The sequence below is a fragment of the Meles meles genome, chromosome 10, assembly GCF_922984935.1.
Source record: "Meles meles chromosome 10, mMelMel3.1 paternal haplotype, whole genome shotgun sequence".
NCBI classification, from domain to species: Eukaryota; Metazoa; Chordata; class Mammalia; order Carnivora; family Mustelidae; genus Meles; species Meles meles.
The window spans coordinates 52,351,941-52,424,029 of NC_060075.1; the positions used below are offsets into that span (position 1 = coordinate 52,351,941).

At 39.7% G+C, this 72,089-nt stretch overlaps 1 pseudogene; it reads right to left on the reverse strand.

Annotated features, from left to right (window-relative positions):
• Positions 1-21,939: 21,939 nt before the first annotated feature.
• Positions 21,940-47,200, reverse strand: LOC123951514 (annotated as a pseudogene).
• Positions 47,201-72,089: the final 24,889 nt, after the last annotated feature.

Here is a 72,089-nt window from a genome sequence, read left to right on the forward strand (position 1 = left end):
GCATCATCTTAACTGAGAAAAGGCAGAAGAGAGAGATTTACAAGATTGATGTAGATCATTTACTCAAAGGAGACATTTTCGTGTCTCCGTGAAATGGCAAATTTAAGTTTCCTTGGCTGTTCCCCCACCACCATCAGCAAGAAGAAGGCAGGTTTGTTCCCAGAACAATCATAGGGAATGAAAGGTACTGTTCTTTTGAGCATGATTCAGTTTTTTTTTTTCAGTGAGTTTCTGACCCCCATACCCGAGTCATTCTAAGCAGAGAGAGCCTGTTTGTTTGTGTGTTGTTGTTTCTTTTTTTTTTTTTTTTTAAGATTTTATTTATTTATTTGACAGACAGAGATCACAGGTAGGCAGAGAGGCAGGCAGAGAGAGAGGAAAGGAAGCAGGCTCTCTGCTGAGCAGAGAGCCCGATGCGGGGCTCAATCCCAAGACTCTGGGATCATGACCTGAGCCAAAGGCAGAGGCTTTAACCCACTGAGCCACCCAGGTGCCCCTGTTGTTGTTTCTTTAATGTAGCTTAAGAGGAAGAGAACATGGAGTGATCCATGTTTCCTCTATGGGACCTCAAAGGAAGATCTTTCTAACAAGAAAAGTAAAGGCCATTATTGTAGTATATGCTGAGTACTACATCCAAGTAAGGCTTATCCCATACCAAAATGTTCTTTTAAATCTAACCAGTTAGAGAAAGTGGTTTCTCAACTCTCTGTGAAATTGGTAGGAAAAGGATTATTATGTCACTTAATAACCAAATCAAGTATCATAAAGAAGTTCTTTTCAGATTTTCCATGGCTTCTTAGGCTACTATTTGGTGTTTATCTCCTCCTGCCTCCCCAGCCAACTTGCCCAATCACTTTCTAGGTCTCCAACCAACCCAAGACATGACCATGAAGGGGAACTTCTCAAAAAGACACAGGCTCTTTAGCATACACATGGAGGCTGTATTGAAAGACCACCAGTCTAAGCAGTAGAAATATTCATTTAAAGTGTTCTCTCGTATTAACCATATCCTTTTATTTTCTGTATTCTGGTGCTTTGACGTCTGGGGCCTTGCTGACCCTGGACAGACTGTTGCTCCAAGAGCTAACCAATTCCTAAAGATGATAAATAACTCATCTATGAGCATGCCTTCTGTATGCAACCAACCAGTCCAGAGCCCACACCTCCAAACACCTCCTCTGTTGGGCCCTCACACCCAGGGCTACTCTTCAATCCCTGCCCTAATCTCCCCAGGGCCAAATACGAGACAAGTCCTATGCCCCAGAGCCCTCTGAAATTATCCAAATTAGCCCATCCTAACCCTGCTTACCTTCCTTGCCTGTTCCTTCCTGTGGAAACTAAAATAAAGGCTCTTGCCCACGTTTTACCCTTACTCTCTCTGCTTCCTATTGACCCTGATGCTTCCCTGTGGGGCCCTGTGGGGTTTTCCACACCTCCTGTTCCTAGGGAACTGTGAATGATTTCTCCCTTCATGACAATCATTTCTGTGTCTGTGTGTCTTACCACACCTAATTAAAACAAATCCTGTATACACTTACAACACTTGTGTTAATAGTCCAACCCCAGGCCAGACCAGAAAGAGCCACCTGCCTCATTCCTTCTTGAGGAATGAATGGCCTCTCTACCTCCACCCCAACCCCAGCCCCTGGGGAGAATACAAATGCAACTGGATAGTTGATGATCTGGGAGAGAGAATAAAAAGAGTTAAGAAATGATGGAACTTAAGAGGGGAGACAAGAAATCCAGGCAAGAGAAGTAGCTGGGTGAGTGGATACTGAGAGGCAACTCAGAAAAGCAAAGAATTTTTTGGCCCTATCCTTTCTGTTCCTTATTCAGATTTGATCCTGAGCTAGAAAAAAATCCCCCTCACCCCTTCTACTACCACCATCTCCTGGACGGCACACCATCAACAGTACTTCTTACCCTGCCAAAGGTCAGAAGCAAAAGGGGTTAGTCGCTTCATTATCACTCCAATGGCTCTCCAAGTCCTCTGATATTTCCTTATGAATTCCTCTGCCTGCTGAACACAAGGCTAAAGAATAATCTGGTTAAGTGGTATTCTCCTGTGGAATTTTACCATTTGTTTACAAGGCACTTTGTTTCCATCCCCTCCCTGGATTCTCCCAACAATCCTGAGGGGTCAGCAGGAATTAATTTTTGAATAAAATCCCTCTCTAGTCATCAATCTCTCAATTTCAAAGGCAACCTCAGCAAAATTTCATGATCAGAACACTGAATACCAATGGTATTCAAACCTCTTGGGGCCATTTCCACCAGTCCTCACAAGCTTCCCTCTGGGTAGTCAAACAGGGTCCCTTCAAGAGGGGCGGAACCCTGACATGAAATTTGAGACAAGGGAAATTATTCTAATATTGCTTATGTCTCCAATACTTAGATCAAGATTACGTGCCAAAAGCATCCATGTTTTACACATTCATTCGCTCAGGAAAAACTCAGATGCAAGAGGTTCAGGAAGTTGATGTGGAAAAACGTATTCAGCATCTCACTACAGCTGAAGTCATAATTAGGAACCTTGTACTTGCCAGCTCCTAAGTGCTAATTTTTAAGATGGTACAGATATTCAGGAAAACTAATAATAATAAAAAACCCCTAATAAATCCGTATTAGCTCTATGCTTCTCCCATGAAAATGTGATTTTAAAAAATTACAAGTTGAATGATACCTTACAGATACACCTTGCTTTATACAACAGAATTCTTTCTTTAAATGTGTGAGCTGACTGCACTTCTGTGAATCTGATTGCATTTGATATGAAAGGATATGGGGAAGGGAGAGAGGGTGGGGTTTAAAATTTAAAAGATACATAGATCTCTTTTATAACTGGAAGAATAATTACCTTATAAGAACAGTTATCTTCTAACTTAAATATTGTACAAATGTATGATTTTACATGTCCTATTTGCTTAAGGTGGGATACAGATAGATTTAGTTTGCAAAACACTTTATTTAAATTCCCTTAATTAGAAGACTTTTTATGTATGACAACATGGTTTCATACATAACTGCTGGTGGCTACACCTAGTGTGGGATCTGAATGTCCTTTTCTATCTCCAGTTTTGATATGAACTAGTTTATGACTTCAAGCAAATTATTAATCTTGTCATAACTTGATTTTTTTTTCTTCTTAACTATTTATTTGAGAGAGAGAGAATGAGCAGGAGGGACAGAGGAAGAGGGAGAGAGAATCTCAGGCAGACTCCATGAGAGCCCCATGCAGGACTCGATCCCAGGACCCTGAGATCATGACCTCATGAGTTGGACACTTAATTGACTGTGCCACCCAGGCATCCTTTTTTGTAAAATAAGAAGTTTGGAATAAGTTTTTATTCACTGATGTTTCTATATATACACTCACTGGCTTAACTATTGTATTTAACATATATCAAGATGTTAATATATGTCAAGATGAATTTTCTAAGAACAATTTTTACATTTTTTTCCCCCTGTGGCTTTAATGCTATTAAATTCAAGCCTGCTTAATGCTTCCATTAGATTGTGATTTTGCAAGATGTTTTATGTTTCCAGCCTTGTTTATTCCTGCGAAGCAAGGAATATTATTTGAAAAAAAAAATAACTATGTACTGCTATCCAATGGATAATCATTACATTATTTTGAATTTCTATTGAATTTCTATGTGTTTATTATACCATATTCAGTAAATTGCCATATGTTCTCTTCTAGATAGCTACTATTATGTCAGACATATGCTTGTAAGATTTACTTTTTGTCATTATTTATTTTTTAATCATAGTTATGCTCTGCCATAAATGAGAGAAGACAGATACATCATTTCCCCAGCTCTGGACAAAAAAAAAGGGGGGTGGGTGGGAGGTGTATTCAGAGTAAACAAACAATGTAGCACATACTCATTGTTTTTCCTTTAAAACAAACAGGGCTAGAATCAGGGCTGCTGTGCCTGGTTGTGCATGTTGTATACTGCACAGCTCTCAGGTATACCATTAACATCTGAATGGCACCCTTGGCATTGTGTTGTATACAACCTGCTGAAGCATATGCAGAGGACCTTGCTGAAATATAGACATGACTTAGACCAGTCAGCAGCATATTTCCAGGGGAAAATGCAATTCTAATACTCTGTACAATACTATAGGTTTTATACTAGATGAGATATAAGCAGAGATAAGATAAATCAGAGTCAACGATACAGTGTCCATGATAGATACGTTTCTCTTTACTTTACTATTAAATTCCTTCCATTTAAGGATATACTTGCTTTCTCCATTTTCTCATTACCTACAAAACTCCCTGCAGTATAGCTTCTGTTGATTCAACTTACTGATCCAACTTAGTATGCTCTCCCAGGGTATACCAGTGACATGATGTAAACTTAATTTTTCAGTCCTCATTTTCTTTGGATTCTCACCAGCTTTTAATTTTGCTGGCCACCCTCCTTTCTGTATGACCTTTCTTGCTGAAATGGTTTCTTCCTTTGGTTCAAAGATGGATGGTGAAGATCCTACCAGAAGGGTCATCCTGTATGGATGAAACCTGTGTTTTTTTTTTTTTTTTTTAAAGATTTATTTATTTGACAGATAGAGATTACAAGTAGGCAGAGAGGCAGGCAGAGAGAGAGGAGGAAGCAGGCTCCCAGCTAAGCAAAGAGCCCAACGCGGGGCTCGATCCCAGCACCCCGGGATCATGACCTGAGCTGAAGGCAGAGGCTTTAACCCGCTGAGCCACCCAGGCGCCCCGAAACCTGTGTTTTGTTAGAAAAGTTGGAACTACATCCCAGGCAAGAAAAAGAAATCACCTGCATATCCCCACCTTGAAAGAGGTTTGGGTCATGAGGGAGGAAAGAAGGGAAGTAGTATTAGGACCACACTCTGACCTGGGACTCCAGTTTCTGCCCGGTCCTATTGGGCAGCATTATGTGCAACTTAGAGACTCTTGTCACCAAAGGGAGAGCACTCAGGATTCACCCTTCCAGGACTTCAGTGTCCCATGAATGAGTGTGATTCTAGAAGCTCACTTCTCAAGGAGCTACTGAAAGACAATTTGCCCCAGGACCAGCCATAGGAGAGGACCAGCCTCCACCAGTGTGGTCTAAGCCCTAATGACAGGGTAGCTTTACCTGCATAGATATGGTCCCCCCTCTCTGTAGCCAAGGACCCCACTCTATCCTTGAGCTTCTGTCACAGAAGAAAACTAGCACCCCTCTCCCCAGTGTCTCAAAACCAGCTGGGATGACCACTGTAGCTAAAACCACCATAACCTCTCTCTCCTGAGACATCAGGAACTGAAGCACATCCACCATGGGGCCACTGTGGGAGTTGGGGCTTCACCCAGCTTCTGCTATTTACACATAACTCTCTAAGATAAACTTCTACTTATTCATAGTCAGAAAATGAGGTAGGACTGAGCCAGACTGGACATCCTCAGTCTCAGAGTCTCAACTCTCATAAGCACTAGGGGACTCTGAACACTGATAGGGAAAGGATAAAGCCTTGGCAGGGAATAATCTGGATTTGGAGACCTCTATTTTAAAAAGATAAGAATGTGGAAAGAGTCTCAAATATTCTTCCTCTTGGGAAAAACAGAGTACATTAGTCATAACATCCAAGTGTAGAGGCACCCCAGTCATAATGATAAACATTGGTGGTCCTTCTCCTTCCACTAACTAACTGCTCTTGTGCCCTTTCACTGTTTTCTCTTTCTCATACCCCTTCCAAATATCCCCTAAGATGTAGGCTAAGGTCAAATGTCCACCCCATGCTACTCTCTCTAATATCTTTTTCTTACAGATATTATGAACTTTCACAATTTCAGCATTCTCCTAAAGCAATAGTTGGAAAAGCCCTTGATATGGAGACAGTTAAAAAGAAGCAATCCTGAAGGTGTCCTTGCTTGCCAGCCTAAACCAAAGGCAGACTGCTCATGCAAAAGACCACAATAAAGGTAAACCCACACACCAAGAAAAGAGAGGAAAGCCCATCTGTGAATAATCAGAGGACTGGCTGACCAGAAAGAACCAGAAATGGGGAAACCATAGCCAGAAAAATAAAGATGGTTTTGTTTTGAAAAACAATCTAAGCCTTACTAATAAGCAGGGACAGGCACAGAGTTCCACTCGATAGTAGTCTGCAAAGAAATATTCCCTCCAGACAGAACAATCCTCCAAATTTTAGAAATTAAAGCCAAATTAATACTCTTACAAATCACAAAGAAGAAAGAAAGGATAATGTTTAAGCATAAAGAGGAAGAACCATATCAAACATTGCCTCAAGTGAGGAGAAGATGAGACCTGGGGAGAACATCTACAATCAGAAAAATAGGAGCGATCACAATGCACACCAACCCAGATGACACTTCCTTTTGAAAGAAGGAGCATATTCCAAGACCTCATGACTGAAACAATTTGGCAAGCAAATTCTTGATTTACAAAGATGGCTTCAAAAAGCAATGGTAATTGAAAACAGATGAAAGCCATTCAGAGGAGAAATGTATTAGAGTATAGACCAAGGTTAATTACATGAAGCAAATCAAGGAGAAAAAAATTATATATGGGATTATGAAGCTGAACAATATAATACGTAATGCTGTAACAGGCATACAGGGAGACTTTAATGATAACTAAAAGCATTTACGTCTATATCTTGGGAACTTGTACAAAAAAATGGATCATATTGTAGGAGATCAGAATATGCCACCCAAAACATTCCACTTTAACATACAGATTATTAGGGGCTTAAGGCAACTGAGAAGAAGCAGACAAAAGAAAGCCCTCTGCCTTTCCCCTCTTTGCTAGGAAAGAAAGACAATTCATAATCACTAAAGATGACTTTAAACTCATCAGCTTAGAGATAGCATCAGAGGAATCTACATAACAAACTTTAATAAAACGACATTTATTTTCCACTAGTTTCCCCTATATTTACCTTTCCACAGTCTGCTGCCCCTGAAGTCATAAATTCCTTTTGTCTTGCCCCTTCTCTACAAATTTATTGTCCTTTGTGAAGATAACATATAATCCTGAAGTTCTTAAAAAAAAAAAAGATGTATTTATTTAAGAGAGAGAGAGAGAACAATGAGAGCGATCACATGGCAAGAGGGGCAAAGGGAGAGATTCTTCAAGTAAACTCCCCACTGAGTGCAGAGCCTGACATGGGACTCAATCCCATGACCAATGAGATGATAACCTGATGGGAAATGAAGAGTCAAATGTTTAACCCATTGAGCTACACAGACACCCTTATAAGCCTGAAGTTCTAACTATCCTTTTGAGTTACTCATCACTAAGTTTTTTCCATGTGTATGTACTTTGCAAGTGCTAAAAAATTTTTGTTTTTCTATAAACCTGTCTTTTGTCAGTCTAATATGTAGGATTCCAAGCAGAGAATCTAGAAGGGTAGAAGGAAAAGTGTTTCCTCCCCTACAATATTCTGACATGTAATGTGTATTTAATAAAAACAAAAAGTCAAAATTTTAGCTGCCACATTCTCCCATTATAGTGCAATAAAACTGGATTTCATTAAAGCATTAAAATATGCCTAATTCCCTGAACATTAAAAAAGAAGATGGAAAGTACTTAGACAATATGTGTACTCTTTCCCCTCACCTTATAGTCTATGCTCAAATATTTATAATCTGCTAAACCCTATTCCAAATATCCTGATTCCTTCCTGATTCTTTCTCTTAAGCCAATTGAATTAAGTATTTTTAGCACCAGGCCCTTAAAAAATAAAAGAGGCCTATTTCTCAAAGCCTCTTAGGAAATATTGGCACCAATCATCTGTCCATCCTATGCCCCCCAACTTGGGTCCAGGCTTTCTCTCGGGAATGAAATGGCAAGTATAGGATCTCTTCCTGGGCCATAGTCAGATCCCCTAGCCTCAGTGACTTATTTGAAAAACATTTTTCTTTGGCCATATTTTCATTTTTCTTAGAGCCCTCTGAAGCCTTTTTTTAAAAATAAGCCTATTTTAAGAGAGTTTTAGATTTATAGACTCTGAAGCACTTTGAGACATATGAAAACAGAAAAGAGAGGTTTTTTTAAAAACCCATGTAAAATACAAAATACTCATAACTTTTGTTAAAATAGTCACTTTGTAAATACTAAAATATTCCTATGTTTTCTTTTGCTAGAAAAATAATGGAGATAAATCAGCTATTAATTAGGAATATACCATTTTGATTCTTAGCCAGTCTCTGGGCATAGTTAAGCAGCTAAACTGTTTCTTCTCTTCTCTCTCTCTCTCTCTCTCTCTTTAATAACATTGCTCCCTTTTATGAGACAGAAAAATGGCAGAAAGCTAAACTTTTCAAAATGTCATCATTTATACATTTAATGCCAAATATTTAAATAGCAGCAAACATGTTAAAATGTACATGATGAAATTAAGTTTTTGAAAATACTGACTTTTGTGAAAGAAGAGCCAATTATTCACCAATCGTATCTCTATTAGATGCACCTATATTACCTTACTGCAGTACCGAAGTTTCTAGAGATAGCCACTTTGCATAGTTTATATTTCTTAAAACTACTAGGGAGTGACTACTTAGAGAAATAGCTTAAAACTTAGGGACCCACCTGAGACAATAAGGAAACCTTGAGAAGACTGGTAAAGTGGAGATGTTTATAAATTCACTTTGTTTTGTTGTATAAATTTGCACAATAATGGGGATTATGACTCAGAGTTCCTACATCCTGCTTCAAGGAAACTGCCTCATTCCCACAGGCCCAGAATAACCTGGCTATTCTATAAGACATTATGGATAACCTATTTGTTAGATATCTCTCAACTCTTTCCTCAACAGAGTTAGCTTTACCCATAATAAATAACCTCTTGTCAAAACACCTACTGCAATTCTCCTCCCCCTTCCCTTACACACCATTCAGCTCCTGTTTCCTCTGATGCCCTCCTGTGCAGTTTTGAGGTCCGCCTGCATCATCCTTCAGCTCTTCCAAGACCTTATTAAACAAATATCTACTTCTCCACTATCTACTTTTACCAGCTTTCTATGAACATTCCCCAGTTTACTCATTTTCTAAGTATCCCCAACAAGGACATATCAGCTTCTTGCCTATCTTCCGACATTCTTGCTTTTCCTGGCTGTGCTCCTGCCTTTCTAAATAATATAGTCCAAAGCCGTTATGTGGACCAAGCAAAGCAGGCGTCTGTATTGAGGGTAGAATGCTGTCAGGGCCAACGGCAGTTGTTGGAGTCTCAGTAGGATGGCAATAGCTCCTGCGCAGGTTGGAGAGTAATGATATAACCTGATGTGCAGTACTACTGCCTGAGTGGGATAAGGAGGGACTCTCTGTGGTGGGAGGAGGGCTGTGGCAGCCCAGAGTTGGGTATTAGAACCTGAAAAGTACAGCATCTGCCTGGGGCAGGAGTGGGGAAAAGTGATGGTTATAGGAAATTAATTACATACAAGGAGAGTTAATCTAATTACTAAATATGTTAAGGATAATTAGAACCAAGTTTCTTCTTATTGGATAAGAGAATTATAAATGTTGTGTGGGATTGAAATTGAAAATATTAGCTCAGGGACCCCTGGGTTGCTCAGTCATTAAGCGTCTGACTTCGGCTCTGGTCATGATCCCTGGGTCCTGGGATAAAGCTCCACATTGGGCTCCCAGCTCGGTGGGAGGCCTGCTTCTCTCTCTCCCACTCCCCCTGCTTGTGTTCCCTCTCTCACTGTGTCTCTCTCTGTCAAATAAATAAATAAAATCTTTAAAAAAGAAAAAAGAAAAATATTAGTTCATTTATTAGTTCATGAGTATTGAACATATAGGTCTCAGTATAGAGACATAGGAATAAATACAGAAAAAAGTGTGTGTGTGTGTGTGTGTGTAACAATGAGCAGACCTGGTTATCAGATCTTGGTTTTTAAATACCATTTTTCTTAAAAGGAACCAGCGCTCCTTGGAGAAATGTTGGATTTAGGGTTGAGGAAGGGCAAGTACAAGATTGGCCTAGAACATCATATTAGACTGGAAAGCAAGGATGAGCTCAAAGAATAATAGGTACATATCAAAGGGAAACAGGATCCAGTTTTAGGGTGTCTCACTGGCCAAATCTGGGACCATTTCAGCATCAAAATAAATAATGATATTAGTAGATTATAATCCATTGAATACAACAGAAATCCATGATATATATAAACAAATAGGAGGGAAAAAAACCCTATTCTTCACAATATAATGCTACCTGATAAATGCAGAAATAATGGTTGAATTAGAAAATCGCCATATCAAGAGTATAGAGACAAACCATAAGAGACTCTTAATCTCATGAAACAAACTGAGGGTTGCAGGGGGTTGAGCGGAGATAAGGATAGGGTGGCTGGGCTATGGACATTGGGGAGGGTATGTGCTATGGTGAGTGCTGTGAAACGTGTAAGCCTGATGATTCACAGACCTGTGCCCCTGGGCAAATAATACATTATATGTTAATAAATTAAAAAAAGAAAATCACCATATAACTGTTATCATAGTAATAATTAATTGAACAAAACCATCAAAGGATACATAGTGGATAACATTTTGAAAAACAGAATATTTCATAATCTCAAAGTACCTCTTCACAAAATTCTTATTAATTACAGAGAGAAAAAAAACAGTAACTTTATAGTGTAGAAGACTGGCAAACAACATCAAGTGATCAAAGATAATATCACTGGTGATGGGTCAAATAAAAATCATGTATCGCCTAATGGGATGCAATGAGATCACAGCATCATTTCTGTGACATTCCTGCCCACACACAACACTCCCTGCCAAACGTATAATCGGAATTTAATTAGGAGGAAACATCGGACAAACCTAATTTGAGGGGTATTCTGCAAAATAATTGTCCTGTAATCTTCCAAAGAGTCAAGTCATGTTGGTCAAAGAAAGACTAGGAAACTCCCAGACTGAAGGAGGTTAAGTAGACATGACAGTAAATACAAGAGAAGATCTCAGACTGAATTCTTTGGTATGAACGATATCCTTGGGATAATTGGTAAAACCTGAAGAGGGTCTGATGATTAGATAGCAGTAATGGATAAATGTTAATTTCCTGATTTTGATGTTCTGTTAGGGCTGTGTGAGAGAACGTCCTGATGTATGGCAAATACGTGCTAGAGTATTCCAGGGTGATGATACTAGATCTGCACCTTACAAGTAATTCAGGGGGGAAAGTGTTCTTTGTACTATTCTTGCAAGATTTCTGTAACTTCAATATGATTTCAAAATAAAAAGGAGAAATATGAAATGGAATGTGCCAGCTGGGGAATAACTGGCTGAGACAAAGAAACTGACAGTGACCAAGTTGAAAAATAGACTATATTTATTGACAGTAGACTGGATAGCCATAAGGAAAACTTGAATAAAAATGGAGACCCAGAGAAGACAAGCAACAGGCAGCACTGAGAAGTCTGGTTCAACCCTATCCTGAGACTGGAGTCCTCTGGAGCCTCCTCCTAGAAGCTCCACCTGGGAACGCTTGAACTTCCATGGCTGTTGGCCTCCCCAAATTTAGGTTAGAAGAATCAGTAATTCCATTGTTCCACTTGCCTGTCTAGGCTCCTGCTTTCTCTTGGTTTACCATCTTGTCAACTCTTTCAATAAACTTCCAAGATTTGCTTTCCATGGGATGGTTTGTTCAAATAATCTAGATGATCTTATTCCAAAAAGAGAAATCTTTGCTTTACTCTCTTCATAGCTTTTACCTCTTCCTAAAAAGTCTCTGTATTTCTTTACTTTCTGTCTCTCTGCACCAGACTGAAAATTCAGATGACAGGGCCCATCTGCCTTGCTCACTATTATCTCTCCTCCCAAGGAAAAAGCAAGCATGGCCACAAAGAACCTCTGTTGACAAGGTCTGACAAATCCTCCAAAAGACTGACCCAGGCACATTCTCCTCAAATTACCCTGAGACAGTAAGAGCACATGTATTTTTCAACATACCATTCCTGAAACCATTTTCAAGGTCTGGCTCCCCTTCATATATACCTTATACCTTCCTCCTCCATCCAGTACCTGCTAGGAATGGCTCCTCTTCATTTGGAAAATTGCTGTTTTTCTTTTAATAACCTGTTCAAATGTTACTTGCTCTATGAATCTTTCCCCTCATCCCTAGGCAGGGCCCCAGAGCCTCTTCTACCAATCTCTGCTATAGAGACCCTTACCATATCGTACTGAAATATCTTGGTTATTTTTCTGGTCTTTTCACTGGAATGTTTATGTTCCTAACTGTATCCCCAATACCTAGCACGGTGCCTGGAACATATTAGAAGACCTATAAATGTTGACAATGCCCTAGAACATCGGAGCAGATTAGTGCTCTCTGGTCAAACTTCTTTCAACTACCTGTTACTGAGTCTCAAATTGCCCAGAAACTAAGTAAAAACTCATCTAAAATATTAAAAATTAAAATATCCTCTTAGCCTTAAGGTATTTTAATTTATTCATTTTCCATTGGGGCCCCCAAATCTGCATTTTGAACAAATCCCTGGTGATTCTGGGACAAATTTTGATAAACACTGTTCTGGACCATTTTAAACTTTCAGCCCACTCCTCCTTCACTCCAGTCTTGAGTAGTCCCCTCTCTAGTTAATCAGCCTCTATAAAACAAGGAACATATCCTACACAGTTCTGCTTTACTGCTTCAGCATTTTGATGTAGATTGCCACTTTCTTAGTTGGATTTCTACAGAGACTTGAGGCCTCAATTGTTTTGTTGAACTCTAGTTTAGAATTTTATGTGATTTTATGCCATGCAAAAACTCATAGTCATTTCGACTTCTAGTTCCCACACTTCACGGTTTCTAATCCCAACTCCAAATCAGTTATCTGAGATTCCCAGCTCTATCCTCACCCACGTAATTTTTCATAATAAAACCATTGGACCTCCTGGACCTTGAAGGGCCCTCTCTGCTCAGGGCTCCCAAAAGACGCTACCTAAGTTTTCCTCACATGCACAGCTCTTCCTAAAAGGCTATGCTAGGAAGCAAGATGAATGCAAGCTTTGAAGAAAATGTCACTTCTTTCCAGTTATAAAATTGACTTTTTTGTTTCACTGGATGCTGGTTTAAGGGACTGAAATATCTAAATTCTCAAGCTTCATTAACCACTATCCCATCAAATGTCATGTCAAGTGCAGAGCAGTCCCGAGGCTCTTCTGCTTCCTGGGCTGTGACACATTTTATCTTCATCCCCCTTGATGAACCCTATTAGAGTTTTTCCTTATCTGGTTCCCCCAGGAACATGAGTGAGTTAAATCTGGCCTGTTTATCCAATATCAAGATGGCCCCAACAGAATGGCACTCCTAAGAGTAATTCTCAGGCCCCACTGAATGTCAGTAAGTGATGTGATCTGATCTACATTATCATGTCCAGAGTGCAGAACCTTAAAGAAACCTGGAATATTATCATATTATGTTATAAGAGTTTTCAACTTGCAAAAAACCAGAATTATTCCCAGGAGTAACAAACCCAAATGTCCACAGGAGCAAGGAGGATAATTTAAATATGTGAATGTAGTACATGTAAGAAAATAAGGTTTGGTGGGTATTGTGGGAAAATGAGAATAGATTTCTCCAAAAGGTATTCACATTGAAAAAGAAAATTGCTAAAAGTCCATAAAAAATAAAATCTGCTGGCCTGTCACCCTACCTAAAAAGATATACTTTGTCCACACTTGATAATTTTTTTTAACTAGATATTTTAGTTAGGTTCTAGGTTAAGCTACCATAACAAAGATACTTGAAACCTCAGTGGGTCAAAAAACACAGAAGTTTACTTCTCTAAGAGACCAGAAGTAGGTGGACAGTCTGGGCCTACAAGCTCTGCTCCATGAGTACTCCCAGGTATCCAAGGTGGGAGAGCAGTTCAGCCATCCTACATACATGTGTCCATGTGTGTTTCAAAGTGTCTGTTCCAGATACCATCACTTCCCAAGAGGCAAGAGAAAGAGGGGAAGCAGATTCCTTTTAAGAGCATGTCCCAGGGGGCACCTGGGTGGCTCCATTGGTAAAGCCTCTGCCTTCAGCTCAGGTCATGATCTCAGGGTCCTGGGATCGAGCCCCACATCGGGCTCTCTGATCAGCAGGGAGCCTGCTTCCCCCTTTCCTTCTGCCTGCTTCTCTGCCTACTTGTGATCTCTCTTTCTGTCAAATAAATAACTAAAATCTTAATAAAAAAAAAAAAAAGAACATGTCCCAAAAGTTGCACACATCACTTCCACTCAATTACACCGTCTCTCCTGGGGCTCCCATGAACACTGCTAACTTAAACTCAAGTTAAGTTTCCACAAACCTAAATCATTTCCTACTCTTTAAAAATTGTGTTTAGGGGCGCCTGGGTGGCTCAGTGGGTTAAAGCCTCTGCCTTTGGCTCAGGTCATGATCCCAGGGTCCTGGGATCGAGCCCCACATCTGGCTCTCTGCTCCGCAGGGAGCCTGCTTCCTCCTCTCTCTCTGCCTGCCTCTCTGACTAGTTGTGATTTCTCTCTGTCAAATAAATAAAAAAAAATTTAAAAAAAAATTGTGTTTATTGGGAAATCAAGTCTGAACCAATCAGCTTTTAATATTTGGCATTTAATTCTGCACCAAACTCACTCTATATGACTGAAGAGAACTCTTACAAATTCACATTAGTACAGTTGTTGAAAAGCAAGATTAACATAGAGAAGTCTGGATAGTAATGAGCCTTAAGAGCCTCACTTAAGGGCGCCTGGGTGGCTAAGTGGGTTAAGCCTCTGCCTTTGGCTCAGGTCATGATCTCAGAGTCCTGGGATCAAGCCCTGCATCGGGCTCTCTGCTCCACAGGTAGCCTACTTCCCCCTCTTTCCTTCCTGCCTCTCTGCCTACTTGTGATCTCTCTCTCTCTGTCAAATAAATAAATAAAATCTTAAAAAAAAGAGAGCCTCATTTAATATGTGATGAAAGCAATCAACTACGCTTATTATTAAAACATTACGTACTATGACAACAACAGCAAAGGGGGAAGAAAAAGGTAAAGACTACTCTAATTCAGGGTAAATGCAAGGGGGAAAATGTCTTATTCTTCATTATTTAAGCATCTACTTATTGTTGGTATTACTAACCCATCCAAAAAGAACTGATGGAAATGCAGTAAGGATAAATATAGAAGGTAAAAAAATAGACCTAAGTAAGAAACTTGAAAAACAAACAAACAAACAAAAACAAATGTGTGGATACAAAATGGGTCTATGAAGGAGCTGGCACACCTCTGATAGTGAGTTTTAGCAGGTGGCAGCTTAAGTCACCAAAAAGAGTGATTGTCTGGTTACAAAATTCACAGCATTCCTAAGGTTCATTCTATCCAATTCCTATTCCCTCGACTTAGTTCTCTGCATGTGTCTTGCGTTTTCATGGTACGTGACTGGCATGCTGTTGGCTCTGCCTGCATACCATCGGCTCTGCCTCCCCCTCCCAGAGTCTCCTCTGTCCCAGGGCAGGCAGTCGCTGCCTTTGGAGGCCTTCCCAGGTTTTCCAGCAGAGTTAGTCATTCTCTTTCTTATTCCCATAGTCACACTTACATTATAGCAGTCATAATCTAAACTGGGGCTAAATTCCATTTATTTTGTGTTAATTTCCCCTTCAACAAGATGTATATTCATTAAAGGCAAGGCCTATGGTTTCTTTACTTATCTCAATTTTTCCCTCTTCCTAGGATAATGCCCCACGCACATGGCAGGTGCTCAATCAATGTTGCTAAATCTGTAAATGAAGGTTGACATTTCTACATGCCCACTCTATGGAGAAATGCTCCTCCTTGTCCTTCTACCCTACCATCCCTTGAGCTCCCCATATTGCATAAAGAGCCATGCATAAAGATGTTCACTATGGCATTATTTATGACTATGGAAAGCTAACAACAACCTTGTTTCTCTATAGTGAGTAGACATAGACATAAACTTTTTAATTCGTATACTAGAATGCTATATAGCAATTAAAATGAATAAATCAAAGCACATTTGTTTGTCAATAAGAATAAATCTCAAAAAAGCATTAAATCAGGTTCATGAATAATATGTAAAGTATGACATAATTTATGTAAACTGCATGGATTATCTTTTCACTAAAAAGCCAGGTAAATTTTTTGAAAGAAAAATAAATTTTGGGATGCTTGGGTGGCTCAGTCAGTTAAGCACCTGCCTTCAGTTTGGGTCATGATCCCCGGGTCCCAGGATTGAGTTCTGCATCAGGCTCCTTGCTCAGTGGGGAGCCTGCTACTCCCTCTTCCTGCTGCTCCCCTGCTTGTGTGTGCTCTCTCTCATGCTCTCTCTCTCTGACAATTAAATAAATAAAACCCTTAAAAAAATAAATCTTAAAAGATAATAAGGACTCTTCCTTCAACCCCACTTTCCCTCCAGCTTCTGTGCTGTCTTTATGTTTTTTTAAAGATTTTGTTTTTAAGTAATCTCTACACCCAACGTGGGGCTTGAACTTACAACCCCAAGATCTGAGAGTCACGTGCTCTGCCAGCTGAGCCAGCCAGGTGTCCCTGTGCTGTCTTTATATGGCTTATTCTGACACAAAGCTCAGGAACTGGGAACAAAATTCTATAAGCAGGGAAGATAAGAACCCAGAAGGCTCTGTCCTATATAGTTCTCAAGTTTCTGTCACATGGGGAAGTGTAAACCCTACATCTAGACACTACTGAAGAATCTCTACGTAATTCTTTGGCCACATGTTAGTGATGAAAAATAGAAAAACTGAGAAGGATGCTGATAGACTTTAGCTCCAAGAAACTACTATGACCACTCAGAGAAAATGGAATTTTAGTGAATGGATTTAAAACCCTCAGCAGTTAACTCTATAGTTCATCCAGCGGTGAGTGGAAGAGAATCCACATTGCAGAAAGGAAGACTAGAAAATCTCTACTCCTAAGACAGAGGGCTCAATGCTTCCCCCACTTTAGTGGAGACCATTAAACTCAATCCACTGTACCCAATTTCCAGAGTCCAGAGGAAAATTATGTTGGAAGAATATTAAATGGGGAGTCAGGAGATCTGGACTTCTGACTATTCTCCATTTGCCTCCACCCCCAGATCTGTTCTCTGCCCTACTCTGATTTCTGAGAGGCTGGGCTCTCTGGACTATTTCATCCAGGCATTTTGTTGTGTTTGCCCAATGGGAGTCACTGACAGGGGACAGGAGTAAGAGAAAAGAGAGAGATTGGGGAATTTCTTCCTCTTTTCCTCCCTCCATTGGTGCCACAGCTCTGGCAGTGGCCGTGTCCCTGCACAAGCAAAGCTCAGGTAACCTCTCCCCCAGGCTCTACTCTCAGAGACTTCTTTAAGGCTTAGGGGGAGACAACGGCTTCTTGCTATCACTAGTTTCTAGGTGCCTCCCATGTGGGTTTTCTTAACTTTGCCCACACCTCTATAAAAAGTGACCTCATCAAAGTCCCTTCAGTTGAATCATCAGATACTGGGATGCTGAGGGGGATCTTAGTTCAAGACTCAGCTCTGCCCCTAACAAATTGAAAGAGCTGAATAAATCACTTCTCCGTGGGCCTCAGTGCACCAATATGTGAGGGAAGGATAGATGACACTGAAAGTCTCATCCACCTTGAAGATTCTGAAAGCCACTTGAGCCTGAGACAAGACAGAGTCCTATCTCAAGTGAATATTTGTTTAAAGGCACTCCTTTTAAAGGACAGCTACAGATGTCTACCTTCCCATTTTTATCCCTTCTCAAGGAAATGTTTCAACAGAATGAGCTTGAGTCAACAGCTGGTGGGGCCAAACATTTTAATTTCATTTCCCTCCCCTGCTCTGATCCTTCTCGGAGAGATGCAGAGTGCTCAGCCCTACTAGGACAATACTCACTGAGCCTCACAGTCCAGGGACAAGCCAACAAATTCCGCCCGGGACAGCTCATAGCACCAGAGCCACCAACAAGCTTTGGGAGGCCCCAAACCAATTCCAAGTCCTTCTCCTTTCCTGACTCTCTTTGCTCTCCAGTTCTTCTCTCTTTCCCAAACTCAACTCCTCCTTCTTCTTTCATCTATTTATTGCCTCCTGTCCTTTATGTGCCACTTCTCAAGACTATTAGAGGCACAAGAAATACAGAGGTCTTGGTCCTACAGTTTCAGTGGTTTATTCAAAGAGCCTACTGGCACAAAGGCTGATCAGCAGGCAGCTTCTGAGCCTAACACCAAGAAACCCCTGCCCTGCAGGCTATCAGTACCTCTGTTGGAATAGGACACCTCGCAAAGCTGTCTACCTGGAATGGATGAGCAGCTGGCAGAAAGGACATCTGGGGTGCTTCCAGCCAGACACAAGGCAGAGATTCCCTGCCAGAACCGCTGATATGATCTGAATGTTTGCTTAATTTCTATTTGAGCACTCATTCTTGGGCTGGCCAAAAACACAATTTCAGACTATTTTGACATCCTTCATTTCTGTGTCCAGAGAGAATGCTGTTTCTGGAGCACCAAGGCTCTAGGGGACCTTCTTCTGGTTATCATACTTCATAGCATGACTTCTTTAGATCTGAGTGAGCCCTCTTGCTTCTTCTACAGCCTGCTTCTTGGATCTTTTTATAGGTCTCCCTGGATAAACCACACGGGCATCCCTTCCCAGCACACTTCCAAGAAGAAAGGGCCTGGTCCCTCCTTCAGGATCCATAGACTCCTCTACCCTCATCCACTGTAAACAGGAATGACAGTTTCTGAGAGCAAATCCTTCTCCCCCTATGTTTCTTATCAAGATACATTATCCATGCCCTGAATCTTCTCCTCTCTTTGGGGCTTAGGGTTGGGTGTTTTTGTTTTTGTTTCTTTAAGATTTATTTATTTATTTATTTATTTATTTAACAGAGAGAGAGAGCAGGAGCACGCAAGCAGAGGGAGTGGGAGAAGGAGAAGCAAGCTCTCCACCAAAGCCTCTATCCCAGGACCCCAGGATCATGACCTGAACTGAAGGCAGACACTTAACTGGCTGAACCACCAAGACACCCCTATGGGGCTTTGGCTTTTAAAAGCCAAAGCTAGGATTTATGCTTTCTGTCCTGCCACCTGCTTCCCCTGAGTTGAATGAGCACAGGACTAGCTCCCTGCTTGAAGAGGGGAAGGGATGAGGAAAGGGCAGAGAGAGAAATAAGAAAATAGATTAATCTTCAGAATAACATACTCTTTTCTTTCACACTAACTTATAGTTTCTTCTGTTCACATTTTAGCTAATCTCAGCCTCCCAATTTGACTTCCACCACTACATAGCTTTAGCCATGGATGTGAGCATTTTCGTTACACAGACAACAACACAGGGACACATGTTTTTGAGCTTTGTGAGCATTTCACCATGCACCCCATTCCCAATTAGCAATCCACTGAGCCATAAATAGCACTGTGGGGTCTCTCAAAGCCTTCTAGTCCTCTCTTAAACTGGTGCTGAGGAAATAATCCACATAGCCCGGGGGTGTCACTGGAGGGCAGGCAGGGAAGGCATCCTAAACAGAGCTCAGATCAAAAGCACAGGCTTTTCTGCAGGCAAGTTCTCAGCCCAAATCCCATTCTGCCAACTATGAATAGTGTGATTTTAAGGCTCAGTTCCCTCTAATGTAAAATGTATATAACAATAGTACCTACTTGAAAGGACTGCTGCCATGACACATGAGAATGTACGCAAAGCACCATCCTTAGCATTTGAGGGCTCAATAGGTGATCTTTGCCTTCATTATGATTAAGATTATCTAGTACATGTACCCCAAACTCTTCTGAAGCTCTTTTGGCCCCTTCCTGTCTACAGGGATCCAAAAGGACAGATTGGCTATGAAAAAGATGAAGCAGGCAACATGGTGTGCATGATGCAATCCCAGGAACTAGGACCCCCAGACTTGGTCTCCCAGTGATATGTTGGGTGACAGTTCACTAGGCATTGCTTTGGATGATACTGATGTGTGGACAGCTTCATCAGCATGGTAGAAGCACTCTTAATCCCAGTGTGGAGGGTTGCAGAAGGCTCTTCGAAAGCATCATGCCAAAGATTAATCTGGATAAATGAGTAGAAAGTTGCTAGGTGGAATGGAGGAATGAGAACGAGGAAGATTCAAAATGGTTACATTAAAGCATGCAAAGTAGAAAGTGAAAAACGGAGAGCTGAGCAGAAGTCAGGTCATAAATAGCCTTTCTATCATACCAAGAACTTTAGACTTTATTCTGAAGCTACTAAGAAATCAGCAAAGGATGTTAAGAAGTAAAATAGTTAAATTTTTATTTCAAAAATGAATGCTGGTTTTAGTGTGGGAAATGAGTAAGAAGCAGAAAGACTGGTAATAGGAAAACAGTAGGAGGTGATTGCAATAATCCAGGTGAGAGATGATGATTCTTCAAACTAAGTCTGAGGTGATGGCAAAGAGAGGATGCATAATAATAATTTTAATAGATAATATTTCAGTGTTTCCTATGTGTCAGGCACTGTTCTAAGACGTCTATATGGGTTAAGTCATTTAAGGCTCACAAAAGCTCTTTGTTTTAGGAACCTTTATTATTCCTAATCTTCAGATAAGGAAAATGAGTCAGGGGCCCACAGATAGCAAATCTGCAAAGTCATGAGTCTAACTTGGGCAGCCTCACTCTAAAGTTCTATTCATTGCCCTATACTCTTAGGAAATTTTTGGAAGGAAAAACCAAACAGGTTGTGGAGATTTGATAGAGGGAGAAGTCAAGGATTACCTCTAGACTTGGATAACTGCATTTATAATGGAGAAAAAGGAATTGCAGAGAATGATAGACTTGTTTTGGAGAAGCTGACTTTCACACACCCACTGAACATCTGAGAGTTGTTGAATAGGCAGTTAGCACAGACTGTCTTACTCACATTTAAGTTCTCAGCACCTGGACTGTTGTTAGCAGGTGCTTAAGAAGTGTGCATTTGATGACTGGAAATTTGGAAGTCATCAACAGTCATCTACTATAAGAGTAGATGTGATCACCTAAGGAAAGAATATAATGTAAGAGAAGAAATGTGTAAATGATAGATTCTGAGAAAGAATTAATAAATAAGGAATAGACAGAGGAAGATCAGCCACAAGGGTGATCACTCAACACATTTTATATCCTCCATGTATATAATATGCAACACTTCTTCCCTTGTTATGACATAGTGGTGAGGGAGAGTGACGGGTTAGGAAACAGAAAACTATCAACACTGATCAAAATTATCAATACTTAGTTATAATATGCATCTAATCTGTTATAAGAAAATATCCAGCTAGACTTCTAAATAAAAGGATGACTTGGACAGTGAAGAACATGGATGAGGGAAGAAGGATATATCCTTGCTGGCCAATATAAACCCATACTAGGCTTATCTGTCTATCAGATAAGGCATGACTTATACCCCACCCCTGTCAGACCTTTCATGCCCACTTTACTCACTGATGGGGCCTTGTAGAGACACAGCATCCCTGCAAATGCACTCTTGCTGGGTTCATTCCAAAGAAAGCAGGACAACTTCAAATCCATATCTACCTGTGAAAATCCCAAACCGATGATGACTGGGATATCATAATTCCCAGGGGGAAATGATGATTATAGAAATATTTTTTTAAAAGGAGGGTCTGTATTATTTTTAATAATGTTTACTATTCATTCACCAATAAAAAGGTGAAATAGTACCAGATTTCTCCTATATACACATAATACTTAGTGGTATTCCCACCAATACATGACATCTCTGGACATTTGATTTTATTATTCCTAAGCAGGCAACGTCTCTTACTGCCATTTGTCTTTTGTTTTGGATTTTTTTGTTGTTGTTGTTTTGGTTTTGGTTTTGGTTTTTTGTTTTTTTGCTTTGTTTTGTTTCCAGAAAGGCTGATTTATTAGGAACTATTCTGACGTCATTTTTCAGACTGCCTGGCAGTCTGGGGATCAGGAATGGGAGTCCTCCTGTGATGTGGTGGACAGGGGTATGGGTCTCTGCACAGCAGGGCTCATTCTTCTACGCTCCTGTGGATGGCAGCTGAGGTCCTAATGGAGTACGACTTGACAGCCCCGGGCCTTCCACCACTCGAGAAGCTCAAGGCATTGCTGCTCATACTCCTCTGAAGACCAGCCTGGCCAGACTGCTGCCACCTCCACCAGTGGAGTTCACCACAAAGATGTTCACAATCCCCACACCATCTCCCACCAACTGCTCTGCTTGCCCTCCAGCTGCTTGGGGTAGGTGAGGATCTCGATGTCCAGGGCCATCTTGACATCCATGAGCTCCTGGTGCCTGCACAGCTGCTGTGCCAGGTCCTGCTTGGCTTGCTGGAGGGTGGCCTGCAGCTCCTCCTACTTGGCACATGCATTCTTAAGTGCCAGCTTCCCATGTTCTTCAGCCTCAGCAATGGCAGCCTCCAACTTAGCACAGAAGTTCTTGGTGCTGTCGATCTCAGCCTACAGCCTCTGAATGGCATGGTTCATCTCTGCAATCTCAGTGGGATACTCCAAGGGTCATCCTCATGCTTCCCAACCTTGGCCTGAGGGTCTCAAACTTTGTCTCGTACAAGATCTCAGCCTAAGCTCAGCTTCAGCTCTTTATCTGGCCCTTGACCTCAGCCATGATGCCATCCAGGTCCAGGGAGTGGTTGTTGTCCATGGACAGCACCACGGACATGTCCGAGATCTGGGACTGGAACTCTGCCAACTTTGTCTCATAGAAAGTCTTGAAGACATTGACCTCATTAGTCAGGGCATCTACCTTGGCCTCCAGATCTATTTTGTTCATTAAGGCAGAATCTGTGTCCTTTTTCAGCACCAGAAACCAGCTCAGCAGCCAGTGATGGTCAATAACATGTTGGTACTTGTTCTTGAAGTCTTCCACAATGTCCTGGGTGTTCCACATCTCTGCCTCCAGGCAGCCCCCATCTAGCTGCAGCAACTCAAGCTGCCTCCACAGGCCAGCAATGTGGGCCTCAAAGATGGGGGAGCAGACAGCTACCCTTGGCTGACTTCTGCTCCTGCCACGGGGCCTACTTGGTCCCCAGCAGCTTGTTTTGCTGCTCTAGAATCTACACCTTTTCGATGAAGGAGGGAGTTATTGTTGAGGGTCTTGACCTTGTGCTCCTCCTGGTGCAAGTGCTGGATGGAGGGCTCAATGTCTACCCAGAGCAAAACCAGCAGGCTCTGACTAACGGTGACCTCGTGGATGCCAGCGCCCACTGGGCCTGTATGGGGGAGCACAGGACCATGCATGGCCAGGTGGCACCCAGGCTATAGAGGCTACTGTTTCTGAAGCCACTGGGGTGTGTGGAGCTCAGGTACACCTGGGTGCCTCCCCCCCCACCCCCGGCCTGCTGCAAGAAAGACAGTGGAGCCCAAGCTAAAGCCCTGGGAGCTTAAGGGATGGACATGCTGGCTAGACTGGGCTGGCTGAGCAGTGGGCACAAGGGGGCTGAATTCTTCTACCATCACTTGTAATACATTAGCCTAATAGAGAGTTGTCAGATATGCCAAATAAAATACAAATGCCCAGTTAAATTTGAAGTTTAGATCAATAATAAATAATTTTTAGTAAAAGTATGTCCCAAACATTGCATGGCTTGAAATACACATATAACTAGACATCTTGCATTTTATTTGTATCTAGTCTAATAGCAATGATCTTCTCTTATTTTTGTAGGGTTCATAACATGAATCTGTCTCAGAGACCAAAGGCTTCTGGTGCTGTGCAAAGGAGAGTTCTGTCCTTGCTGGTTAGGGCCAGCTCTGCTTAGGTGGATGGAAGCTAGGTGACTGGTTCATTTATAAGATGCAGCCTGGCTCCCGGGTTCTCCAGGCTCGCTTCCTCTTCTGAGCTTCCAAACCGACCAGGCAAGCCCAAAACTCCAGCAAAGAAATACCTTCCCCAACTTGAACATGAAATCTGAGGGCAATAATAACACTTTTTTCATATTTGTATTTCATGCTGAACTCTCCTTTTCTAATTTTAGTTTTGTTTGCCTTTATTTTCTCTTTAGCTTCAATGCTGTCTTTGAGAATTCCCTAAACTGGTGAAAAGCTTTCAAACTGTGGACCCAGCAGGATGGCCACTATGAAATTAAAGGAGAAGCTAGTCCTGTTCTCAGGCCACAGATGACAAAACCTTGCTTCTCACTTCACCCAGAGGAAGACCATCTTTCAAACCATGGTAATCATCCATACATGAATTGTGTATTGTTTTAAGACATTTACAAAAGTATCCATGCATCTGTCTACCCCTTCATGAGTTTTGTCAGCAATTACTACTGATTACCTTATCTTACTAACAAGGCAAAACCAAGCCCCACATCATGGAAGTGTACTGGTGCTGGAACCAGGTCTCAGAGTCCCATCTAGTGACAAGCAAAGACATAGTAATTACGGTTGTTTTTGAAACACTTCTGGCTTTCTGCACCAGCCTATGCATCTTCACTGAAAGAAAAAGCCTGGTGTTTGCCCCCTATGTTGGTGGCATTATCGGGGAACTCTTTAGGTCTTAATGTTTTTTATACAGGAAATTTTAAAATACTCTCTTTTCCCCTTCCATTCTCTATAGTTCACATGGTTCCTTCGATTCCTTGTCCTTTGGATTTTACTGTATCTGTAAAGTCAAATCCCATTCTTATGATTTTCCAGGATGGCCTCAAGGATGCAGTTCTCAATGGTAAAACAGTTCATTCTCACACCTGTTGACCATGTATCAATTCCAAATCTATGCAAGGCATTTCATATGATATCAGCATTTTATAATGCATACAGGACAGAAAACTCCTATGTGCAATGTACTGAACAAAGACCATTAGCAGTTTACAAAACAAAATTAAAAATGGATTATTTTTTTGAAGATTTTATTTATTTATTTATTTGTGAAAGAGAGAGTGCACACAAGCAGGCAGAGTGGCAGGCAGAGAGAGAAGCAGGCTCCCTGCTGAGCAAGGAGCCCGCTGTGGAGCTTGATCTTAGGACCCTGGGATCATGACCTGAGCCAAAGGCAGTGGCTTAACCAACTGAGCCACCCAGGTGTCCCTAAAAATGGATTATTATACTAAAAATAAAAAAGGCCCAAAATACTCATGGAAGTTTAAGCTCAGTTTTATAAGCTCAGACAACTGCGAAGTTGATAACTTTGATACAGATGAAAGAGAGAAACATGTTTTCTCTTCTCCCTGAAGAGGAAAATGAATTTTCTTCTCTTCACAGCTTTCAGGAACCTGACAGCTGAACTTGGCCTTGGGCCAGTGAGTGACTCACTCAGTTACTGCCACAGTAATGAAAGGGTCTTTTGGTCCATCAGTTGTAAGTTTTTGCAAGACGTTAGACAGAAGCAGTTTAGAAATGTCAGTAGACACCATCCCTTTCTGTAAGGCAGCCCAGTAAGGTGCTGGGACTCTGTGGTGGCTCACACTTTGTCTCCTCAGAGAGTCATTCCAAGACACAGCATGAAAAGCTCCAGGCTCCAAGACTCCCAAGCCAGACTGAGAAGAGCTTCCCAGGGGATGACTTTGGCACCACTGGAACATTCTTCCAGGCAGCAGGGGATGTAGAGAGACAGCAGAGGGGAGCTCCACGGCATAAATCTTCATCTCGGCAACAACTTTAATTAAGTACACAGTGCCTTTCTGAACGTCCCTTCTTCCCTCTCAGGTGGTAACAAAGATTCTGAATCACCTCAGCTTTTCTGAGGCATAAGTAACATAGTCAAAGGATGCTCAGGAAAAAAATAAAATGAGAGCCTTAAACTATTCAGCCTTCATTTTCCCTTCCATTATGTCCTAAGACCATATCAAATCCAGAGCAGACACTTGCTCCAGAAGACTTTCCTTTCCCCAAAATTTCTGGGCACAGAATGAGGCCCGGTGAAAGAGGAAGTAAAGCATTTAGGACATAAACTGATATGATACTTAGATACAGGTTTTTGTTTTATCATCTTTTTATCTTTTTATTTTTTCATTTCTTATTGATACAATCTTAAACTAGATGATTTTTTTTTCACCTCCCTTGGTCTCTATTTCAATATTTGTAACATCAGGAATCTCCATTTGAATGTCTGATGGGTTTCTCAAAGCTAACTGAACCAAGCTCTCCAAACTAGCCACTACCAATGGCATCCATAACTCCATGCTGTCATGGCTCATCCAGATATTTGGGGTCACTCTTGACTCTGTTCTCCTATACCCCACATCCAATTCATTAAGAAATCCTGTTGGCTCTACCTCCAAAACATCCACAATCCGACCATGACTCCTACTCTCACAGACCTTTCTGGGTTGAGCTGTTATCACCTCTCCTTGAAGAACTGAATAATCTCTAATTGCTCTTCCTTTTTCCCCCTTGCTCACCCCCCTTTCCCAGTCCAGTAACCAGAAGGATTTTCCTAAACTCTGTGTATCTCTGCCTATAGATCTTGAAGACAAAGTATGGACAAAGGCTTCTATGTACACAATGTAAGCGACAAAGACTTCTGTGTCCCAGTGAGCAGGAAGAAGGAACAGGCATTAAAATCGGCGCCTGGGTGGCTCAGTGGGTTAAGGCCTCTGCCTTCGGCTCGGGTCATGGTCTCAGGGTCCTGGGATCGAGCTCCGCATCGGGCTCTCTGCTCCGCGGGGAGCCTGCCTCCTTCTCTCTCTCTGCCTGCCTCTCTGTCTAGTTGTGATTTCTCTCTGTCAAATAAATAAAAAAATATATATTAAAAAAAAAATCGGAAAGGAGGTAGAGTCAATAAAAGAAAAGTATAACTCAATCAACTGATGCTTTGTCCCTGGAGGAACTTCTAAGGGGCACCATGAATACCTCTCAGAGCCTTGCACCTGGGAGAAGGAAAGAAGCATTGACTTCTGTCTCCCAGTGGTCCAGGGTGCTCCAAAGGCCTATTGTCTACAGCCCACCCCCACAGTAGTACACGTGTGAGTCTGAGGGGATATCCTATGCAATAGGTGTAAAGGAGCCCAGGGAGGACACTAGATATGTGGCACAAACTAGCAGTAATACACTTGTAAAATTCAAGATAGAAATGACTGCTGCCATTATGGTTAGAATAACGGGCAAGATTGAGCCTGAAAAGTTCATTTCATACTGCTACTCTGTTCACAACCAACCAAAAGCTTTCTACCTTTCCTAAAATAAATCCAAGGTCTTCACCATTATGTATGCCAGTTTCCCCACTGTGCCTTGAAGACCTATGAAAGAGGCCCCATTTCAAGTCTTTGATCTTATACCTCTTCCTTGTTCCCACTTGAAACACTCTGTTCAAATGACACCTCATCAGTGAGGGCTTCCCTGATATGAAGTCCTAAGGAATACACTCAAAAACTATTTTTATAGATCCTGGATATCAACCTTTTGTCTATACTGTCATTTGCAAATATCTTCTCCTATTCCGTGGGTTGCCTTTTGTTTTGTTGACTGTTTCCTTTGCTGTGCAGAAGCTTTTGATCTTGATGAAGTCCCAAAAGTTCATTTTCGCTTTTGTTTCCTTGGCCTTTGGAGACATATCTTGAAAGAAGTTGCTGTGGCTGATATCGAAGAGGTTACTGCCTATGTTCTCCTCTAGGATTCTGATGGATTCCTGTCTCACGTTGAGGTCTTTTATCCATTTCGAGTTTATCTTTGTGTACGGTGTAAGAGAATGGTCGAGTTTCATTCTTCTACATATCGCTGTCCAGTTTTCCCAGCACCATTTATCGAAGAGACTGTCTTTTTTCCATTGTATATTTTTTCCTGTTTTGTCGAAGATTATTTGACCATAGAGTTGAGGGTCCATATCTGGGCTCTCCACTCTGTTCCACTGGTCTATGTGTCTGTTTTTATGCCAGTACCACGCTGTCTTGGTGATCACAGCTTTGTAGTAAAGCTTGAAATCGGGTAACGTGATGCCACCAGTTTGGTTTTTGTTTTTCAACATTTCCTTAGCAATTCGGGGTCTCTTCTGATTCCATACAAATTTTAGGATTATTTGCTCCAGCTCTTTGAAAAATACCACTGGAATTTTGATCGGAATGGCATTAAAAGTATAGATTGCTCTAGGCAGTATAGACATTTTAACAATGTTTTTTCTTCCAATCCAAGAGCATGGAACAGTCTTCCATCTTTTTGTGTCTTCTTCAATTTCTTTCATGAGTGTTCTGTAGTTCCTCGAGTACAGGACCTTTACCTCTTTGGTTAGGTTTATTCCCAGGTATCTTGTGGTTTTTGGTGCTATAGTAAATGGAATCGATTCTCTAATTTCCCTTTCTGTATTTTCATTGTTAGTGTATAAGAAAGCCACTGATTTCTGCACATTGACTTTGTATCCTGCCACGTTACTGAATTGCTGTATGAGTTCTAGTAGTTTGGGGGTGGAGTCTTTGGGGTTTTCCATATAAAGAATCATGTCATCTGCAAAGAGAGAGAGTTTGACTTCTTCCTTGCCAATTTGGATACCTTTTATTTCTCTTTGTTGTTGATTGCCGTTGCTAGGAATTCTAATACTTTGTTGAACAAGAGTGGTGAGAGTGGGCATCCTTGTTGTGTTCCTGATCTCAACGGGAAGGCTGCAAGCTTTTTCCCATTGAGGATGAGATTTGCTGTGGGTCTTTCATAGATAGATTTTATGAAGTTCAGGAATGTTCCCTCTATCCCTATACTTTGAAGCGTTTTCATCAGGAACGATGCTGGATTTTGTCAAATGCTTTTTCTGCATCAATTGAGAGGACCATGTGGTTCTTCTCTCTTCTCTTATTGATTTGTTCTATCACATTGATTGATTTGCGAATGTTGAACCAACCTTGCAACCCAGGGATGAATCCCACCTGGTCATGGTGGATAATCTTTTTAATGTGCTGCTGGATCCTGTTTGCTAGGATCTTGTTGAGAATCTTTGCATCCATATTCATCAGTGATATTGGTCTGAAATTCTCCTTTTTGGTAGGGTCTTTGCCTGGTTTGGGGATCAGGGTAATGCTGGCTTCATAAAAAGAGTCTGGAAGTTGTCCTTCTGCTTCAATTTTTTGGAACAGCTTCAGGAGAATTGGGGTTATTTCTTCTTTGAAAGTTTGGTAGAATTCCCCAGGGAATCCGTCAGGTCCTGGGCTCTTGTTTTTTGGGAGGTTTTTGATCACTGCTTCAAACTCGTTACTAGATATCGGTCTATTCAGGTTGTCAATTTCTTCCTGGTTCAATTTTGGGAGTTTGTAGTTTTCCAGGAATGCACCCATTTCATCTAGGTTGCTTATCTTATTGGCATATAACTGTTGGTAATAATTTCTGATGATTGTTTCTATTTCCTTGGTGTTATCCAGGATCTATAAGGAACTTCTCAAACTCAACACACACAAAACAGATAATCATATCAAAAAATGGACAGAAGATATTAACATACACTTCTCCAATGAAGACATACAAATGGCTATCAGACACATGAAAAAATGCTCATCATCACTAGCCATCAGGGAGATTCAAATTAAAACAACATTGAGATACCACCTGATACCAGTTAGAATGGCCAAAATTAGCAAGACAGGAAACAACGTGTGTTGGAGAGGATGTGGAGAAAGGGGAACCCTCTTACACTGTTGGTGGGAATGCAAGTTAGTGCAGCCACTTTGGAGAACAGTGTGGAGACTCCTGAAGAAATTAAGAATAGAGCTTCCCTATGACCCTGCAATTGCACTGCTGGGTATTTACCCCAAAGATACAGATGTAGTGAAAAGAAGGGCCATCTGTACCCCAATGTTTATTGCAGCAATGGCTACAGTCGCCAAACTGTGGAAAGAACCAAGATGCCCTTCAACGGATGAATGGATAAGGAAGATGTGGTCCATATACACAATGGAGTATTATGCCTCCATCAGAAAGGATGAATACCCAACTTTTGTAGCAACATGGACAGGACTGGAAGAGATTATGCTGAGCGAAATAAGTCAAGCAGAGAGAGTCAAGTATCATATGGTCTCACTTATTTGTGGAGCATAACAAATAACATGGAGGACATGGGGAGATGGAGAGGAGAGGGAGTTGAGGGAAACTGGAGGGGAGATGAACCATGAGAGACTATGGACTCTGAAAAACAACCAGAGGGTTTTGAAGGGGCGGGGGGGTGGGAGGTTGAGAAACCAGGTGGTGGGTAATAGGGAGGGCAGGTACTGCATGGAGCACTGGGTGTGATGCCAAAACAATGAACACTGTTATGCTGTAAATAAACAAAACAAAAAAAAAACTATTTTTAAAATTAGGGTACTAGATCAATATTCAAAAATCAATTGTATTTCTATACATTAGTAAAAACAATTCAAAAATTAAATTAAGAAAACAATTTCATTTACTATATCATCAAAACTGTAACATACTTGGGAATAGATGTAATAAAAGAAATGCAAGACTTGTACACTAAAAATTTTAAGAGATATTGAAAAAATTAAAGTAAGACCTAAATAAATGGAAACACATTCCAGTGGTCATTGATTAGAAGACAATATTATTAATTGATTTAAAGATTCAAGGCAATCTTATCAAAATCCCAGTTACATTTTTTTCAAAAGTTCACACGTCTGAGAAACAAACTGAGGGTTTTGGAGGGGAGGAGGGTGGGGGGGTGAGCCTGGTGGTGGGTATTAAGGAGGGCATATATTGCATGGATTACTGGGTGTGGTGCATAAACAATGAATTTTAGAACACTGAAAAAAAAATTTTATAAAAGTTCACAAGTTGATTACAATATTCATATAGAAATGCAAGGAGTATAATGCTAAGCAAAATAAGTCAGTCAGAAAAAGACAAATACCATCTGATTTCACTCATTTATAGAACTTATGAAACAAAACAAACAAGCGAAGGAAAAAAAAAAGAGAGACAAACCAAGAAATGGACTCTTAACTTTAGAAACAAACTGATGATTACCAAATGGGAGGTGGGGTGAGCAGGAATAGGTGAAGTGGGTGATAAGGATTGAAGAGTACACTAATCATGATAAGCACTATATAGTGAGTAATATATAGAATTGTTGATTCTCCATATTGTATACCTGAAACTAATATAACACTGTTAACAATACTGGAATTAAAATTAAAAACTTCACTAAAAATAAGTTAAAATAAAATCACTTATATTTAAATTAAAAAAATACAAGATACCCAGAATAGCCAAAACAATCTTAGAAAAGAAGAACAAAACAGAAAGACTCACACTTCCTTATTTAAAAAATTTCTACAAGGCTACAGTGACCAGGACAGTATGGTACTGGCATAAGGACAGAGATAAAGATCAATGGAATAGAACTGAGAGTCCAGAAATAAATTTATAGATTGATGTCCAATTTATTTTTGACAAGGGTGCCAAGAATATTCAATGTGGAAAGAGTAGTCGTTTCTGAAACTAATGGATATCCATGTAAAAAAAATAATGAAGTTGGACCTCTATATCACACCAGAAATTAAAAATTAACTCAAAAGGGTGGGGGGCACCGAGGTGGCTCAGTGGGTTAAGCCTCTGCCTTCGGCTCAGGTCATGATCTCGGGGCCCTGGGATCAAGGCCCACTACAGGCTCTCTGCTCACCAGGGAGCCTGCTTCCCTTCTCTCTCTGCCTGCCTTTCTGCCTACTTATGATCTCTCTCTCTGTCAAATAAATAAATTTTTTTAAAAAAATTAACTCAAGGGGCGCCTGTGTGGCTCAGTGGGTTAAGCCTCTGCCTTCGGCTCAGGTCATGATCTCAGGGTCCTGGGATCGAGCCCACATCGGGCTTTCTGCTCAGCAGGGAGCCTTCTTCCCCCACCCCCCCGCCTGCCTCTGTCTGCCTCTCTGCATACTTGTGATCTCTGTCTGTTAAATAAATAAATGAAATCTTTAAAAAAAAAAAAAGTTAGAGTCTAAAAAATTAACTCAAAATGGGTGAGAGACTAAATGTAAGAGCTAAAGCTAAAAAACTCTTGAAAGAAAACATAGAAATAAGTCTTTATAACCTAGGATTAGGCAGTAGTTTCTTTGATATAGTACCAAACACACTAGCAACAGAAGAAAAATAAATTGGACTTCATCAAAATTAAAAATTTTATGCTTCAAAAGTTACTATCAACATTAACATTGGTACAATATAGAGAGCTATTCTGAGAGAAGGCAACCAACAGAATGGGAGAAAGTGTAAGTAACATATCTGATAAGGAACTTGTATTCAGAATATATTTTAAAAACTCTTACAAATCAGTAATTTGAAAGTTATGATATTGTACTAAAGTTATATGTGATGTAACATATAACCTATTTGTAAAATATACAAAAGATTTGAACTTATGTTTCTTCAAAGAAGACACACAAATGGGTAACATGTACATGAAAAATCTGCTCAATCTCACTAATCGTTGGGTTATCAAATTGAAACCACAATGAGATATCATTTCACACTTAATAGGATTGTTATGATTTTAAAAACCAGACAATAACAAATTGCCAGGCTATAAAAAACAAGCAAACAAACTATAACCTTCATATATTATTGGTGGAAAATTGTAAGTGGTGTAGCTACTGAAAAGTGGCTTGTTTTGGAAAACACTTCTCAAAATGCTAAACATAGTGGTACCATATAACCCATCAACTTCAATCCTACATATATGCTAAAGAATCATGAAAACATATAACCATTCAAAAACTTGTACACTAATTTTCACAGCAGCATTGTTCATGATTACAAAAAAAGTGGAAACAACCCAAATGTGTATCAACAGATGAATGGGTAAACAATACATAGTATATCCATATGATAGAATGTTACCCACTTTAGAAAGGAATGAAGTATTGATGCATGCTACAGCATTGATGAACCTTGAAAACATTAACCAACTGCAAGAAACCAGGAACAAAGACCATATTGTATAATTCCATTTACATAAAATGTTCAGAACAGGAAAATTCATACAAACAGAAAGAAGATTAGTGGTAGCTCTAGGTTCGGAGAGGAATAAGAGATGGTAAATGACTGCTTAATGAGTAAGGAGTTTTTTGGGGTGATGAAAACGTTCTAAAATTAAATAGTGGTGATGGTTGCACAACTCTGTGACAATCACCTAAAAACTACTGAATTGTACACTTCGAAAGGGTAAATTTTATATATGTGAATTACATCCCAACAAAATTGTTATTTTAAAAAATAGACTCTGAGATATTTGCAAGGATGAGAGAAAGTGGATCTCCTACACATTGCTGGTGAGAATGTAAAATACTACAGTTATCCTGGAAGAGAGACTGATAGTTTCTTTAAAAACTGAATATATACTTACCATACTATTCAGCAATCACATACATAGGCATTTACAGAATGAAAACTTACATCCACACAAAAATCTATACAACGATTGTTTATAGCAGTCTTATTTGTATTAACCAGAAACTGGAAAGAGCCAAAACATATGGCAAAGGATGAATAACTGAACAAACTGATACATACCATGAAATACTACTCAGCAAAGAAAATGAATAACTTTTTTATACACACAACAACTTGGGTGGATCTTAATGACATTATGCTGAGGGGAAAATGTCAGTTTCAAAAATTCATATACCATATAATTCTTTAAATACAAAACATTCTTTAAATGACAAAATTATAAACATGGAGAACAAATTAGTGGTTGCTAGTGGTTAGGGATGGAGAAGGGGTAGGAGAAAGGAGTGACTATAAAGGGGTAGCACCAGGGAGAGCTCTGTGGTGATGAGATCATTCTATGCCTTGAGTAAGTTGGTTGTTACATGAATCTACAGCTGTGATAAACTGACATAGAACTAAACACACATACACACACACATACAAACACATACATACTGTATCAATGTTAATTTCCTAATCATAAATAATATTGTACTGAAGTTATATAAGAGATAACCACTGGGAGAAAGTAGGTAAGTGTCCATGGCATTGTTACCTCTGTGTACTATCTTTGCAACTTATAAATCTATAATTACTTCAAAATAAAAGTTTAAAAAAATAACTAAAAACTCACAAAACACTGTTCTAGAGGCTCTTTAAAAAGTCCCTTTATAGGGTAATTCAAATCCAGAAGGTACTTAAATTCTTCTAGAATTTAACTCTAAATTCCCAACTCCAAAAATGTATATGTTACAATGCTAAACGTGGGGACATTCATAAAAGGGTATAGTCCAAAAATAAAAAGTTCCTTTATAAATGTCCAAGAAAAGAAAAAATTGATAAATTGAACTTCAGCAAATGAAAACTTTGGCTCTGTAAAAGTGCCTGCTAAGAAAACAGAAAGACTAGCTACAGACTGGAAAATAATATTTGCAAACAACATATACAACAAAGGATGAATATCTAATAGATTAATACATAAAGAACTCTCAAAACTCAAAAGTAAAAAAAATTTCATCAAATAAGATATAGATAGATGTACATATATATGATGAACACATAAGAAGATGTTCAACATCATTAGGGAAATGCAAATTAAAACTGCAATGACAAACCTATATATTTAAAAATATATATATATTAAAAATATATATAAAAATATATATATTTATAAATATATATTTATATAAATATATATAAAATATATATAAATATATATATATTAAAAAACTATATATTTATCAGAATTTTAAAATAAAAAATAGTAGTAATATCAAATGTGACAGGGAGAAACTGTATTACTCCTACATTGCTGGTGGGAATGTAAAATGATATAGCCACTCTGAAAAATAGTTTACCAATTTCCTTCAAAACTAGAAGTGAACTGGGGTGCCTGGGTGGCCAGTAAGTTAAGTACCTGACTCTTGGTTTCCACTCAGGTCTCTGGGTTGTGCCACTAAGCCCTGTGCCAAGCTCCCCTCTGGGCATGGAGCCTGCTTAAGATTCTCTTTCTCTCTTCCTCTGCCCCCCCCCCCGCCCCATGCATCTGGGCATGCACTCTCTCACTCTCAAAAAAAAGACCTTAATATGAGGCAGGAATCTATCAAAATCCTAGAGAAGAACATAGGCAGTAACCTCTTCGACATTGGCCACAGCAACTTTTTTCAAGATATGTCTCCAAAGGCAAAGGAAACAAAAGTGAAAATGAACTTTTGGGACTTCATCAAGATCAAAAGCTTCTGCACAGCAAAGGAAACAGTCAACAAAACAAAGAGGCAACCCATGGAATGGGAGAAGATATTCACAAATGACACTATAGACAAAGGGCTGATATCCAAGATCTATAAAGAACTCCTCAAACTCAACACACACAAAACAAATAATCGTGTCAAAAAATGGGCAGAAGACATGAACAGATACTTCTCCAAAGAGGACATACAAATGACTAACAGACACATGAAAAAAATGTTCATTATTATTAGTCATTGGGGAGATTCAAATCAAAACCACATTGAGATACCACTTTACACCAGTTAGAATGGCCAAAATTAGCAAGACAGTAAACAATGTGTGTTGGAGAGGATGTGGAGAAAGGGGAACCCTCTTACACTGTTGGTGGGAATGCAAGTTGGTGCAGCCATTTTTGGAAAACAGTGTGGAGATTCCTTAAGAAACTAAAAATAGAGCTACCCTCTGACCCTGCAATTGCACTACTGGGTATTTACCCCAAAGATACAGATGTAGTGAAAAGAAGGGCCATCTGTACCCCAATGTTCATAGCAGCAATGGCCACAGTCACCAAACTGTGGAAAGAACCAAAATGCCCTTCAACGGATGAATGGATAAAGAAGATATGGTCAATATATACAATGGAGTATTATGCCTCCATCAGAAAGGATGAACACTCAAGTTTTCTATCAACTTGGAGGGGACTGGAGGAGATTATGCTGAGTGAAATAAGCAGAGAGAGTCAATTATCATATGGTTTCATTTACTTGTGGAGTATAAGGAATAACATAGAGGATATTAGGAGATGGAGAGGAGAAGTGAGTTGAGAGAAATCAGAGAAGGAGAAAAGCCATGAGAGACTGTGGAATCTGAAAAACAAACCGAGGGTTTTGGAGGGGAGTAGGGTGAGGGGTTGGGTGAGCCTGGTGGTGGGTGTTAAGGAGGGCACGTATTGCATGGAGCACTGGATGTGGTGCATAAACAATGAATTCTGGAACACTGAAAAGAAATAAAATTAAATTAGATTAAATGTTTTTAAAAAGCTAAAAATGTGTATATATACCACATCTTCTTTATCCATTCATCTGTTGATGGACATCTAGGTTCTTTCCATAGTTTGGCTATTGTAGACATTGCTGCTATAAACATTCGGGTACACGTGCCCCTTCGGATCACTACGTTTGTATCTTTAGGGTAAATACCCAGTAGTGCAATTGCTGGGTCATAAGGTAGTTCTATTTTCAACATTTTGAGGAACCTCCATACTGTTTTCCAGAGTGGTTGCACCAGCTTGCATTCCCACCAACAGTGTAGGAGGGTATTTGCGACGACGTGGATGGAACTAGAGGGTATCATGCTTAGTGAAATAAGTCAATCGGAGAAAGACAACTATCATATGATCTCCCTGATATGAGGACATGGAGAAGCAACATGGGAGGTTAGGGGGATAGGAGAAGAATAAATGAAACAAGATGGGATTGGGAGGGAGACAAACCATAAATGACTCTTAATCTCACAAAACAAACTGGGAGTTGCTGGGGGGAGGTGGGGTTGGGAGAGGGGGAGGGGGTTATGGACATTGGGGAGGGTATGTGCTATCATGAGTGCTGTGAAGTGTGTAAACCTGGTGATTCACAGACCTGTACCCCTGGGTATAAAAATACATTATATGTTTATTAAAAAAAAATTGGAAGGGGAGGCGAACCATAAGAGACTACGGACTCTGAAAAACAACCTGAGGGTTTTGAAGGGTCAGGGGTGGGAGGTTGGGGAAACAGGTGGTGGGTAATAGGGAGAGCATGTTTTGCATGGAGCACTGGGTGTTGTGCAAAAACAATGAATACTGTTACGCTGAAAAAATATAAAAAAAAAAAAACCTAAAAATGAATTTACAGCTTAGAAATTGCACTCTTGACTATGTATCCTAGCAGAATGAAAGCTTATTTTCATGAAGAAACTTGTACAGCTTTCTTCATAATATCCGAAAACCTGCCAACTACCCAAATTCCCCTCAACGGATGAATGGTTAAGTAAACTATGGTACATATATACCATGGAATAGTATTCAGCAATTACAAGGAATGACTACTGATATAGAAACTTAGATGAAAGTCAAGGAAATTATGAGTAAAAACATCAGACTGCATGATTAAATTTACACAGTCATGAAATAACATAATTATAGCAATGGAGAACAGATGAGTAGTTGCCAGCGGTTAGGGATTCAGGAGAGAAGTGTGAGGTTAGCTATAAAGGAGTATCACAAGAGAGTCTTACAGTGATGAGACAATTAAGGATCTTGATTCTATTTGTGGTTACATGGAGATATACATGTGATAAAATTATACAGATAAACACACCCACACATATGCATGCATGCACAAATGATACTTATATAATTACTGAAATCAGAATAAGTTCTATAGATTATACCAATATCCAATTTCCTAGTATTGATATAACAGTTACACAGTATATTAACACATGGAGAGGCTAGTTGAGGGGTACATAGAACTTCCCAGTACATTTGTTTGTACATTTTGGTGAATATATAATTATTTTAAAAGTTTTAAAAATAAATAAGTAAAGTAAAATAAATACAAATAAAAAGTTTTTTTTTTAATTAATTTATTTATTTTTATTTGCTTATTTACAGCATAACAGTGTTCATTGTTTTGGCATCACACCCAGTGCTCCATGCAGTACGTGCCCTCCCTATTACCCACCACCTGGTTCCTCAACCTCCCACCCCACCCCACCCCCTCCCGCCGCCCCTTCATAACCCTCTGGTTGTTTTTCAGAGTCCATAGTCTCTCATGGTTCATCTCCCCTTCCAGTTTCCCTCAACTCCCTCTCCTCTCCATCTCCCCATGTCCTCCATGTTATTTGTTATGCTCCACAAATAAGTGAGACCATATGATACTTGACTCTCTCTGCTTGACTTATTTCGCTCAGCATAATTTCTTCCAGTCCTGTCCATGTTGCTACAAAAGTTGGGTATTCGTCCTTTCTGATGGAGGCATAATACTCTATTGTGTATATGGACCACATCTTCCTTATCCATTCATCCGTTGAAGGGCATCTTGGTTCTTTCCACAGTTTGGTGACTGTAGCCATTGCTGCAATAAACATTGGGGTACAAATGGCCCTTCTTTTCACTACATCTGTATCTTTGGGGTAAATACCCAGCAGTGCAATTGCAGGGTCATAGGGAAGCTCTATTTTTAATTTCTTGAGGAATCTCCACACTGTTCTCCAAAGTGGCTGCACTAACTTGCATTCCCACCAACAGTGTAAGAGGGTTCCCCTTTCTCCACATCCTCTCCAGCACACGTTGTTTCCTGTCTTGCTACAAATAAAAAGTTTTTTAAGAAAGAAAACCAACTTCTCTCCCCCAGCCCCCTTCTGTATTTCCTACTCTTCCTTCTCACACACACAAAAAAGAAACAGAAGAGTAACTTCAAATTTTAAATAGTGAAGAGAGGCCCATTTTTCTTTGCTTACAGACTTCTGTTATATTAAATTATTTATTCTGTTATTCTGTTATTAAATTATACATTAAATGAAAACATCCTACTAATATATTAGTAGTGGAAAAATTAGGTCTATACAATCATGTGGTTTAGATTAAAATGTTTGAAGTTTATATAATCAAAGAAAGTCAGGCACAACATCAAACTGTTAGACAAATTAAAGTTTTTAATAGTTTTTTTAAAGAGATATTTTATGGTAATCAACTGTTTCCTTAGCTTTAACACTGCCTACATTTAAAAGTTTACATACCAGTTCCCAGTTTAATTTGAACAAATTGTGCACAATTCAAATATGCTTTCTCTGGATTTCAAAATTCTCCAAATATAAAGACCATTTCCCCCCACTGGATACACACAGTGAGTTAAGATTTCAGAAAAATATCCTCCTTCCCTTAGATAAAAGGAGTTAAGTATCTGCTTGGATTCAACTCCAACTTGGATAATTCGGGAAACATTGATGATCTACAGAATGCATCATAGAAAAAGTCTGGTAGAAAACTCAGAAGGAAAAACATGCTGAGGGCAAAAGGAATTCTCCAAGAATGGGTATTTGACTCTAAAAAGAGGGCTAGTGAGAGAAGAATAGGAGAAGTCCAAGCTGCAAAGCAAATTAGGACGATTCAATAGGAGTAAGATCTTTTAGGCTCTGAGTGAATCATAAACATAAATACAGAATTCCCTAAAAGAGCTATGAAAATGAATTATGAAAGAAAGCCTGTCTAGAAGTGTCGCTATTTGCAAATCTCTCCTGGGTATTTTAATTTCCTTCACATGAGCATTAGCACAAATCTTCCTAAGTTAGCAGTCTGCGTTCTCATTTATTCAGCACAATTAACTTTGCCTCATCTTCTCAAGCTGTCATTTCCTGATGAGCTTTTCCTGCTCTTCTTTATTTTCTATTCTCCCTCCCTAAACTAGGGGTTTCAGATCACTGTCACTGTATTTCCTGTATGGAGAGAGAGCCCTTTCACAGCAGATCCTCAAAGAAAAGCAAATCCTACCCAAACCCAATCATGGCGTCTTTACACCCCACCAGCGTTGGGCCCCCACAGAAGCTGAAATCTCCAGAGACCATACTTTCAGCTTATAGCCCCTCCCAGGACAGAGCAGCCCCCAGGAACATGGGATTGAAGCCAGCTTCCACATCTTCAACTTCAAAGACTAAGAACGAGGGCTACCACCTTCCTTCTCTAGGATCCTGTCTCTCTACATAAGAAATTTCACATGGGAAAATCAAGGCTCCCTCCCCTGCTCCCATATTTTCAGTGGGAAGCACCCTCAGTAAGTTGTCCCTACCTTTACTGTGACAAGGAAAAAATACAGGTTAATTTATGATTGCCTCCGGACCCCCCATTAATTTCTCTCAATGCATGAATGAAGATCTTCATGTAAAAGATGTTCAGAGCATTATTTACCCCCTTCTCTCCTGCTAAGTGACATCAGCTTTTAGTTTTTGGACTTAGTATCTGAGCGGTGAATAGTGATATCCCAAAAAAAGGACTATGAATTCAGTAATTTCTAAGTTAATTTGTATTCTGTTCATCCTAGCAGCATAAAATACCTATAAAATAGTTTAATTCATATGTGAAGCCTATTATTTACTTAGTTCACAGCCAATATGTGACCTATCCTTGTGCCTACAGATCCCTTTCAATAGTTCTTCATCCCATTCTCGGGTGGGAAAACACTGTTCTGGGGAATGTTCCTGAAGCAATGAGTTGAAAACAGTTTCTTATGGCAGGAACACATTAGGCTGGGATTTTAAAAACATGGCCATGGATAATGCAAGTGAAATTTAAAATACCATGAAAAGAAAACACAATGTGCAAGTGACTTGGAAGCTTCACTGAGATATCCTGGGGTATCACTCATAAACACCAACTTAATTGCCCTGCCAGACAGGCATGCCACATGTGAGACACTTAGGTCAAGGCAGGTCTTTCCCAGCTCCTGGAAGAAACTTGTGTCTCAATACTGTTTTCAGTCTCACTCACTGTTTCTCTTTTTCTGCATCTTTTTTGATGTTTTTGTTTCTGGGAGAGTTTGCACTGACCACCATCTTTTCTGACTTTCATCAGAAGCCTGGCTTTGATTATATGGTCCAACAATCTGGTCTCTTTGAGCAGAAGATGACAGAGAATCTGGTTTCTGTTCAATAGAAGGTGATGAAAAGAAACCTTGTCTCTTCATATTTATTTGTTTGTCTTGAGGATTCTGACATCTCCTGGCTATCTCTTTGTGTTTTGTCTTGTTTCTGCACCATTATGAGTTAAAATCACTTAAGAAGAGAAACAGTGTTATTTCTGCTAGAAGGAAGAGTAGCCTATGAACTAAGGAATAGCTGACCTGTGTGTGCCTTTGAGATCCATCTTGTATTCCTGGCCATCTTGTTACCCAGCCACAACCTAGCAGAGTTCTTTAGACTCGTGCTGCAGTTACAGAATGGAGGCTGCTGGTCCTCTCATTATGTGTGTGTAAATGAGTATTGTCTTTTCCCTGCTTCACAAAAGTAGAGGAATTAGCCTTTTTAAATGGTTTCTGAAATTTTCACGGTTGTATTTCTTTGCCTAATAGAACCTACACACAATAAATACACTCTTTATATAAATAAATTGTTTATGAGTAATTGTGGTTCTTTCTATATGTGTCCCATAATAGTACTTGTGCTCATCTTCTCTCTCAAAAATTAAAAAAAAATTAACTTAAACATTAAAATCTGTAATACGTATACACTATAGGATATATAATCCAATCAGATCTACCCCCATTGGAAAGAAAGTGCACACAAAGATTTAAATGAATGAAACTGGTTTTGTGTGGCTTTGAAAGCAGACAGCTCGACCTCTGAAAGAGCCTTGAGTAGTTTGTACAATTTTGAAAACAACTGTGTGAATCGGCCAGGATGTGAACTGGAATGGGAAGGCAGGATCAGTGCTGGCCTGACTGGTGCTTTGTGACCTCTAGAGAAAACAGAAAGGTTCTGAGTACAGTAGCCTCCCTTACCCATGGGGGATATATTCCAAGACTCGCAGTGGTTATCTGAAAACTCAGACAGTACTGAAACATATACATACTACATTTTTCCTACATGTACATGTCTAAGATAAAGTTTAATTTGTGAATTAGGCATAGTAAGAGATGAAAACAATAATAAAAAATGAAATAGACAATTATAACAATACACTGTAATAAAAGTTATATGGTCTCTCAAAATATCTTATTGTACTGCACTCACCCTTCTTCTCATAATGATGTGAGATGACAAAATGCCTATTGATGAGATGAAGGGAAGCAAACGACACAGGCACCGGGACCCAGCATTAGGATATTACTGATCTTGTTTCTAAAATAAAGAAAATCCAGCTATAAACTCAATCTTACCTAGAAGTTGGTAAGATTCTTCAATTTTACGAGTGGGAAGTGTTTCCTGAGCAAATATACTGGTATATCTTGCCTATCTCCAGTGAAAATTAACAAATTAGGTTATAAACTCTTTAAAACTTATCAACCCTCCTGTTTTGATTGGCTTACAAAGACTAATAAGTGTACATACATTTAAAGTAAAAGAAATCAAGAATTTCCAGAAAATAAACCATTACTTGAGCTTCTAATGCTTTAAATAAGCTAGTCCTTCGAGAAAGCTTCAGACACCCACTGAAACAGAATCTCGTGGAAGGAAGTCGTGGGGGAGGGCAGGGAAGTTTAAATTAAATTATTGCCCTTGGTTGCTAAGTTCTAAGATATGATGCAAATAAACACAAGTTGTTAGGGAAAAATAATTCTAAGAGAACTTCAGTACTTTAAAGCAAAATTTAAAAAGTTTTTAAATTTATAGATAAGATAAAATGAAGTTCAGACAATATTGCTAATGAAAGTGAATTCTTGACAAAATTAACTTTTCCCGGCATGAAAAATGTTAACATAATAATCTACTTTATAAAAAATTTGGTTTTATTTTCACATGAAAAATCTAACCATTTTAAGCTATCCAAATTCTCTAATTTTGTGGGCCAAGTAAATCTCATTTCCGCAAAATATTTAGAATTACAGAAAATAAAAATATTAAATTTTAAATTAAATTTGAATAAACCATGTCTTTATTTAAAAGGGTTAATTTTATGAACCAAAAATTAAAATGTCACCTCTCTGGTAAACTCATAATACCAACAGGAACTGCGTTTTATTGTATTGCATAAATATAAATAATTTCCAAAATCCTCAGTTAACCATGAGAAATTTGACTCATATTAAATTGAGAAGTTTTGGTTACTTGAACAATCCTTTAAAAAAATTTTTTTTAAGATTTTATTTATTTATTTGCCAGAGAGAGAGAGAGAGAGAGCAAGCACAGGCAGGCAGAGTGACAGGCAGAGGCAGCGGGAGAAACAGACTCCCCGACAAGCAAGGAGCCCAATGTGGAACTCGATCCCAGGACGCTGGTATCATGACCTGAGCCAAAGGCAGCCGCTTAACCAACTGAGCCACCCAGCTGTCCCTCCTTTAAAAATTTAAATTCATAGAAATAAAGAGAATGCAAGGATGCCAAGTATAGTTTATATATATACATACCTCTTTTTTTTATACATTAGAAGAAGCTGTCAGTTAATAGGTGGAGGCAGTTGTGCAGATACCTTGGGGGCATATTAACATACGCGTTTCTTTTTCTTACCTCAAGAAGGGTGAAAGGGATGTAGGTGACCACAGGCAAATACATACTATGTGCGCATACGAGGCACAGCCATCCAAACCCGAGCTCTGTCGGTCTGTAAGGAGCTTGTGTTGACGAATTGTTCTCAGCGACTGGTTTCCCAGAAGCCCACGCACCTGTGCAGGGAAGTCAATCATCTGGGTTAAAGGTTGAAACAAATTAAGAAAGAGAATGAGACTATACATTACATTAATCATTATAATTATTACAAAGGAATATGAAAATATTTATAAAATAATGGATGTGATTTTCCTGTTGGTTTATATAGGAAAAAGATTGTGTCTTAAAATTTGATCATACAAGAATGTGAAAAGAAACAGTTAAAAAAAATTAAGGCTATACAATGAGTTGTGGAAGATCAGAGGAAAATGAACTGTATTTTTCTTGGTCTTCCATCTGCAAATAAGTTTGAAAGAAGTACCTAGGAAGCCTTAAAGTGATTACTAAAATTGGCTTAACTTTGAGGAACTAATTTAAAAGGTAGAATCCAGGGAAAGGCAACCTGTTTCTATAAAGAGCCAGACAGTAAATACTTTCCGTTTTGTGACCCACAGGTTTCTACTGCAACTATTCAATTCCTCTGTTGTAGCCCCGAAACAGTCACAGACAACAAATAAAAAGATGTGGCTAGATTTGACCCATGAGCTCTAGCTTGTGGAGCCCAGAGACAGATAAAACGCTATGAATTCTTTAATGGAAAATGCTACATGGGTGGTATATAAAAAGAGTAAAACTAGAATTTAGTTTCCTTCCAGTGAAAATGACAAATTGATCTTTGAGTAACAGTTTCCTTTTCATAAGAAATAATAAAAATCACTCTATACCTTCTCTATACTCAGCAGCCTCTTAACTCTCTGTACTTCCATTATTTGTTCTTGAATCAATTTTATGAAGAGCCCACTTTTGAAAAAGCTACCATTTCTAGTAATTATAGTTTCAGGCTGCTAAGGTTATTTTCTTTCTTGTCTGAAGCAAATCATTTCTTGCCTTTAGGCATCTATGACTTAAGCATATGCTATTTCCTCTGACAAATATTTTGGATATTGCCTTTCCTAATTTAAGCCCCACATTCAAAATAATTCATCCTTTATAACCTAATCTTCAAGATTTTCCAGACAGGATAACATCAAAGATTTGCCTCCCTCACACACACACCTTATAAAAGAAGAATTACTGGAAATAACTGGATATGTTGGAAAGTCTCCACATTTTTACTTATCCCATTTATCAAAGCCCACAATAATGAATAAGCTAGAATATCAAAAGGGAAGTTCAACCTCCCTAAGTTAATTATATACAAGTAAAATGTTATTAACATGAATATGTTTGGGAACTGAGTTATCTTTCAGATTGGATAGAAATATATTGATAGTTACATACAAAGACTGGCATAATAACTCCCAACAACTGAAATTTTTTTAATTAAAATTGTTTCTAGGCTTAAATATCCTTGCTAATTAGAAAAATGATTAACAGGGGCAACTGGGTGACTCAACCAGTTAAGTATCTGCTTTCGGCTCAGGTCCTGGGATTGAATCCCACTCATCAGGGAGCTTGCTTCTCCCTCTCCCTCTGCTGTTTCCCTTGCCTGTGCTTGCATGTTCTCTCTCTCTCTCTCTCTCAGATAAATAAATAAAATATTTAAAAGAAAGATGATAACACTCACATTACAGTATGACTTAAAATGTCCTGAAAATTTGTCAATGTCCACATATACTTTTAATCTAGAAGTAATCACTGAGTAACTCCTTATAAATTCCATAATACAGTATACACCAAGAGAGGCATCCATAATCTTGTGACATTATTTATCATAATAAATTAATTCAAGCCATCTGATCTCATCACAGACAGTTATTTTTTGAGTTTCCCTCAAAGTTGCCTAAAGGTTCCTGCTACAAAATTCAGATCAGAAATCTGAGTTTTCTGGAAGAAATATCCAGAAAGCCTCAGTAATTTCTATGTTCTCTTAACCAGTTATATCAAAGTAATAGACAATTGGGCATAGGCTTGCCAGGGGAAACTGACACTGTCATCACTAACAGACATTTGTCAGTCTGTACCAACGTCTAAGTCAGTAATTCCAGGACTCTTAATCCAGAAGCAGACAAATTGATGAAAGTAAGCTGCTAACTAACCTAAGATCAGCAAAACAAGAATCGCCTAGGAACAAACAAAACTGACTCAGGTGTAATTAATGATGAATTTTAATGCGAGGAAATCCTTTCTTCTTGATCTGTCTCTATACCTCAATTTAATAGGCTATTCACAAAAACATATGTGTGTGTGTGTGTGTATATATAACTAGAATAAAGCATTCTTCAAGTGGTATCTTGTTTCAATCAAACTCGAAATTCAGGAAAAAAATATGAAAGTTCTTAAAATTATAACTTAATCATCAGGAGAATCTAAGATCTATGATCCTGGAAAAAGTGGCATAAATTGATTGGTCTTTTTCATAAAATAACTCAAAAGAGGGATAACTGTGATTAAATATTATGCAAAATACTAAATCTTTTTACTTTCTGAGATTATGTTATTTACATAGACTTAGTAAGAATATGGCCTCCCTTCTGCCAGAATATAATTGAAAAAAATCAAATTCATAACCTTTCCCATGCTAGAAATGTCACATAGAAAAATAAATTTCACTTAATCGGGTATAATAATAAACCTATGATTAAAGAGTAGAAGCTATACATCATATGTGAAAACGATGTCTATAAATTTTCTATTAAAAATTGGTTGCACCTGTTTTGCGGCTCATGATATCCTAACTTTATTGAGGGTACAGAATGTAATATCCTAGTTGGAAACAGTGAGAAAGGGGACGAGCCCCTACAGTTTACAAGTACTACAGGAAAAACCTGAGAAGAGAATTGGACAGTTCTTTGTACCTGGTCTCGGTCAACAAACTAATAAAGGAATAAACATACGTCTCACACATAAAAAGGATAAAAACTCAGCCCTGAAGACTTTTTAAAACTTTTAGACAGAAACTAACTCCCAAGCCTTAGTATCCTATGGCTCTAGTTTTATTAACCACATCAAAAGGAGATACTTTTGCATTAATCAGCATTTCCTGTTATACTTATAAAACCAGCCAAATAAAACATCAAATTAATTATGGGAATCATAAAAGTTCTAAGCACACAGATGTGATCAAACTAGCACCTTTGAGGAAGGACTAGGAGGATACTTGAAAGCAAATCTGCGACCTTGTTCTGCCTCTTTTATGAGCTACTGCAAACCAAGCCCAACACCATGAAGCACTTTGCACCTGAGAACAATAATAACAAGAAAGCAACCAGAATCGCCCGGTCTCACTCTGATTCTCAAAATAAATGAGACCTTGAGCCATTAGGCTTAAAAAATTTCAGTTGTTGGGAGTTATTATGCCAGTATTTATTAGGCTTAAAAACAAAAACAGAAATGTTCTTCCTGACTTCAGAAGTCTTGCTACCCCCAAATACAGGTAACCTTTGAGTATATGATATTCAAGTGAGAAAATTATTGTTTTTCCACCATCAACATACTACAGTCATCTTGCATACTTTAATTTCTTTCCTTTAAATAACTGTTACAGATTTTATTTGGACACTCGTCTTTAAAAGCCTGGACTCCCTTGCAAAATCTCTTTCCAAGTTAGCTCCTTTTCTATTCTAAATGCTTTTGTCTCTGTGGCTTCCTCCCACGTGTAAGCCCCCCTGCTTTTCCACAAGGATCTCCTGCAAAGTAGCTTCGAGAAATTCCCCGTGAACTTGTGTGAGACACCCTGACCCTGGCACGGTTACAACAGCAGGCCGCCACCTCTTTGTAGCCCGCAGGATGTCCACTGCCAGGTCCTGGAAAGTTGCGAAAGGCTCTAAGGCTCTTTTGTTGGCCACCCAGCCATCTCTCCAGCACCAGCAGGTTATCATCCCTTTTCAGCCCAGAAGCTTCTTTCAACATGCTCCCTTCCAGTTTCAAAATGACCCTGAGAGGGAGGAAAGAGAAGGCAGGCTCAGAGGAGGTCTTTGGATATTAAATCAGCCCAAGCATAGAAAATCCACCGTGGCTAAATCTTCTATTTCCTTTTCCTTATGAGCCTGCCTATATGAACAGAGTCACTCTGCCTCTCAGCCGTTATCTGCCTCTTCAAAAAGTTAATGCAGCTTCCAATTAGATCTTTTTTTCCTCCTGTTAATCTTGGTTCTGAAACCAGACTGCTGCTCTTCCTCTGCTGTTGTCCCAGTAAGCCAAGTCTCAATTAGCCAGCCTAGTGGTGATTACCATCTTGTCGCTTCACTGTTCAGACATTCTTTAATTTCCTGGAGCATGCCAGCCCCCTTCCTCCCATCTTCCCTCCCTTCAAAGCACTTTTGCTAAAATTGCAGCCCACGATGTCTCAAGCTGTATTATTCTGCAGGGGGTGGAGGGCTGACAGGAAGGATGCCTTTTCCAGTTTGTCCAGACACATTTGCATGTAAGGAATCTTCGATGAGAGTCTTCTCCTGGTGCTACCACAAGTTTCTAGATGTCCCAGTGAGACCCTCTCCTGACCCTGTGGGCCTAAGGAGTTTTGATGGAGGGGTGCCTGGTGGTTGGTAAGAATGTGCCTTGGCCTCAGGTCCCTGGGATCGAGGCCCCACATCATGCTTCCTGCTCAGCAGGGAATCTGTTTCTCCCTCTCCCTCTGCCACTTGTGCTCTCTCGCTTGCACACTCATTCTCTCTCAAATGAATAAACAAAATCTTAAAAAGCAAACAAACAAAAAAGGAGTTTAGTTGGAACTACTCCCCAAAGCAGACATTAGCTTTAAATTTTAAAAGAGAACAGAGAGGATTCGGTCTCTTGTTTTCAACTATAAGAGATGACTGGCTGAACCCACTTATCAGTAACTCTCACCTCAGAAGTAAACTCAAAATTTTTAGAGTTCTATTTTAGTTCTGCCAGCAACTGAGTAGAACTTTGAGTGGACGTTGAGCAGAGCCAAATACCGACTGCAGTATTCTTTTTTTTTTTTTATTTAAATGGTTTTTTTTTGTTTTTTTTTTCATTTTATTTATTTTTTCAGTGTAACAGTATTCATTCTTTTTGCACAACACCCAGTGCTCCATGCAAAACGTGCCCTCCCCATTACCCACCACCTGTTCCCCCAACCTCCCACCCCTGACCCTTCAAAACCCTCAGGTTGCCCCAACCTCCCACCCCTGACCCTTCAAAACCCTCAGGTTGTTTTTCAGAGTACATAGTCTCTTATGGTTCGCCTCCCCTCCCCAATGTCCATAGCCCGCTCCCCCTCTCCCAATCCCACCTCCCCCCAGCAACCCCCAGTTTGTTTTGTGAGATTAAGAGTCATTTATGGTTTGTCTCCCTCCCAATCCCATCTTGTTTCATTTACTCTTCTCCTATCCCCCTACCCCCCCATGTTGCTTCTCCATGTCCTCATATCAGGGAGATCATATGATAGTTGTCTTTCTCCGATTGACTTATTTCACTAAGCATGATACGCTCTAGTATTCTTGTTTATAAGATTAGGAGTCTTCTGTTTAACTTAAAGCTAAAAATACAAACTTATTCTCCTTATTATATTCTAAAGGCACACGAAAATGAGACCAGAGGAAAAAGAGACAAAGAAAATGAGGGAAGAGCAGACAAGAGATTTCCACAAAATTTAGAAGCTGGAATGTGAATCAAGGAATTAATAGAGAAGATAAGTCCCAAGTGAGGATTGCGACAGAGAGCGATGAAAGTCGTCTCACACTGCAGACCCTCAGAAGACGCACAAACTGGAGACATTTAATAGGCACAGAAGGTGGGAACAAGGCAGGAGGGGAGCGGAAAAGCATTGAAAGAAGCAGGGGCTTCTGGTTGGCTCAGGAGGTAGAGCATCTGACTCTTGATCTCAGGGTTATGAGTTCGAATTTGAGCCCCATGTTGAGTGTAGCAATTACTTAAAATAAAAACATTTTAAAAAGGGGGGCACCTAAGTGACTTAGTCAGTTAAGCATCTGCCTTTGGCTCATGTCATGATCCCAGGGTCCTGGGATCCATCGGACTCCCTGCTCAGTGAGAGCCTGCTTCTCCCTCTCCTTCTGCCACTCACCCTGCTTGTTCTCTCTCTCTCTCTCATAAATAAGTTAATAAGTAAATAATCTTTTAAAAAATAAAAAATAAAATAAAAAGTCGGGGGAGGCATCTGTGTGGCTCAGTCGGCTAAGCAACTGCCTTCAGCCCCGGTTGTGATCTCAGGGTTCTAAGGTCGAGTCCCACGTTGGGCTCTCTGCTCAGCAGGGAGTCTGCATCTCCCTCTTTCTAAAATAAATAAAGAAAATCTTTAAAAAAGTTAAAAAGAAGGTCATCAGAAGAAGGTTGAACTGTAGTTCCCTTCCTGCCCACCAGCCAGACTATATATATCCCTTCTACCTGGAGCTTCATTGTGGTGAGGGAATTAAACTAGTGCCTCCAAACTCCAGTGCATAAGGCTGAGCAGAGGCATCTACTGAAATGAGGCTAAATAGATAAGTGGAAGCCTACCTTCTGAATCAGAAGTCCACCACCCCCCATTCAGCTTCAAAACTCCTCAGCTAATCAGAGCACAGTCAAGCAGAAGGACATTGGTAGATTCTTCTCTAAAGAAATCAAATGGTCCCAGAAAAATACCTATAAGGGAGGAAAAAAATTCTTCTACTCTCTTAGACTCCATAGTTTGTGAAATAAAGTAACAAGAAGACATATAAACAAGAAAAAACAGAATCTATTAACATGTGTATTGTGCATACATGTGGGAGAACTCAGTGATGATCAAAAGGGGTGGTTAGAACTTGAGCATATGTAGCATCTTAATAAACAACAATAAACATCTGGAGAAGTAACAGGACATAGGAAAAGAGGTTTAAGCTTTTACAGATAGCAGACTGTGGGAATGTAAATAAATGGGAGAAACTTGGGCGCCTTGGTGATTCAGTCAGTTGAGCGTCTGACTCTTGATTTGGGCTCAGGTCATGATCTCAGGGTCACGAGACTGAGCCCCACCTCATGCCCCGTGTTGGCCAATGGTTGGTGCAGCATCTGCTTGGGCTCCTCTTCCTTTGCACGCACGCGTGCACACACACAGACACACAGACACACACACCACTCATGTGTGCTGTCTTTCTCTCTCAAATAAATAAAACAGGGGCACCTGGGTGGCTCAGTCAGTTAAGCATCTGCCTTCAGCTCAGGTCATGATCCCAGGGTTCTGGAATCCAGTCCCGATCAGGCTCCTTGCTCAGTGGGGAGCCTGTTTCTCCCTCTGCCTGCCATTCACCCTGTTTGTGTACTCTCCCTCTCTGACATATAAATAAATAAAATCTTTTTTTAAATTAAATAAATAAAATAAGAGTCATTTATGGTTTGTCTCCCTCCCAATCAAATAAATCTTTTTTTTTTTAAAAATGGGGGCAACTAATGGAAGATAAAAGTTAATTATTTATTATATAGATTCTTCTTAGTGCCTGTCTCTGGGTTAATAAGAATCTAGAGTTTTCTCCTGGTGATTAAGAGTTCTTCCCTTCCCGATATAGGAACAGAAGACACATTCACAAATTTATGGACAGCTCTTAGGCAAATAGGGGGAGGACAAAGAGTTTTCCTTATATCTGCTTCTTCCCAATTGCCTTCAGCCCAAAATAATCCTAATGCCAAAATGTCATATTTTGGAATGACCTATTCTGATATACTGTATGACCCCTAAAAATGATCCAAAGTGCTGAGTATTTGGGTTTCCCAAAGAGACAGCCAATCATTCTATATGAAGTCTATCAAATGATATGTACATATAAACACAACTTTCAGTCAACTTTTTAGGACCTTGCTCCTAAATATGAAAATATCAAAAGCATCCTCAGATACTTGAGGAGAACCTAACATGAAAGACCAAGAACCAAACATACAAAGAAAAGAAAGAAACTCAAAGGAAAGAGAGGTACTATAGGCAATAACCAAAAACCAAAATATATTGATTAAAAGATCAAAACAAGGGCGGGGCACCTGGGTGGCTCAGTGTGTTAAGCCTCTGCCTTCAGCTCAGGTCATGATCTCAGGGTCTGGGATCGAGCCCCGCATCGGGCTTACTGCTCACCAGGGAGCTTGCTTCCCCTTCTCTCTCTGCCTGCTGCTCTGCCTACTTGTGATCTCTCTCTCTCTTTCTCTGTCAAATAAATAAATAAAATCTTTAAAAAAATTTTTTTTTAAAGATCAAAGCAAGGTGGCTCATTTGGTTAAGTGTCTGCCTTCAGCTCAGGTCATGATCATGTATTTTAAAGTAACAGAATTTTAAAAAGAAAGTAGGGGGAAATGCTTAAATCATCTCTTCAGATTCATAAGTTCTATGACCTTCTCTAGCTCAGGTGGCACCTTAATCATCCTCCTTTCCATAACCCAATATTTGTCTTTTAAGTTTAAATTTCAGGCAATGACATTCCCCAAAGATGTGTGACCAGGAAATGAATTGTTTTTAAAGGAGGAACTCTTCTTCTAACCACCCTCCTCCAACCCATTCTACTTCAGCCAATACACAGAGAGGAAATTCCACCAACATTTTCTCTGGGAAGGAGTCACCCCTGTCTTGTACTCTTCTCTCCTCTTTTTTACTTCCTTCCCCTCTCTTCCTCCCTCTTTCTCTTCCTCTTTCCCTCCATCCCTCTGTCCCCTCCCTGTCTCCCAGAACTGCAAGCCCCCAGTAGAGCTCTCTCTCCTCCCCCAGTTACCAGACTCATGGGGTTCCCTACTAGAACAAGCCCACTCCAGCTCGCTTCTCTAACACTGGACTTACCAAACCTTGGCCAAGTGGGAAGCAGGAACTTCATTTCTTCAATGGAGCTGCACTACTGTGATGGCATGAATTCTCACTTTGCTAGGCAAATGCACCCAATATCATAGTGCAGGCTGTGTTTGTCCATTCTGCCTTCTCTCCATCTGCAGTAGCAGTGCCCCACCTGGGCTGACTCAAAAGCCCTGCAGAACTTCTGTAACCACAACGAGGGAAGGGCTGTGTGTCCACCTACTCTCTCAGTCTTGGTTGTTGCCATGTAGATGGCCTTGGCTGCTGGGCTCTTCTTGACATTGTTGGTGAGATTCTGCTTTCACCTCAGTGACCTGGTGTAGTTAACCTTCAAGGTGATCACCTGTCAGCCCTAGGCCCTACCAGAGTATGTGCCCCATTTCTTACTGGGGTCCCCCAAAAATAAACATGCTGGTTCTCTCCCTTGGCTAGTCTCCATGCCCCAGTAGAGACAGAGGAAACCATTGGATCTCTCTTTATAAGGAAGGGGCCAGGAGTCTTCACATGTCTACATGCACTAAATCTCTACTTCTCTGTGCCATCACACAGATGGAGCTACCAGTTGTGAAGGGCCCTGTGGGCAGCAGGGTGCCAATGATCACTCACTCCTGGATCCCCTAAATGCTGAGTTGTATTTGCCTTGAGCCCGTGGCCTTGATCCCTGCTAACCATGGAAGCACTGGGAGAGAAGCATCATAACATAGTACCTAGTTTATTTTTCTATCCAAACTTTCTCTTCCTCTCCCCAGACTCTAGCCCATTTCCTCTAGTCCTCGGAGCATATCTACTACCAATCTCCTGCTCTGTCTGTCCATGCTGGTGAGTAAATCCATACTGTAGCACATCAGAGAAAGGGTCTTTGTTTTTTAATTTAAAAGCTAAAGAATAAAGTGTCTTCGCTCCAAGGTAAACTATTCCTGGTGTCTGTATTCTCCAGCCAAAGACCATCAGGAACACACTTGTAGTTCAACAAACTACAATAAACTATAGTTTATTGCTTGTTGCCACTTGGGGTGAAAGACACACTTTGGGAAAATTGCAGTACATCTTATTAAAAGTGTGTTGTAAAGAACTTATAGGATTTTGGCTTATGTTCGATTATTTGGTGGAGGGATGAAGAAAGCAGACTTTTCTTCTGAATTGGCTGCTGCAGAAAGCAGTGGTGAGGTCATCTATCTTTGGGTATCTTTTTTTTTTTTTTTTAAGATTTTATTTATCCATTTGTCAAAGAGAGAGCACAAAGTAGGGAGAGGACCAGGCAGAGCAGGCATAGGGAGAAGCAGGCTCCCTGCTGACCAGGGAGACCAACACAGGACTCAATCCCAGGACCCTGGGACCATGATCTGAGCCAAAGGCAGATATTTAACCAACTGAACCACCTATGTGTCCCTATCTTTGGGTATCTTAATCAACCTTACTGGAAGGAGAGAAGACTAGATCAAAGCTAAAGCCATACTTGGTAAAGAACAACAGTCATTCGCATTAGCCAGGGGAGGGGATAGGTCATATTTTGTACTTTAGGCAGCACAATCATAATTTGTGGGGGGGAGTCAGACATGGCTTTTGTCTTGCTCCATCTTGACCACAGAATGTCCTCACCTAGTGCTGACATTCTGTACCATTGTTCATTTTCAGCAGGAGAACACCAAGCCCAGGCCAGCTTCCAGATACGAGGGGCTGCTCTTTTCTTTTGCACTGGTTAGCCACAAAGGTTTTCATCTGTACCATGTCAAACCGGAAATGGCACATCAATTAGGAATTTGAAGGCGCCTGCAACCCGGGGCCTAGCGCTGATGATACAGTTTGTCCCTAATTTGGTTTCAAGTGTCTGACCTCAACTGGTCAAGGCTTGTGGGTTTGCAGTCCCAACACCCAGTATAAGGAAGAAACCTTGTCAGCTCCAAGTGCCAGCATTGGAAGCAGCAAGTCCCATGCTGGCCAGCAGGAACCTTGGTCCCTGTAGGAATAGCAGCTAGACATGGCTCTGGGTACCACAGGCTCAGCTGAGCAGCTACATCCCTGGAAGGGAGTCTCATTATTTCAGGGAAGGCTCACCTCCAAAAGAGTGAGGCATTGATATGCAGGCTTTTTAGTGAGAGGTGTACGGAATGACATTTGCAACTAGGGCAAACTTTCTTTCCTTTACAGGTGTCTTAGCCAAAACTACTGTAAACTGCTAAGAGGACCTACATTTCCCAGGAGCCACTGAACATTAACGTATGAATCTGATCTTTAAACCCTTACTGCTAGGCATCACTGAGGCACCACCAGCTGCCTCAGATTATGGTCCTGAAGTTCTACGACAAGAAGTAGCAAATTTTATCAATGGACAAATACAGAGGAACTAGGTGGCTAGCACAAGAGGGGTGGAGTGGTTGATCACAGAAGAAATAAGTATCTTCTTAGAATGAAAATCAGAAAGAAAAAAAAAAAAAGTCTACAAAATTTATTTCAAACCCAGAGTCTTAGAAGGGAATTAAAAAGACTTTAGCAGGAACATGCTGCCTCTATAAATTAGGTTTACTCAGTGACTCAAGGGAGAACTGTGTCAGTTTAAGAAACAAGTTTTAGCCTTTCAGCCAGAAGACTAGCTGTGGGAAAGGAGAAGGGAAATATATGTATAATACAAAAAGACATACTGATTAACCTGCAGGGAGAAGGCTTGCCTTTAGAGAAAAGTCGGAGACCACAAAAGTCAGAGATCTCAAAACATATTTGAAAGGTTAAAAAAAAAAAAAAAAAAAGGCTATACTCAGGCCTAACTGCTCAAAAAGCTATACTCAGGGATAAGCAGGACATTTTAGTTCTTGCTAGATCAGAGGGTGATGGAGCCAGGGTGATCCCACAGAGGAAAATAGGGAGGCCACAGAGAGCAAGGGAATGATGGCCCGGGGACACCGTGGCTCAGGAAACTCCCCAGGGCCACCCTCTCTGAGCCTCTGGTGGCAAATTAATAAGAACAATGGGGAAACTACACTTGGGTGATTGGGACACTCATAGGAGACAGAAGGAACATCTGTACCGACCTGAGAGGGGAAGACCCAGAAAATCAGTGTGAAATACTCCAGGAATTATTAAGTGAATGTCAAGATGTGAAGGTGGACATTGTGAGAGAAAAATGCCTGAGACGTGCCGGGGACTGGGTGTATGGAAGAAAAGATGACGGGATAAAGTACAGCCTGGCAGGATACTGGCAGCCTGAGTCCTGGCCTGAGTTTGGCTGGGCATATTGTGGAATTAATTGCCTGATTTAGGGAGGAAATGTAGCAGGATTTGTTCAAACAATGGAGAATTCCATGGGGCCCCTCTGAGGCAGAAACTGAGCCAGCCTGAAAGGAAAGAAGTCCTTGTTGGCAAGAAAAAAAAAAAAAGTTTGAGCTCATGTACATGTGTTTCTTCAATATGAGGACCTTGGGGCTGGTGCCATAATAATCTTGCTAATACTATTGACTGTATAGGATTAAGTCAGCCTTAAAGAGGATGGGACATTTTGGCATGTGCCCAGGGTGTCAGGGCCACAGAGGGAAGCCAGGCTTTGCAGAAGAGGTCCTTCTTACTAGAGAGAGGACAAAACACGAAAGCAAGAATTAGGCATTAATCTTTTAACTTCAATTAACAAGCCAAAAATTTTAGCTTCTGAGTCTTTGGGGGCTTTGCAAATGAACAAGAACACATATTCAAATTTGAGACCCTGGCATACAGCTGGCACTATATTGTTTGAGCTAAGTTTAGGCTGGCTGGCTTTTAAGTTCACTTAATCATCTCTGGTGAGCTGTACTGAACTGCATGGCCAGACATAAGTGGATTTAAGATATAGAAAAGGTAGTGAATTTTTGGCCAAGGGTACAGTATGGCCTTGGAGCTGCTTTACGTAAAATCCTGTCCTGACCCATGTTGGCACTAGAGTTGGCAATTAGTGGATTAGGGGGTCAGACCCCCCCTCACCTGCAGCCAAATTTACCCATTTCCTTTTTGTGGGGCTGGCCACCAACTAAGAATCAGTTTTTACAGTTTTCAAGGGTTGGGAGGCAAATAAAGAAGAATATGCAACATAGATCATGTGTGAACTCGAAAGCCTAAGATATTACTATTTGGCCTTTTACAGAAGAAAATTTCCCATCTGAGAGAAAACACTTCCTTCTCTCCACATTCCCACCTCAGCCGACCAGCCCCGCCCCTCTCTTTGAGAAGTGTTGGATAAGAGTTTCCAGTTCTTTCCCACTCCTCCTCCTGAGAAATGAAAGTCACTGAGTGGTGACAAGCACGGTTAAGTTGGGTCCTGTCCCACATAATGAGAGTTGTCATTACTTGGCTCAAATGGAGAAGTCAGCCCTTTCTTTTCCATTGTCTTGGCCCCAGCTTTGCCTGGTGAGTGGGTTTATGAGACCATGTGATAGACAAAGTTCTACTTTACCAAGTTAGCTCTCCCACTGGCAAGTCCCTCAGTTCAAACTTCTGGGGAGGTAAGAACTGGGAACCAAAATTTGGCCTTGGGTATAAGCTACATTCTCCAAGCAAGTCTTACCTATTAGCCCCAGGAGGGTGCCTATCAATGAAGGTGAACTCTGGATTCTTAGCAGGTGACTCGTGGCTGCCTCCACATGACTAGAACTTGGCTGAGGCCAGTGTTTTTATTCATGTGCATAGGTCCTCAAAGTCCTTCTATAAATTAGAAGGAAAACTGAGCAAAATCCTTTAGGGAGGCCTTATATTTCTCTTAGAGATTCACATCTTGCTATAGAGAACACAGTGATTACGTAATTAAGTTTCTAGAATTAGACATACTCGGACTCCAACTAAGTCATTTACTGTCTGTATTAACCTTCGGCAAATTCCTTCAACCTGTGACTCAGTTCTCTCATCTCTTAAGTGGGGATTAATAATAGTACTATAATAGCATGCTTTTGAAGGCCGTTTACAGAAAGCTCAACTCAAAACTGGCTAAACAATAAAATGATTTATTGCTCACATATTGATAGTTCAGAGGTTAGGGAGGCTTCAGGGTTGGTTGACTCAACAGTGCCATCGAGGACCTCCATTCTTTCTCGTTTTCTGCCCTACTATCAACAGTGTCAGCTTCCCTCTACTCCACTAGGAATGCCGGTTGTCCCACCCTCATTTTGAGTGCTTTGGCTTTTCCGGGATAGGACAAAGTAAACTCAATGTGAGGCTCTGAGTGAGGAAAGGGGTGAACTGCAGCAGTCTCGGTCAGTGCCTCCTCCACCTCCCCTCGCCCCTACTATGTCAGAGCATCATGGCTTGGCTTCCAACTGCTAGCACATGCATTTCCTTTCCAGGGAGCTTTATCTGCCTTCCAGAGCCCATATTGGGACAGAAGAGCCAGAGTATAACACATCCATCTACCTAGCTCCGTTAAGAGGGAAAACATGGAAACATTCTACCCTAGCCCACAGTTTTCCAAGCAGGTTGAAAACTAGTCACCCACTGTGCTAGCTGACTCAAAAACGCCCCTGTCTGGGCTGCCCTCTTTTCTCTGTCTTAACTTCTCTATTCTGTTTGCTGGCATTTCCTGTGCCTTCAAATCCCTGTATCTGGGTCTGATTTTTCCAGAAACCTAAGATACACCTTCAGAGTTGATGGGAAACCAACTTATTACTTTAAAAACTTGAGGAGAAGGAGAAAGAAACAAGCATTTATCCTGCCTATCCTATATAGAATGAAATAACCTTAACAAATATTTGACAAGGAAAAGTCTTTCTGGAAGACCTCCAATTGTTAAAGGAAGAAGAAATGATTTAATTAAGTAATTAAGTATCATCACTTGAAAACTACTAAAGAATTACTGAATCTAGGCAATGATCATCAACGACTTCTAACCTCAAAACAGAGACAACTAGATGTCCTGATATACCTCCTCCTGGAAGCACACAGCATTAGCTGTAATGTACTTCTGTCTCTCAAAAGTCAGTGCTGAATCTGATCAAGACTCTAAACCTAATTACCAGGTTATAGGAAATACAAGGAATAAAAGGAATAAGGAACATATTAAACCTTACTCCAGGGAGGCAACCAGCAAATTCCAAACATGAGAACTCTACACAACAAACCAACCAATTTCTCCTACAAAATAATAATAATAATAATAATAATAATTGAAAAAAAAAAGAAAAGAAAATGGGGAGGAGAAACAATAGGCTTAAGGGACATATTAACCAGCTGTAATAATAAATTTTTTTGGATTATCCACAAGGGAGAGGGAGGGAGGGGTGAGAAGAAAAGCAGAAGGGAGGAGAACAGAAGAAAAGAGATGAGATGTATGTCCTATTTTCAAGTGACTTGTCCTTTAAAGAAAAGACTGTTTATTCAATAAGATTTCCCCACTAACTGACTAGTTGTCATAGCAGAACTGCTTCTTGGCATCAGAGAATGAAAAAAAAAAAAAAGAGAGAGAGATGAGAAGCCTAAGTGGAGTTGGAAAGAGCTTTGAAAATGAGAATGCAAACTTAATGAGCATTTGGTACTCTATTTTTTTAAGTGTATTTAAATCCAACCTAGAAACCCTGGAGTTTATGAGATCTTGGGGGCGGGGGAAGAAGGGGTTTCTAAGCCATTTATTATTAAAACATTCTTATCTTTGCCCTCGCCTCTGCTTTCTTCCTATTTCCTTCTTACAGAGAAAAGACAATTTATACCTTTTCCTTTAAGTTAAACATCCATTCATCTCTGAGAAAATGGGACCTGTGCCCCAACAAACCTCATGGAGTTTAGACTCAAGGACCTTTTTGACATGAGATAGGCCTTGAATGTAAAAGGTTTCAGTGTGCTTATTTGAAGGCAGCTTTTCTGAATTGCAGGCTTGCTTTTGAAGGTAAAAATGGAGACTGTATTTGTTAGCATAAATACTTGCTTCAGCATTTCCCCCATTTATTCTACCTGAGCAGGTGCACAGTCCTTTAATCATAACCATCAAGAAAGGAAAGCTTGCAATTTCCATCACTTAGAAAGAAAGATGAAATAAAGGGGAAGTTGAGAAGAGAGACAGTGTGAGAAACAGACACATGTACTGAAAGACAGGGACTGGGGGTGAAAGTGGGATGGGGGACAGAGTCATTTATAACAAAAAGACATTGATTACATTGTTTAACCCAGATGTTATTTACATGGCAGTCTGGAGAAGTAAGCTTTATTAAGTATGGCCCAGCTGCTTGATTCAACATGCCAAAGCCTTACCTGACACCTAAAATGCCCACTAAAATGTCCTTCATTCTCTTTGCTGTAATTTACAGTACTGAGTCAAAAGGGATTGAGGGTGTTTTTTAAGGCTTAATTGCTCAATGCCAAATCAAATATTCTACTTGGAGATGTAGTCACAAATGTTTCTCCCGCCATTAAGAAGGAATCACACCACAACTAAGAGAACTCAGAGAAAGCACAAATACAACAAATCACTACCAAGGTGAAACATATCAGAAAAAAATAAAATCCTGTAGAAGATTCTTTCTGGAGGACATGGAACTAAACACTATATTTATTTATTTTACTTGCATCAGATCTACTTCCAAAAACTACATTGAGAAATTTATAATAAGAATCATACATACAAAAAAAACATTGTGTAGAAAAAGATAATATATTAAAGATATAAGCCATTGCTAAACAACTCTGTTGAGCATTATGTATGGTACTAACACCAAAGGTAAAAAGAGAATAAGACAACATACAAATGACTAATTTCTCAACCCCCCAAAAAAGCATTAAACAAAAACATAAATAACTCTTTACATAGTAAGTTCCTCAGGAAGAGAAAACATTTTCCTGTATAAAATTCTAAAAGATATTTACCTTATATGTCCTCATACAAAGGCCATAAAGCAACATAATATTTTCAACATCCTTCTTATTGGATTTGATGTCTGGGGAGTTTTATCTCTAAGAATAAGCACTTAAACTTGAGCACAAAACAACATAATGAAATATTTGTAACCCTCAAACTCCAGATTGGAAAATTATGTCAATCATCCTTTTTGCAACAATGTGAAATGCTCACAGGTTTCTAAATAGAACTGATTTCAGTCCTAGCACCCAGATTTCCCTATCCCTTCATAGAAGAACCTCAGTGAGTAATTACATGGCTCACAAGTTGGAGAGTAGAATAGAATAGTGAGAGAAAAAGCAGCAATGCAAGCCATCTACAGAGTCCCATAAGTCCATCCCCATAATGTAAAAAATGAGCTTAATCTATTTAAGGGAGATTCCTAAAATTCTAGAAAATTGGTATTATCCAAATAGTCAAATCAAAGTATTAGAACTGACTTTTGGGGGTGAGGGAGAGAAAGGAAAGCCAGTGTTCATGGAGTTTTATTTGATAGAGCAAGAATACCTTTCATCTTTACCACTTCTCCATTCAGACGCTGTTTAATTAAGTTAATAGAAACATTTAAAGTTTTGATAGCCTTTTAATTCACCTGGACAAACAGGGATGGTTGGAATTCAATTTTGGAAAAAACGATACAGCCATTTGAAAAAGCTTTCCCTTTTATTCTCCCTGAATACATTTTTGGCATCTTATTAACATTTTCCAAATTGAATGAATCTGTCTCTTTGTATTAGCAGATAACTTAAGAATAGGGAGAGGTCAACAGTCATTAGCAATTTATCGTCCTTACTGATAAATTGGAACTTGGGCTGCCTAGAACATTAAGTTATAAGGGCAGCAGAGACATCCAAAGAGTCAGTGATGCAGACCAAATGATGTCATGGCACACTCTGCTTCCCCCGAGTGCATCAGCCAGCCTGAGGACTGTCTTTCTACTCATTCAACTCTGCAGAAGTTGACAATCGCATTTTTCCCAGATGGCTTTGTTAAGTCAACATGTCTCAACATGGCTGTAGTCTTAAATCATCCAAACAAAACAAGGAAAGACAAACAGCTATGAAATCCAAAACAGCAAAGAAATGAGAGGAACTGCTTTCTCATACACATAAAATATATTCACGTGTACCAGAAAAGAACTTGTCACAAATATATAGGAATAGCCTGGACATTTATTTATCAGTAAGAGCCTTACCATGACCTTCTTATCTCTCCAGCCTCCTCTTATACCTGCCTCCTTCACACTGATCACTATACTCCAACCACACTGGCCTTCCTTCTGTACCTCCAACATACCACCTCACCATCTCCCCAGGGCCTTTGCACTTACTATTCCTGTACATAGTACAGGGGGGCTCCTTCTCATTCTTCCAATCTCAGATCAAATGTCCACCTGTCAGAAAATCAGTGGTACTTAACAATTATATGAAATTATCTTGTTTGTTCACTTTTAAAATATTTTCTTTACTTATGCATTTTCAGGTGCAAACAATTGGATTAACCATAGTATGATTTCTGACACACACTCATTATTGGTCCATACATGACCCAATTTATTTAACTGGGTTTTTTTAGTAATGTGATAACCATTTATGACTTGAAAATAACTTATATCCACAGTTGATTCTCATTATTTGTGGTAGTTATGTTCTGTAACGTCATGACTCATGAAATTAGCAAGTACTGAAGCATTACTTGAAGAGGAAATATAGGATTATGTTCCTGCAAGCCTCTGGTAACAGTTTCATCAACCAATCTATGACCTTCTTTTATGTGTGTTCCTGTTAAAAGACTTCTTATTTAATATATATATTATTCACTAACATTGAACCAATGGCCAACAGCACTGTAACACATGCCTGCCCAAATCTGAACAAAACACATGTATTACTCCATAAGGCTTAGCAGGCCTCCTTGAGCTTAGGAACATGAGAGCACTTCAGATACTTGGGACTCATTTTAAACAGTGAAGTCACCAAAAGAAAAAAAAAAAAAGCATGACACTAAATAAACCATGAAAAGGACACCTGTTTACCATATCAGAGCTAAAAAAAGAAGGCAGAGCATTGCCTTGTTCAACTTGAGCTGGGAACACACATGAGGTGCTTGGCAGCTCAAATTTCTCACCACTCTGCACATGCCTGCAAATGTCCACAAAAGCACCATGAGTATTGATCTTGGGTTACAAATAAATATTAGTGAGGGAATAAATTTGCAAATATGAAATCAGCAAGTAAACTGAATATATGGTCTTCCCTCCCAACCCATTCACCAAACCCCCCTCCCCCAACGTAATCATCAGTCTAAATCTTTAGAAAGCCAGGTTTCCCTGTTTCATCATTTGTTTGTATTTACACCTATATGAGTTAATCACAAAGGTTATTTTTAATTTTAGTTGCTAAGTGTATCTACCCACTAACATCTCTACTCCCTGAAAATGGGACTCCCGGAGACTTGACTTTTAGGATTTAAACTATCTCTTTACAGGACTAGCCCCTTTACCAGATATGTTAGTTTCCTAGGGTTTCTGTAACAAAGTACCACACACTGGGTGACTTAATTGGCAGAACTTTGTTGTCTCACAGTTCTGAGGCTGGAAGTCCAAAATACAGGTGTCAGCAGGGTGGGTTCTTTCTGAGGCCTGTGAAGGAAGGATCTGTTCCAGGCCTCTCTCCCCGAGGTAAATGACCATCTTGTGTCTTCATATGGTCTTCCCTCTGTGTGTCTATCTGCGAAATTCTTTTTATAAGCGCACTGGTCATAATGGATTAGGGCCTACCCTAACGACTTCTCTTAACTACCTCTGTAAAGACTATTTCCAAATAAGATCACATTCTGAGATACTGAGAATTAGGACTTCAACATGTGAATTTGAGGGGGGGAACACAATCCAGTCCATAACATCAGATCTTGAGCACCCTGAGGTCAAGATTGTGTCTCACTTGTTGTTGTAGTCTCACAACAGGCCTTAGAGTTATTGAATTAATGTATGTCTTAAAGCTTATTGAATTAATTAATAAAGCTCTTTCCCAATGACTAGTCATCTGTTAACTTAAGGATCTGTGTTTTGATCTCAACTGTATTTTTTTTAGCACTGAAAAGACTTAGACCTCTGGTTAAAGTTCAGAATTTTCAGAATGTGAAATTTACACATAATCTTGTTATAAGAGACATTGATTATTCTGGCAAAGCTGTGAAAGTTTAGTTATAACAACATGGAACAAAATTTAGAATTCACAGAAGTGTAACAAGGGTCTTAATTAAAATACCCAACCTCCTCAAAGTAATTTTCTCATATATTATCACATCATGTCCTCAAATCCCTCATTTATTCATCAAATAATTATCACATGCCTATTATTTGCCAGCTGTGGCATTAAGTACTGAGGATATATACTGAACAAAACTCCTTTTCTGCAACAAGAGGTTACAGTCAGGGAAGGAGCCAAACTGGTCACGAAACAGAGTCAGATGAGGAATTTGAGAGGCAGGGCAGGTGGCTGTGGGGGGTAGGGAAGGAAAAATGAAACTAGATGGTATAGGGAAGGAGACAAAGCATAAGAGACTCTTAATCTCAGGAAACAAACTGAGGGTTGCTGGGAGGTGGGGGAATAGGGATGGGGTGGCTGGGTGATGGATATTGGGGAGGGTATGTGCCATGGTGGGTGTTGTAAAACATGTAAGTCTGATGATTCATTGACCTGTACCCCTGGGGCAAATAATACATTATATGTTAATAATAAATTGAAAAAAAAGAAAGAAAGAAAGAAAGAAAGAAAGAAAGAAAGAAAGAAAGAAAGAAAGAAAGAAAGAAACAGTGTCAGGCCTGTCAGGCCTGTGCATAACCAATGTCAGACCTGGACATAGCTAGGACAGGTGTCATTATTCTATAAAGAGAGATTGAGACACCTACATTAAGTGTTTTTCTGGTGATGATCATGAGATTTCTATACCGTTCATCCTTTCTACAAAAAGTAAACCATCTAAGAGCAAAAATAGCGATTTCCTAAATACAAGATGTATATTATGTTACAGGAATAAAACTACCTCTGTGACTAATTCTTTCCATACCATGTGACTGGGTCGGTTAGAAAGGGTGAAGAAAATTCCCTGAAGTTATACCAGTATTTCCCTGCCAAAATGATATCTCATCTATCTAGAAGAGAAACATCTTTCAGGAGCAATGGAAAAGCATGGTACAATAACTTTTCTATAAGTCTTTATCCAGCAACCTATCTAGTATACAACCAAGAAGTGGGATATAAGTTTTCTTTAAAAGCTGTTATGGATGTCAAAAAGTCAATGAACTCTTTCATACTACTTTCTGACATGATTGGTTCATAGGACAGCCCCACAGATCTCCCTCAAAACCAATCCATTCATTTCACACTCCATTGTAGCAAGTTTTATGTAACATTTGTATAACTTCACCCATCTTAGAGGGATTTATAGAAAGGTTTCTGTAAGAAATGAGTAGTTTCAAAATGCATTTTGTTTACTCTGAGTTTGTTTTTTCTAATTGGAGAGAATACATAGTCCTCAGCAATACTTCTTGAAATCCCCATTCCTGTCCCATCAGCTTCTCTTCAATACCAGAAATGTCTCTGTGACCCCCTTCAAAACTCACATTAAAAGAAATATAACAAACAAAATACCACTCCTTTACCCCGGTTCATTGCTATGAAGGACACCAAGACATGAAAAGTTAAAGGTATGCCTTTCAGATCCACAAATATTTGTAAAGTACCACTATGCTGATACTCTGGGGTTCATTAAAAATAAAAAGAAAGGAAAGAAGGAAGGAACCTGGAGTCTACCCTTAAGATTCTGTCATCTGGGGTGCCTGGGTGGCTCAGTGGGTTAAAGCCTCTGCCTTCGGCTCAGGTCATGATCTCAGGGTCCTGGAATCGAGGCCCACATCGGGCTCTCTGCTCAGCACGGAGCCTGCTTCCTCCCCTCTCTCTATCTGCCTCTCTGCCTACTTGATCTCTGTCTGTCAAATAAATAAATAAAATCTTAAAAAAAAAAAAAGATTCTGTCATGTGGTAGAAGATAAAAGTCCTGGGTACAAACAAGCATAGGGCATGACAGACATGTACAAAACCTCAGTGAGGCACGGGGTGTCATGCCTAAACTAAAGAAATTCAATAATCTCCAGTTCAGCAGTTTGAGAGAATTGTTTATCACCAAATGATAAAAACAAAATTTCCATTTTTTCCAATTAATGCAAGGAGTTCCATTCACCAACATACACTTCACATAAGGGATTTGTCTAACCAAACTGGGAGGCATAACCATTATTACCAACTCCTGACAATTGCTCATTTAAACGTCAGGGGCTAAGGTGGTTGAAAACACCATTGTATTTAAACCTGCAATTAGAGACAATGAATGGGATCCATTAAAAACAATGGCAGCCTCTCCTCAGCTTCTGGCAACAAAAGAAGGATGAAAGCTAGGAAGAGATAAAGTGGGGATAAGGTGGCAGTGACAAACTAACAGTAGGGCTGGTGGTTTCCTGACACAAAGCCACACTGATGTGACCACACTGTAGAAAACATTTCATTTAAAAACTAGTGTAATGGGACACCTGGGTGGCTCAGTCAGTTAAACTGCTGCCTTCAGCTTAGGTCATGATCCCAGAATCCTGGGATCCCATGTCAGGCTCCCTGCTCAGCGGGGAGTCTGTTTCTATTTCTCCCTCTGTCCCTCCCTGCAACCCAGCTCATGTTTTCTCTCTCTTTCACTCTGCTCTCTCTCTTTCTCAAATAAGTAAATAAAATCTTAAAAAACAACAACAACAACAAAAGAACTCCATGTTGCTGGTGAACCCCCTGTATCTGAAATGGAATATGTTGTAGGCATGAGTCAGAAATCAGGACAAAGAGATCAGATAAGAAGGTTCAAAACTATTTTAGCCAATTAAACTTTTTCAGTTATCAAACAAATACTATACCAAAAACAAACTCCCTGCTAGACCCTGAGTACACATCTAAATAAAATGTCTGTGGAAGGTGTTCCAGTTACCTATTGTTACATAACTAACCACCTCAAAGTTAATGTCTTAAAAGAACTTATTACATTTCATGGTTCTTGGGGTTGACTGGGCTCAGCTAGGTTCTTCGTGTTTGGGGTCTCTCACATTCTTACAGTCAGATGTAGCTCCAGTTGGGCTAAAGTCATCTGAATACTTGCCTGAGCTAGACCTTGGAGGAGGTTGCTCCCAAGGCTGGCTGTTCTTGTGAGCAACTGGATGGGAGTTCATCTGAGATGGTGGACTGGGGACACTTTGCTCTATCTCCATGTGGTTTGGGCTTCCTCACAGCATTGTGTCCCAGAGTAGTTAGATTTCTTATATATTAGCTCAGGGATCCAAACTAACAAGAAAGAATCTGCCAATCCTTTTAAAAGTTGGACCTGGACTGTCATAGCTTCACTTTAACCACTATTAAGTGAGCATGCCACTAAAAACCAATTCAGATTCAAAGGGAGGGGGTTAGACTTCTCAATGTGAGGAGAAGCAGAAAAGCAGGCAACTTTTAATGTTCCACAAGAGATAATACTTATACTGAAATCTTAATCTTGAAACGAAGCCAGCAGTGAGAATTATAAAGAGCGTTTTAGGCAGAAGTCCTCTCCATGTTTCTGAACACACATGTAGTCCATGCATCATACAGATACTGTGCATCAACCACATTTAGCTTGTCCATTACTCCAATGAGAGACATCCAGATTCCTGACTTCTTGCCACCATAAACAATGCTGCAATGACTATCTTCATCCTCTTATGGATCTCTGTGAGATCTTCTCTAGGATGATATCTAATCAGAAACAATACTCCTGGGTCATAGAAGATACATGCCCTTAACTTAGCTGATGTTCGCCAGATTACACTGTGGAATAGCTCTGCTGGTTTGTACAACCACCAGCAGCATACAAGGGTACTTATAGCTCCACATTCCTACCCATGTTTAATATTGTCAACTTTCTAGTTATTGCCAACCTGATAAAAATAAAACTGGAAAAACTGGACAGCTATATGTAGAAGACTGAAACTCGACCATTCTCTTACACCGTACACAAAGATAAACTCGAAATGGATAAAAGACCTCAACGTGAGACAGGAATCCATCAGAATCCTAGAGGAGAACATAGGCAGTAACCTCTTCGATATCAGCCACAGCAACTTCTTTCAAGATATGTCTCCAAAGGCCAAGGAAACAAAAGCAAAAATGAACTTTTGGGACTTCATCAAGATCAAAAGCTTCTGCACAGCAAAGGAAACAGTCAACAAAACAAAAAGGCAACCCACGGAATGGGAGAAGATATTTGCAAATTGACAGTACAGACAAAAGGTTGATATCCAGGATCTATAAAGAACTCCTCAAACTCAACACACACAAAACAGATAATCATATCAAAAAATGGGCAGAAGATATGAACAGACACTTCTCCAATGAAGACATACAAATGGCTATCAGACACATGAAAAAATGTTCATCATCACTAGCCATCAGGGAGATTCAAATTAAAACTACATTGAGATACCACCTGACACCAGTTAGAATGGCCAAAATTAGCAAGACAGGAAACAACGTGTGTTGGAGAGGATGTGGAGAAAGGGGAACCCTCTTACACTATTTGTGGGAATGCAAGTTAGTGCAGCCACTTTGGAGAACAGTGTTGAGATTCCTCAAGAAATTAAAAATAGAGCTTCCCTATGACCCTGCAATTGCACTGCTGGGTATTTACCCCAAAGATACAGATGTAGTGAAAAGAAGAGCCATCTGTACCCCAATGTTTATTGCAGCAATGGCCATGGTTGCCAAACTGTGGAAAGAACCAAGATGCCCTTCAACGGATGAATGGATAAGGAAGATGTGGTCCATATACACAATGGAGTATTATGCCTCCATCAGAAAGGATGAATACCCAACTTTTGTAGCAACATGGACGGGACTGGAAGAGATTATGCTGAGCGAAATAAGTCAAGGAGAGAGTCAAGTATCATATGGTCTCACTTATTTGTGGAGCATAACAAAGAATACGGAGGACATGGGGAGATGGAGAGGAGAGGGAGTTGAGGGAAACTGGAAGGGGAGATGAACCATGAGAGACTATGGACTCTGAAAAACAACCAAAGGGTTTTGAAGGGGTGGAGGGGTGGGAGGTTGAGGAACCAGGTGGTGGGTTATAGGGAGGGCACGTACTGCATGGAGCACTGGGTGTGGTGCAAAAACAATGAACACTGTTATGCTGAAAATAAACAAATTAAAAAAAAAAAGTACCTCATTGTACTTTCATTTGCATTTCCCTAAATACTATATGTTTAAGCATCTTTTTTTAAATGTAATTTTATTTTTTCACCGTTCCAAGATTCATTGTTTATGCACCACACCCTGTGCTCCATTTAATACGTGCCCTCCTTAATACCCACCACCAGGCTCACCCAACTCCCCACCCCCACCTCCAAAACCCTCAGTTTGTTTCTCAGAGTCCACAGTCTCTCATGTTTCATCCCCCTCTCAGATTTCCCCCAATTCACATTTCCTTTCCCTCTCCCAACATCCTTCATGTTGTTCCTTACGCTCCGCAAGTAAATGAAACAATATGATCATTGACTCTCTCTGTTTGACTTATTTCATTCAGCATAATCTCCTCCAGTCCTGTCCATGTTGATATAAAAGTTGGGTAATCATCCTTTCTGAGGGAGGCATAATATTCCATTGTATATATGGACCATATCTTCTTTATCCAATCATCTGTTGAAGGGCATCTTGGCTCTTTCCACAGTTTGGTGATTGTGGCCATTGCTGCTATGAACACTGAGGTACCTATGGTCCTTCTTTTCATTACATCTGTATCTTTGGGGTAGATACCCAGTAGTGCAATGGAGGGTTATAAGGTAGCTCTATATTTAATTTTTAAGCATCTTCTTATAAACATTTCAGCCATGTGTAGTACTTTTATGATTGCATGTTTAAAGACTTTGCCCATTTTTCCACTTTCCATTACTGTTTTTTCTTGTTAATTTACTAAATTGTTTACTTCAGACATTAGTTTCTTTTCAGTTTTAGACATTGAAAGTATCTTCTCCAAATCTGTCATTTGTTAACATTGTCCATGGTGTCCTCCTCAGAATAGATTTTTTTAATAAAATCAAATCTCTGGGGATTTTGCTTTATGGATTACCTTCCAAGGTTTAAGAAGTCCTTCTCTTGTCCCTAGATTATAAAAATATAAGCTATATTATCTTCACACTTTTACCTTTATATGAAGTTAGAAAAATATGGAGTCCAGATACATGGTGTTAGAAGAGATCCAGTTTTATTTTTCCTATAGAGTAAGTCAATTTTCTTAACATGATCTATTAAACAATCCAAAGTTTACATATCCATTTATTTACTAACTCTTTCAATGAAACAACATTTGATTGTGTTGCTCTTCTCTATTTTTATTTTTGTTGTTTTAGAGTTAATTTAGAGTTGCTTTAGAGTTAGTTTTAGAGTTGTTTAGTTGTTGTTTTAGAGTTAGTTTAGAGTTTTTCCTCCTGCTAAAAGTGTTTAGACCTACAGGTTTCTCTGTAAATACTCATTTATTTTTTTTTTAGCCATGTTGTACAAATACTAATATATAGTATTTCAACTGTATTTCAGTTCTAACTGTTCTGTTATCTTTCTTACAATTCATATTTTACCCAAACGTTATTTGGTCATAGGTTATTTAGTTTCCAGATAAAGGAAATATTCTTAGCCAAATATGTGTTCCTAGTCTCTACTCTTATTGCATTAGGATCAACAAACAGAGACTGCATAATATTGATTCTTTATATTTTATTAGACCTAATATACTCTCAACATTTGGAAGACCTTTTTGTGAATTCAAATTTTTTAAATTTTTGCTAGTACTCTGTCTTCCAATTTCTGCATATTTTAGTTGCCCATGGTTGCTAGAACAAATTACCAAAACTTTGCTGGCTTAACATAACAGTAATTTATTCTCACAATTCTGGAGGCCAGAAGTCTGAAATCAATTTCACTGAACCAAAATCGAAATGTTGCACAACCACACTCTCTCTAGAGGCTCTAATGGAGAATGTTTCTTTCTTCTTCCAGTTTCTGGTGCTGTTGGCAGTCCTTGGCTTATATTCATATCACTCCAATCTCTACCTTGTGGTCACACTGCCTTTCCCCTTCAGTTTGTATCAAGTCTCCCTCTACCTCTGTTTTATAAGGACACATATGACTACCTTTAGGACCCACCTGGATAATCCAGGATATTTCTCCATCTGAAAATCCTTAACTTAATCATATCTGGAAAAAAGATTAATACAAGATAATATCCATGGAGTCCAGAGATTAGAATATAGATATCTTTTGAGGGGCTATTTTTCAGTCTACCACAGAAAGTTTAATCCATTTGTACTTATTTTAAGTACCATCCTATTATATTTTATTTCTCCCTTCTTATCTATCTTCTCATAACCTTCTTATGTCATGGTTTCCATTGTCCTAACTTTCTTTAATATACTTTATATTTTCCATATATCATATTTTCTTTCTTGCCTTTTAGTGGATAGATCAATTTTTCTTCTGCTGATTTAATGGTTATAAATTGTGCTTACATTGTTATGGCAGTTGCCCTTGGGTCTTTTATCAGGAGACTTACTAAGAATTCATAGCCTCAAGAAAAGTTTGCCCTAAAGCGAAATTCCAGCTCAAAACCTCTAGAAGCACTGTCCTGCCATGAGCCTTCCCATTCCCCTTTTCCCTCCCTCCTCTACACACCAGAAATTAGTCCCATTTTTGAGCTCTACTACATGGCAGACAGTGTGCTAAGCCTTTAAACGTTGTCATCTCATTTATCCTTATAAAAATCCTGTGCAGTAGACATTAATGTTCCACTTTGTCAAATGAGGAAACTGAGGGCCAAAGAACTTTCCCAAAATCACAGTTAGTAAGTTGCAGCGCTAGATTTCAAACTATTGAACAGCCTTTGATTGTACTGCAACTTTGCAGTTTGTCATGACAATGAGATGAAGACTTGCTTTCTTCTTTTAAAAATGCAACTGCTTTGTAAATGAAAACATACACTGTGTTCAAGATGCCTGAAACAATCTGCTTGATTTTTTTTTTATAACTGTACAGTGGAAATAGTATGGATTCAGTCTCAGCTCTCCTACTTTCTGGAAAGCTGAATCTTAGAACAGTCCCAGAACCACATAAGCCTCATTTTCTCCTCTTTAAAGTGAAGGCAATGATCCACAAGTAAGTGAAACCATAAGGAATAACATGGAGGACATTAGGAGAAGGAAAGGAAAAGTGAATTGGGGAAAATCAGAGGGGGAGACAAAGCATGAGAGACTGTAGACCCTGAGAAACAAACTGAGGGTTTTGGAGGGATGTGGGGTGGGGGGATAGGTGAGCCTGGTGGTGGGTGTTAAGGCCGGCACATATTACATGGAGCACAGGGTGTGATGCGGTGCATAAACAATGAATCTTGAAACAGTGAAAAAATGAAATTAAATTTTTAAAAAATGAAGGCAATGATAGTATCTACCTCAAATATTCTTGTGAAAACACATTTATGTTTTGAAACTTTTCATGTTTTGAAATTTTATGTATTTATTTAATCTTGTCTATTAAACAAAATGAATCATCAAAAATAGACCTCCAAAAATATATCTATATATACATGGAGGTCCTTGATATATTAGAAATATTGTTAGACTGACAATCAAGAAATCATGGTTTCTAATTTTATTTTTACCTTGGTTTCCTCAGCAGTCAAATGAGGAGACTCAACTAGACGATTTCTAAGGTGCTTCCAATGCTAAACCTCCCAGAGTCTCCCTGCATGGACCACAGAACTGGAGATGAGTTGCAGCTTTTGTTTTAAGTGAGTGCCACCCAGAGAGAATATTTATGGAGATAAATGCAAACAGTGGTAGCCAGTGTTTTGTCATATTTTCCTTGACATCTGAATAATGGCCACATGAGACATTATATTAAATTTTGCTGTCAGGTTGCTGCCCATTGACCAGAGAGCAACTCCTGGGAAAGTACTGAAATGATGTCCACCTTTTAGCTCAGCCAAACAAGGAAAGCAGAGAAATATCTTATTTAAGTTTTCAATGGGACGGTCTATTAGAGCTTGTGTTCACACAGGCTACAACAAAATCTAAAAGTCAAGAGCCCAAA